Source organism: Miscanthus floridulus, chromosome 19 (assembly GCF_019320115.1).
Source record: "Miscanthus floridulus cultivar M001 chromosome 19, ASM1932011v1, whole genome shotgun sequence".
NCBI classification, from domain to species: Eukaryota; Viridiplantae; Streptophyta; class Magnoliopsida; order Poales; family Poaceae; genus Miscanthus; species Miscanthus floridulus.
The window spans coordinates 108246235-108318323 of NC_089598.1; the positions used below are offsets into that span (position 1 = coordinate 108246235).

Here is a 72089-nt window from a genome sequence, read left to right on the forward strand (position 1 = left end):
AGATGAATCGGCTGAGGGCAGCCAGACAGCCGGTGAGCCTTTGTATGCTCTTGATGTTGCGTATAGGGTCCATGTTGGAGATGGCTGGATCTTTTCGGGGTTGGCCTCGATGACGTGCTCGGACACAATTTATCCAAGTAGCTTCCCCTTCGGAACCCCGAAACACATTTCTCGAGATTCAATCTGATGTTGAACCTTCGGAGGTTCGTGAACGTTGTGGCCAAGTTTGCGATCAGGTCACAAGCTTGAGCCATTTTGACCACTATGTCATCAACATAGACGTTGATTGTTGGTCTCGACCGCTCGGCTTGACCAGGCTGATCGAGCGGGTCGATTTGGTCGGTGAAGCATTACTGTATGCACCTTTGGTAGGTGGCGCTAGTGTTCTTTAGGCCAAAAGGCATGGTTACGTAGCAGTACGAACCATATAGGGTGATGAACAAGGTTACGAGCTGATCGGGCTCTTTCATCATGATCTGGTGATAGCCTAAGTGGGCATCCAGAAAGGAGAGGATCTCGCAACCCGAGGTGGAGTCGACTATCTGGTCTATGTGCGGCAAAGGAAAGTGATCCTTTGGACACGCTTTGTTGGGGCTAGTATAATCAACGCACATTCTCCATTTCCCGGTCTTCTTTTTAACAAGAATAGGATTGGCAAGCCAGTTAGAGTGGAATACCTCTCTCATGAATCCGGCTGCTAGGAGTTTGGCGATCTCTTCGCCTATGGCCCTGTGCCTCTCATCGTCGAAGCAACACAGGCGTTGCTTAGCAGGCTTCAAGCCCGGGATGAGGCGTAGTGCGTGCTCGGCAACGTCCCGTGGTATGCCTGACATGTTAGATGGCTTCCATGCGAAGACATCATGATTGGCGTGCAGGAAGTCGACGAGCTCGCATTCCTATTTGGTCGTGAGCTGGGTCTCAATCCGCACTGTCTTGGTTGAGTCAGTGGGGTCGATCCCCACCGCCTTGGTTTCCTCGAGTGGGCAAAAGGCCATCGAGGAGGTTGGTTTGTTGTAGTCCGGGATTGCTGGGGTTGATGACTCCCCGAGCTACGGGAGCTTGGATGAGTTGATGCCCGTGGTGGCGAGCTCGAAATGCTTGCGGTCGCACGTGAAGGCGTGCGAGAAGGCGCTGCCCACGATGATGATGCCATTCGGTCCTAGCATCTTCAGCTTGAGGTAGGTGTTATTGGGGATCACCATGAATTTGGCGTAGCATGGCTAGCCCAAGATGGCATGGTAGGACCCTAGGAAGTCCACCACTTCAAAGGTGAGGACCTTCGAGCAGAAGTTGGCTCGGTTGCCAAACATGATGGGCAGGTCAATCTGCCCAAGCGGGTACGCCTGCGCTCCTGGCATCATGCCGTGGAAGGGAGAGCCCTCTGGGCGGAGTTCCAACCAGGGGATGCGCATGGCATCGAGGGTGTCGACATAGAGGATGTTGAGGCCATTGCCTCCGTCCATCAGCACCTTAGTGAGGTGCTTCTTGCAGATGATGGGGTCGACGATGAGCGGGTAGCATCCTAGTCTAGCGATGTGGGAGGGATGGTCCCTCTAATCGAAGGTGATCAGAGATTCCAACCAGCTAAGGAAGGAGGGGATGGCCGTCTTGGCGGTGCATGCCTCTCTATAGCGTACCTTGTTCTGGCGCTTGGAGCAGATGGCGTTGGATCCCCAAAGATCATGATGCAGTCCTCGGGGTCAGGGAAGCTGTCCCCATCCTTGCCTGCTGCACCTCCTTTCTTGGTTGCTGCCTCTTTGTCGTCTCCTTCTTTCGGCCCACCGGCCTGTCGTAGGAAATGTTTGAGGAGCTCGCAGTCCTTATAAAGGTGTTTGATAGGGTAGGCATGGTTGGTGCATGGGCTATCCATGAGCTTGTTGAAGTGGTCAGGTAGCCCCTGCTAGGGCTGCTTGCCTACGCGGTCAGCTACGGCGACCAACATGGTGTTGTCCGGTCGACACTGATTATTTTTGTTCTTCTTGCCCCTCTATGTGGAGGGGCCCTTGTCTTGGTCCCCGTGCTTGGCCTTGCCTTTGTCCTGGCCTCCGTTGAAGACCGCTCCGACCGCCTCCTTGCTAGAGGCGTGGTTAGTGGCGACGTCGAGCAGGCTGTGGGTGGTACGAGGCTTCAAGCAGCCAAGCTTGTGGATCAGGGACTCGTAGGTCATCCCATAGAGGAATGCGCTGATGATGTCTGTGTCGATGACATCAGGGAGGGAGTTGCATCGTTGGGAGAACTTGCGGATGTAATCCCATAGGGACTCGCTGGGCTCCTGTTGGTAGCTCTTGAGGTCCTTGGAGTTACCAGGGCGGACATACGTCCCCTGGAAATTTTCGATGAAGACCCTCTTGAGGTCCACCCAGTCGCGGATGCTATCGTGCGGGAGGAATTCGAGCCACGCCTGAACATGTTCCCCCACGCAGATGGGGAGATATTGAATGATGAAATGGTCATCATCCACCACTTTGGCTCAGCAGGCGAGCCAGAAATCTTTGAACCAAATACATGGGTTCGTCTCCCCGGTGTACTTGGCGATGTTGGTGGGTGGTCGGAAGCGCTGTGGGAACGGCGCTCTCTGGATACGTCGGCCAAAGGCCCATGGTCCCAGGCCATCCGAGCTGGGACTCCGTTCGTCCAGCCGGCGACCATGCCTGGGGCGCGTTTCACCGCTTCCCTCGATGGTTCGGTCGGGGCCCATGTCGCCTACCCTCATTGCCGCCCGGTGGACGTCATCATCATGTCGGGCCTAATGCCGTTTGTTGATGACGCTACGAGCATCTTGGTGAAGACCGAGCCGTTCACGTACCAGTGGTCGGTGTGGAGCAGGCACTAGGTCGGACTGCGGTGTAGCCGTAGCCTCCTATGCCGCGCTTGGCGACTGTAGTGGTGAACAGATGGAGCGATCCGTCTGGTGTGTCCCCACTCCCCTGGTGGGGAGAGAGGCTGTGAGTCGGAGTCATGATGCGGTGCTTTCCACCTGTTGAGCGATGGCGGCCTCCACCAGCACCCGGAGGTTCCGGTAGACCGCCCGATCCTAGGGGTCGATGGGCTCGGGAACGCCGCACAGAAGCATTGCCGCATCGGCGATGTTCTGGCTAGCTCGAGTGAACTATGAGGGTCATTTCCCTCGTTCATGATGTCGCGCTAGACCTAGCGAGCGTGACCCCGGACGCTGCTCACCGGGTCATGTGCATGGGGCGCAACGTGCTGCACCTCGCGCGCCGACGCAGGCGGCGACTGTTTCTGCCGCTATTGTTGTAGCTCCTCGGCATGCTTTTATGCGAGCACGAGGGCCCCTGCATACGGGTCTAGAGGGGTGTGAGTCTGCAAAGACTCTGCTACCATCGGTGGCTGTCCCGAAGCATTCGCCATAGCACACTCCCGGGATGGACGGTGGCTAGGTGCCACATCGCCGATGCTGGAGCCATCGCTCTCAACCTCGTCATCTAGGAGTTCGTGGAAAGTGGTAGGAGCATAGCTCACCATTCCCACGAATTTGGATGTGAGAGGGGGCGGCACCAGCGTCCTTTGGAGCCCCTGAGCGTACGCATCCGCGGGGGATGCAAGGCCGCAGGGGAACCGGTCGTACGGTGTTTACGCTGCGGACAATACAGTCCCTCCGGATAATCTGTGGAAGATAATAAATAACGAGTAAATAACAACATGTACATTACTCACAGCGGGGTTTGAGTAGAGTGTTTGCTTAGATTGAAGCACAGATGCCTCATTGTTGAAGTCATCATATGTCCTAGAGCCGATGGAGGGCGCCCCTCCGACGGGCGCCGAAACAAGTGTCTCCTCGTAGAGGTGTAGTACGCCGAGCCGGTCGGCGACGAAGTCTAGGCTTCCAAAGAGGAAGGCCTAGGATGGCTTGAAGATGGGTGGAACCCACATCCCAATGGGTGGGAGTGTGAGAAACTCTAGTGAGCCAAAACAAGTCGTATCGCTTGAGCCCGCCATGGCGAAGGTGGCGGAAAAGTGGGCCATCCGATGACCAAAAAGTGTGAACGTACAACGTCTTCCCCATGGACGGCGCCAACTGTCGGTGCAGAAAGTGACCAACACATAAATATTTGTAGTTTTGTTGTATATTGTGATCGAAGGTGGCCTAGCACTCAATGACACATGGTTTATACTAGTTTAGGCAATTTGCGGTACGTCCAGTTTGGGTCGGTCGATGACTCTATTCCTGAGCCCAAGTGCTCGAAGTTTGTTGTGGGGTTACAAACGGAAGGGAGAAAGATGGGGGGTACAAGAGGTCCGGTTGGACTCTGATCTGAGGGGCCAAGAGTGATAGGAGCTCCGCTATGGGCTAAGTGTTCGAGCGTGCGCTCTGTGTAGCTTTAGAGTGTCTAAAGCTACAAAGGATAAATCGATGTAAGTGAACTGAGGGATCTATCTATTGGGAGAGAGCGCATCCCCTTTTATAGATGAAGGGGATGGCCTTACAAGTGAGAGGGAGAGAGTGTATGTATGCTGAGTCTTGTTGCCCACGGCATCAGGTACAAGATGATTGTAGGCACCCATAACACTATTAATGTCAGATGCATGTGGGAGGTTGCGTCGTCTTCTTCTGGTATGGTAGACGTTGGTGCCTGCCATACTATTGATGCCCAGAGGCATGCAAGGGGTTTTACCGTGCTCGTCTGGTATGGTAGTTGTTGCAGGCGCCCACAACACTGTAGGCCAAATGTCGGCGCCCACAACACTGTTCTGACATGCCTGGAAGGTTGCAGGGCACTCTTCTGATATGTCCTATTGGTACTGTCCTGTAGGTGTACATGGTATGGTCCTTGGTCTTGGGGTTGACTTGAGTGCCCTACCTTACTTGCTCCGTACGTTTCCTGGTCCTCACCGAGCGGACGTCCCCGGTCAGTTGGTCCTAGTTGGCTTCGACAACACTGGTCGGAGCAGAGCTATAAGTAGGAGTTCGGTGCGTCCCCGGTTGGAGACGTAGTTCGTAGTTTGGAAGTGGTGTTTGGTCAGGCCTTCCGGTCGGAGAGGCGGGCCGGAGTTAGAAGCGAGCGCTGTTCCTCTTTGGCCAGGCCTTCTGGTCGGAGAGGCGGGCCAGGGTCGGAAGCGAGCGTTGTTCCTCCTTTGCGGGGCCTTTCGGTCGGAGATTGGATTGCCCTTCTGGTCTATCATTTTTAGGTGTTTGGGTCAGCCCATGAGTTGCGCTTTGTTCGCAACGTCGTCTGCTAGGCCTAGCCTTTGTTGGGAAGCCGGTCCATGAGGGACCCTGGGTTTATGAACCCGACAGTTGGCTTAACTAGGGCGGTCTCTTTAAGGTGCCCACCTCATTTAAAGTATTAACCGAGGCGGTCCATTGTTACATGCTCGCCACCGTTAATATTTTCCCATTTTTTAAAAAAAGTAGCATAGGCCATTTCATTTGAATTTGATTTAGAATTCTGTTTTCGCAAATGAAACACATGTAAAAGCAAAAAAATACGCATACGGAGCTCAAACATGTATATATAACACATTCATTGGTGCAGTCTTGTCCTTATCATACCATCATGAAACCAACATCATTAAAGTTATTACATGCATGTCTTGATGAAACTAATTAACACATGTCCGCTACTTTAATTTCCCTAACCCAAAGAGATCCGACAACGCGTAATCTGGGACACGTAGCTGGTTGCTCCAATTTTTGATCCTCTCGAACTTCTCTTCCCGCGCATACTCGCTTTTTTCATTGAAGTACGGTCGCCCAACATGCACGCAGGAGTCTGTGAGAAACTTGCATATGTCCGCTACTGTTCGAGTGAAGTTGTTATGGTCGAACTTTTCCTTTCGCCACCATCCTTGTGCTTTCTTAAGCTGCCGCCAGCTGTGGCTGTATTTGCTGCACGTTCTCAGGTACTCACAAATGTAGAATCCACATAATACTGTGTTATCAGGTTGTTTGGCGCACTGCATAAGATATATATAATATACACAATCATTAGAGCATATATAGAGAGCATGCTCAATATAATAGCACAAATGACTTTTGATACTTACCGGGAAGTCATGCCTGAGTTTCAGTTTGGTGCCATTCTTTATCTTCTTCTTAGATCTTCGATCATACCAGTCGGGATCTTGCGTGTACTTCTTATAAGCGTTGTACGAAAACCACTAGTGTCAACGACAATTTCAAAACGCATGTTAACTGTAAATGAATAAGTTCCGTCACTTACTATCTCAATACGCTTTCAAAGTACTTATACCCTGCTTTGTTTGATTCCTGCAAAGAGCCCAATACAATGGCCTTTCCATCCTAAGGATAGATTATAAATGCAATCCAGTGGCCAATGATGCCCCCGCTACACCATTCAAACAATATAGATTTGAAATCTTCAAATATGAGAAGTCATGATCCTAGTAGCTATATATATGTTCCAAGTATCTTTTTGACTTACCCAACCTAGTGGGTGAAAGGTCCTTGTATGGTTTTGGTAATTGAGTGACAACCCTAGGTGGACTAATTGTGTTTATGTGTGATACACAGGTGATTAGTCCATAGGTACATGTGTATGAGCAACATATGCCATGAAGGTTGAAATGGCTCGGAGATGTTGCAAAGCTCATACATGTGATGATGAAGGAGCTCATTGTTCATGAGACATGACATTGAGTCTTGTGATCAAGGTGGAGAAGATCAAGACAAGACTTGGCTTGATGGACCGATTACAAGCATGAAGGGCAAGTCGGAGGCTTTGGAGCGATGGACCGCGTGGCGGTGAAGCTTGAGCAAGACTTGGCGCCGATGGACGAAGGCAATGGTGAAAAGCAAGTGAAGTCAAGATTGATGAACCAATATGATCACGCGATGATATGAAGTGGATCATATCATTATTGATCATGTTGGCGCATGTGTTGCATCGACAAAAGAGGAGATGGAATGGAATGCGTAAGGCAAAGGTATAACCTAGGGTATTTCATTTCACCGGTCATAGGTGTGTACAGAAGTTGATGATGGGGTTTAGGATAGATGGCCGTACTATCAAGATAGGCAAATTTGTTTATATATCGGTCATCTAGTGCCACTCGAGTGATCTAACTTTGCATCATCGCTAGGATCGAGTGGCGTGGCAAGTTGAGTGGCTAATCCTTTGAAAAATAATTGTGAAAATGCTAACACACATACACATGGTGGTGTACACTTGGGGGTGTTGGCACATTTGCAAAGGAGAAGAAGTTGGTGAAGAAAAGGAGTTAGTCACGCTGGTCACAGAGTGACCGGACGTGTTCGGTATGGCTACCGAACGTGTCCGGTATTCTCTCTAGACTTCGGGTTGTCAGACAAAATTGACCGGACACGTCTGATATTTAGACTTGAGGTGAGCGACTAAGTGAAAGTGACCAGACTCTGGCTCAATGGAGTGACCGGACGCTGAGGAGTTACTATTGAGCGTTCGGTCAAAGTGATGTGGCTTGGTACTGAATTACAGAGAGCGATCGAACGCGTCCGGTCGCCACACCGTGTAACATCCCAGGTGTTTGTTACCAGTTGAGCTCAACCATGACATGTTAAAGTGGTGAAAGATCAAATCTACAAAAATGAGCCACCACTTAAACTTGGACCATGCACCCTTGCTTACATGTTGCCCTTTCCAAAAAGTATGCTTGAGTAATGTTGGATCTACTTCTTTCATGTGCCTCACATCAATTTCCACCCACATGGATGATTGGAAAAGCTTCGTGAAGTTCGGAATCAAAAAGTTACATGAAATGATAAGTTATAATCTTTCTTGGATTACTTTATTAAGTGAATGGAATTATAGATCGTCAACCGAACCTTGCTACCTTGCCCAAACGACTCAAATTGAAATCTACAACAAAAGTCATGAAGGGTTCATGTTGAGAAAAGGTCAAGAAAACGCCTCAACCGGTCATGAACTCTAATTTAAGCTTTACCGTGATGCTACTTTGACCTGATTTGAAATGTGGCTTACGGTGTTTGCATGGCAGTGCACCCTTAAGCAAAGTTGTAGTACTTGATTATATCAACAACTTTTATTTTTGGGTCATGAGCTAATTCAGTGCTTAACTTGGTCATTTAGAGCTCACAAGAATCAACATTATACTATTTTTGGAACTTAGGAATTTTTCTAAGTCAAAGTGAGTTTACAGTTTTGATGTGCCTGACTTTGTGACGATATTACTTTATATCCTTTGAGAATTAGACCTAGATCACTTAAGAAAAGTTGGAGATGGTATGTATATCTACAACTTTTACTAATAGAGTTTTTGCTAAATCGTCGTGGTTTAGGAGCTACGGATGGACGAACTTAGGGTTTCAGACGTATTTTTGAGGTAGTATTGCTGCTCCTTCATAAATTTGAATCTGATTTTTGTTGCCGACCGCCGCAGACTGCTCGCGCCGCGTGGCTCCGCTGTGCTGCGCCCGTTCGCCACCTCGCCTCCATTTGCTTGAAAGGCCGAGCACTCGCCCTCCTCCTCCTGCTCGCTCTCTCACTCTCGGTTCTCTCTTGCTGGCCCTCTCTTCTCCCCTGCTCGCACTGCTGCTGCTGCCTCGTGCCAGCCATGGCCGCCGGCACACCACCGCCAGAGCCCTGTGACTTCTCCATGTTCCTTCCTCCTCGCCGCGCCCCCCAGCCGCCGCTGTGGGCCAGCCGCTCGTTGCCGCCGCTTGCTGGCCACGACAAGCAGCCGCGCGTCCACAGGCGCCGTGCAGCCACCCGCTGCGACCGCCGTGCACGTGGCCAGGCCACCTCGGGCCGCCTCCTGGCCATCCGAGACAACCAGAAGGTGCGCACGGGCCCCCGTGTGCTGCGCCACCACTCCTCGTCGCTGTCTGGCCGCCGGCCGGCCCTCACCGCCGTCCTCCCCAGCTCCCTGTGTGTTGAAGAAGACGAAGGACTTCGCGCAACAATTAGGAGAAAGGGAGGGTCCTATCTGCAATGTTATAGACTCATATGAATAGTACTCCTAGGGACCTATTTGTTTTAAATTGGCTGAAAGTTTGGAAAATAATAATAAATCATAGGAAATTCGTAAAATAGCAAATGAGGACTTTTTGGAATCCTTGTGAAATTTTCTATGCCGTAGATCTATAATATTTCAGGTTTTAGTTTAAAGTTTTAGCTGTGAAAATGGATTTATGCATCTAGGTTTTCAATTCTAGTTGTATTTGTCTTTTTCATAACTGCAGTTGTAGGACTCCAAATGAAGTGAAATTTTTGTGGCATGCTACTCATGTGATGTTTGATGTGTGGTAAAAATTTCATGGTCATTGGTTGCTGCATGAGTGAGTTATTGGTTTATCTTGCTCTCACATGATTTCTTGCTTTATCAACTTGTCCTTTTCATAGAGGTTGCTATACATATTCAAATGGAGTAAAATTTGTACATTAGACTATTGAGAGTATATGTGAGCCACTGTAATTTTTGTAGAAGTTATTGTGCACTTTTGGTATATGTTCATTAAGTCACCTTGTTATCTAAAATAAATTAAGAAATGCATTAAAAGAATTTATTTGGTCATGGACACTAGGTTTTCTGGTGTTCTTTAGTCATGTGTGACATTTTGGTAAAGTTGGTTTTGCCCAATTATGTGTTTGCAACATAAGTTAATATTTATTTTCTTGCAAATGTGGTTTATGGACAGATTTAGGAACTTAGCAAAGTTCTTCATGATAATGTGCTTTGTTGTGAAACTTGTTTATACAAAAGTTGTAGATAATTTATGTATCTAGCTGCTGTTAAAATTTGGTATCATTTGGCTAAGTAGTGTTTGAGTTACAACTGTTTAAAGTTAGAATACAGGATTTGTTGCTCTCTGTTTTGTATGAATCAGTTTCTATAAAGGTATAATTTCGACCTACTTAACTTGGGAATCATGCTGTGATGGTTATAGATGAAATGTAGATAATTTCATAAGCTTTCCAAAATGTCTTCTTGCAAGTCATTTGGATTTGTGTAACTCCAGTTATAGCTAAATCTTGTAGCTGCTGTTTGCATATCCAGAAATTGGCAGATTCCAATTATAGTGTTTGCTTGTATATTGTTAAGTGTGACTTATGCCTTGAATGATGACTGAGTTAGAGCACCTGAGATCTTGGGAAACTTGTGCCATGCTTGATGTGCTTGCTCTCTATAGTTAGTGGTGTGATGTTAGTTAAATAGCTATTGGTGTCTATGTCTTGCATAATCTTGTGTTTGTCTTGAATGCTTATGTGATGCATCTTGTGTTACCATTCATCACATTCATACACATGCATCTTGCATCTCATTTAGGTACGCTAGATGAACCACGTGAAGAATGTGATGTGGAGCCGAACTCGAAGATTTGGTTTGGTGGATCTATCCCGAAGATGGAAGGACTAAGCAAGTGCTAGGACCGGAGATGTCACCAAGACGGTGCAAGCTAACTGAACTGACTTGTGTCGGATCCCAGGCAAGCCCCGGAGCATTTTCTCCCTGGTTTGCGATTATTAATTAATGCTTTACTTTAATTGATGCATTACGTTCAGGAGTTGTTTGCAACCGTTGCTGCATTATACCTTGTTTACCTTTGTTATACTATATCCTTGTTACCCTGGTATCCGCAGTTGAGTCAATGCTTAGCTGGCTTAGACCGGTAGAAGTCAGGTGATTTCCTGTCACCTATGAGCTATAGGTGGTTACCTAGATCTGCTTGGATAACTATGTAGTCATGGTATAACTAAGTGTTAATTTGAAGTTGAGACCGGACGGAGACTTACAGGGTTTTGGACTATAGTGCTTTCCGTCTGTGTCGATTAAGGACCGACCGTTGTTGGGCCTCGGGTCATGTTGAACGCATGCCTTACATTTAGCTGGCCGAATAACGTACCTTTCGACCGTGAAGCTGGGAGATTATTCAGGCCGAGTGAATTGCCCGCAGCGCACTGTATCAGAGCAGGTGTGGTAGGACACGGGGGCGCGATGATAAGACCGAAAGGCAGTCGGTCGGCCCCCGGGTACATGTGGTTCCTGGCAAACTCGAGATTTTTCCTGGATAGTTGACTCGGTGACCGATACCTCACTTTAGCGGGTGAGTGAGGTTTGTGTAAGGAATAAATCACCAGCTGGTTAGGAATCGATTCGAATCGCCATCGCTCCTGGATAGTGAGCACTTGACTCGAGCTACAGCATCGTAGTAATTATGATGGAACACTGATGGTTATCTAGATGGTATGGGATATGCTAAATCTAAGTTGGTAACAGGATGTTATTGGTTAATCAAGTGATTGCTATAGTATAGGTGCTTACCTAGATGGATAGGTCATAATAAAGATGATGCAAAGTACTTAAAATGGTTTCTTCATGATAGCTTATGCTTTTCGCAAACGAGTCAGCTAGCCCACTAAAGAAAGCCTTGCATAATCCTTGGTGTCGCTTTATTTTGGTTTAAGACGGGTAAGTCTGGCTGAGTACATTCAAGTACTCAGGGTTTATCCCACCATGTTGCAGGTGAAGTTTTTGGCCTGTTGAAGATGGTGGCTAACCGCCGGTGGGCTCGGTGATTCTATATTTACTTCTCATCTATATGCTTTTGTCTGAGGATGTCACTTATGCTAGCAATGTATTTAGAACTTATATTAAGGTAACCAATTGAAAGCTATGTTGTTTTCACTAATTGGTTTTGAAACCCAAACTTGTACTATTATTTGTGAACTCATTTGTAATATTATTTCCGTTGCAACTCTGCGTATGTGATGTGTATTTGCTTAATCACGCGATCTTGGTTGTGATGTTGATTTACCGAGGTCCTTCGTGACACTCGGCGGACTACCGGGTTTATATAAGTGAAAGTATGTGTGTCAACGTGTTAGTGGGGACAGCCGTACTTGATCTTGTATAAATTGGGCTGTTCTATTACACACCAGACGCGTCCGGTGTGATCCAGCTGTCTCGGGTTTTAGCACTATAATTGATCAGATGCTGGGAGCGTCCGGTCCAGTGTGACCAGACTCGTCCGGTCGCCCTAGAGCGGCTCTAGGAGCTCTCTGGACTCAACCGGACGCTGTGTCTCCGCGTTCGGTTGTTTCCTAACAGTGCGTCCGATGCGACATGTCAGAGAGAGCCGTTAGCGGCAATGGCTAGTTTGAATGGGACATGTGGCAGTCAGGCAGCGATCGAACGTAGGCAACCGGACATGTCTGGTGCACACGATCTGCGCGTTCGATCGTCCCGAAAAACGCCTAGTGAAGGGGTAATGACTATTTTAGCCTGTGGGGCTATAAATAGAAGTGGTGGTCGGCCTTTGGATGAGAGCTGAGCACACTAGAGCCTTGATGGCTTATGTGGTAGTTCTTGGGAGCCCTCTAACTCACTCTAGCTTGATAGTGTTCATCCGATTGAGTGAGTGAGCGATTCTAGTGCGATTGCATCGTGAGGTTGTATCGAGTGCCACTAGGTGATTGAGTTGCAAGCCGGTGGTGCTTGTTACTCTTGGAGGTTTCCATCTCCTAGATGGCTTGGTGGTGGTCTCCATCGAAGCCCACAAGAAGCTTGCGCAGTGCTCCAGAGAAGAGCTTTGTGAGGGGCATTGTGCTCGCCCCGTGGGAGCCACGAAGAGCAACTCTAGTAGAGCGTGTCATTGAGCTACCCTCACTTTTGGGGTAGGTTCTTGCTATGCCCGACGTGTGGGCTTAGCGGGTGATGCCAATTAGCCGCCGAACCACCAAGTGAGCGGTCGACACAACGAGGACTAGCGTGTTGGCAAGCACGTGAACCTCGGGAGAAAAATCACCATGTTAACTTTGTTCTTCCCGTTGGTTTACAATCCCCTTACACAAGCTTGTAATTACTTTCACATACATTGTGCTTGTCTAGTTGCTCTTGTAATTAGTTAGCTTGTGTAGCTTGCTAGTTACCTTCTAGCTTGTGTAGCATAGAAGTAGCTTCCTTGCGTGTCTAATTTGGTTTGTGTAACCTTGTTAGTCACATTGCTTAGTTTGTGTAGCTAAGTATTTGCGCTCTCTAATTTGGCATTGGTTGCCTTGTTATTGAGCATTGCTAGTGAGCTTAGTTGGCTTTGTGCTTTTGCTTACTAGCATGTGTAGGAGCTTCCTGTTGCTTAGAGTACTAGTGGCATAGGTTTGTGTGACCTTGCTTCTAGAATTGATTAGGTGAGCTCTAGCTAGCCCGACACCTTAGTTACTTAATTAGGATCTTTGTAAGGTGTTAGAGAACATAGATAGAGGGGTGTAGTCTTGGCTAGACCGATTGTTTTAATTCCGCATTTATTTTAGTTAGCCGGCGTGATTAAAATTTAGAAATGACTATTCACCCCCTCTAGTCGTCATCTCAACCTTACAAGTGGTATCAGAGCAAGCCTCTCATTTGTGGTCTTCACCAACCCGAGAGGATGGTGAACTTTGGGCTAGAAGTTGTTTGTGACTCACATATTTTTGATGGCACACACTATGCACGGTGGAAACGTCATATGCTTGATCATTTCCATGAATTGGGTCCCAAGGCATGGTGGATCATTGTTGTTGGTTTTTCTCATGATGCTTTGGATAAGGACAACCTAACCCAAGCATAAGAGGATTGCTTACAACTTGGTCATCGTGCTCTTTATTATCTAATGTGTGCTTTACATGATGATGTTTTTAGACATGTGTGTGACTTGGAAAGTGCTCATGATATGTGGATGGCACTCCAAGCCTTCTATGGTGACTCCTCCACAAGTGATGATGGCAAATTCAAGAAGGAGAATGATGACAAGGTGGAGGCACATGAGTGTGTTGAGCATAACCACAATTTGGTGATTGTGGAAGATTGCTCCACCTCATGGTCAAGTGATGATGATGATGATCGATCCACTATAAGTTCACTTGACAAGGTTGATGATGATGCCACAAGTATTCCACATGAAGATTCTACCTCAAGCACACTTGGTGGTGATCTTGACGATGTTGGTTCATGCTCAAGTCATGATGATGATGCTACTACAAGCTCTCCAACTACACCATATTGTTTCATGTCACAAGGTGACACTAAGGTATCGAATAATAATGTGGTTGATCATGTCGATTCATATGATGAGCTTGTTAGTAGACTTGCTAGCATGACCGTATCTTTAGAAAATGAGAAAGCTAAAACAATGAAATTAGAAAATGAAAACTCATTTCTAAAGAACTCTTATGAAGAACATAAGAAATTACTTGACGCTTTTAAATCTTCACATGATGAGCTAAAATTGAATCATGAGACACTACTTGCATCTCACGATGAATTATTAGAACAACATGCTTATCTCATTAAAGTGTTTACAAATAAACTTAAAAATAATGAGAGCTCATCACATGGATCAAATAATAAATTGCAAAATGTTGCTAACCCTTGTGATGTAGGCAAGAAGCATGTATCCACCTCTTATGATGATTTATTAGAAATGTCATGTTCTTCACAAATGGATGCTTGTTCTACTTCTATGTCTTGTGAGACTAACCTTTTGAAGGAGAACAATGAGCTCAAAAGTGAAGTGAAGAATTTGAGTAACAAATTAGAGAGGTGCTACAACACCAAAGTCACCTTTGAGCATATGATGAAGAATCAAAGAAGCTATGGTGACAAGAGTGGCATTGGCTTCAAAAAGAGCAAGGGCAAGAACATGAAGATGCAAGAAGAAAAGATATCTCATTTCATGTGCTACCGATGCCATGATATGGGACATCTTGCCAAGCATTGCCCAACCAAGAAGCCACAAGTTGAGCAAGAAAATACACCCCAAGAGCAAATCAAGATCAACCATGATGGTAGTGATTTGATGATAAAGAAGAAGAAAACTAGAAGGGGTGGAAAAGCAAGAGAAAGAGCAATGCGTCCAAGGATGAATCAAGATGCAAAACAAATGAGCAAGAACAAAGAAGAGAAAATGGAGAAGATTGCTCACATGAGATGCTATAGTTGTGACACATTGGGCCACCTAGCTTTGGGTTGTCCAAACAAGCTTAAAAAGAAGGCTTAAGCAAACAAGAGGAAGCAAGGCAATGAGAAGCACAACATGAGCAAGGAAGAGAATGCCCAATCAAAGAGAAAGTGCTACTCATGCCGGGAAAGGGGACACATGGCACCCTCATGTCCCCTACGTAACACTCCTAAGACTATTTCAATTGATGATGATTCTATGCTTAGTAAGGATGGTAATGGTACCTCTATGGTTGCTATTACAAAACATCTCGCTACTCATACTAAGGCTATGCCTAAGTATGTTGCTCCTAACTTGAGAGGACCCAAACTTGTTTGGGTACCATCAAAGAGTGGATGATTAAATGTAGATACCATCGATATTGGAGGCTTGATAAAATTGATTTCATGTTGATCATCATATGTTGAGTCAAGTTATGAAGCCTAGTGCACATCCAAACCCAATGCCATGATAATTGAGTGAAGTCCAAATGTGCTATATCATACAAGTGTTATAATTCAAGTTGTTGTGATTCATTGGATATATTTGATGGCTTGCAAAAATTATTTGAGTTGAAACTTACTAGTTGGATGATCATGAGCTAACCAGGGTATATCTCTTGTTGATCATTTCATTTGGGTGCATATGAGTTGATTGAATTGGATAAATATGCAATGTTGCTTGCTATAAGATGTTTGAATAGATAAATTGATTAGTAATCAAGTTTGGATTGATTTGTGTTGGATAAGTTCATAAGATGACATATAGTAAGTGGATTGAATGGATTTATGTCTTGTGAAAGTATTCAAACAAGTTGATTTCAAGTTTGATTCACATTTGATGAAGTATAGCTCAAGTGATTGAAATCTATCCTATATTGCAAAATCTGAGCTAGCTGTGATCTTAGCCATGTTTGAGTGATCAAAACTTATTGGATTGGTATAAAAATTGGTATACATGCTCTAGACTTATGGTATAAGATTCTGTACAAGTTTCATAAGAATTGGATAAGAGATGCTTCGGTTTTGGAGTGGATCTTGTCAGCTATAGTGCAACCGTTTTTAGCATATAGCAGTGGTGGAAGAATTGAAATCTGGTAGCAATCTAGAAGTCAAATGAAGTTCAAATTTTTAAAGCTGCTAGAAAACTTAGTAAAGCACATCTTCACCAAATTTCGTGGTATTTGGATTTGTAGTTTAGGAGATATGCATTTTTCTTTGAAAAGTACAGAATCTGCCAGAAAAGTGACAATTATTGGATTTATTTGGAGTCACTTTGATTGAAAGATCATCAAGTTGGAAATATGTTTATAAGTAATTGAGGCACCTAAGTTTGGTTTTGAAATGATCTAAAAGTATGACAAGTAAATAGTACAAGGCAATTTGATTGTGGAGTGAACTTTGCACACATTTGGTACTCAAATTAGAAGATCAAGATCAAACTCAAGATGAAGATGAAGTTTAAAGTTCTAGTGACTATTGAAAATCATTTGGTAGAAAGAAAAGGACTTAAACAAGAAGAAAGAAAATGACTTAAAGAAGGAATCAATATTACTCATCAAGTTAAGTCCATCACTTAGTTCAATCAATCAAGTTATTTCAAGTGAGTGTCAAGAATGATTCTTGAAGAGAGGTCACTTCTCCCTAGTGTAGAGGCTTGCCGCCTATATGTAGGTAAACCAAGTGTGGTACTTGGAAGGCTAACATAGAAGTGGTGATCCGAGGAACATTTGAGATGTTTAGTTGAAGCAATCAAAAGGATTGATCAAGAAAAACAAGCAACACCCAAAAAGAGAGCTAGTCATGATATTTCAAGTGGTATTCTCACATTGATGCTCTCATGCAAGCATTGATCAAAAGATGAAGCAAGCCAACCACAACAAGAAAGTGCACTTGATCATAAGTGGTATTCATTTCATATGGGTGAAGAATGGAATTCAAAATGGTATCTATTGGTCTTCATCAAGCTTATAATTGGACTTCACATTGCTATTGGAGTAATGAATTAGAATCTATGTGACTATCCTCTACTCCAACATAGCAAAGGTATCATTGTAATGTGCATGATCATTTTATCCCTTACTAGTATGTGGCTAGTGCATATAGTACATGCTTTATAGGATCATGCATAACAAATGAAATGTTTACATTCATATCCTACTACTATTGCTTGAATGATTAATTGATCTAGTGGTTAGTATATGAATTTGTTCATGAGCTGAGTAAACCCAAGTACTTGATTTAATTTGGATTGCTAACAAATGACAAGTACAACATTAGCAATATAACTTTTGCAAGAGGTGTGAAGAAGCTTGTCATTGGTTCAAACCGGACTTGGTAGCTTAGGCAAATCAATTTAATTTAAGTCAACCATAGAAGCTCATGATAGTGATAAGAGTACAAGCACAAGACAATAATGCAAATGGATATCTAGTTTGTTTGTTTCAAGTGGTATCTAGACTCAAGTATTTCATCAATAATTTACAAGTGATGTCTAGATCAACTCACAAGTGATATCCTATAAGTGGTATTCATGAAGATAACAAAGGTTTAAGAAATGGTCTTTATTGATAAATCCAACAAGTGGTTCCATACTAGAAGATTCTTTCAAGTGGTATCACATCTACACATGGTATCAATCATGCAAGACAATGGTTCCATAAGTGATCCTCAACTTTAAGTGATCATCAAATGAAGAATGCATCCCTCACCTACAAGAGCTCAAGTGTATCAAATGGATGACCCATGCTATCACATAGGGGGAGGTGTCACACAAATTGATATCAAGATCAAAGATCCTATGCGTGGTATCTCAAGAAGCCCTACACAAGATATAAGTGGTACAAGTTACAAGTGGTATCTACAAGTGGTGTCATTCCAACAATCAAGTGATGTCCATAAAAAATGCAAGATTTAAGCCTCAACCATCTACCCCAAATGTATACCTTTGCATCAATGAGAAGCACACCTTTTCTAAAAATTGATGACAAAGGGGGATAGATTGTACAAAGATATGAAAGCTTTGAGATTGAGATGGTACAAGGGGGAGAAATAAGATATGAAAGCTTTGGGAGAGATTGAGACAAAGTAGAGGTTGGACATGGGCATGGACAAAGAGGGAGCAACATTGAAGAAAAGAGATGGATCAAAATTTTGGACAAGAGAAGCACACAAGTAGGGGGAGCAAGCTCATGAACTTTGATTGATTGCATTTGATATGTGCATATTCATGTGCTTGCTTGCATTGCATAAGTTCTTCAATTCAATATGCATGCTTGTGTGATGTATGCTAGTTGTAGAATTTGATTGATGAAATGAAAACTAGCATGCATAGGATGATAGCTAGACACTTGGTATGCTTTTCAAGTAATGCTAGTACCTTGCTTTTAATGTTGATCTCATGAGGTATCTAGTGCTTTTTATTTTCAAGAGTTATCTAGCTAACCATGATGCTAAGGATGAACTTAAAGGTGCAACTCCGATTGGTATCACACTTCAAAGGTTTACTCTATACACCTTAGCATCATTTGGTAGTAATTACTCTCCCACAATTCCAATCTATGCATATGTGCGAACCTTAAATCAAACACTCTAGCACATATGTAGGGGGAGCTAATACTATCATTTCGGGTTTGTGGTACTTGTCCAAAATCATTTTCACATGATAAAATTCCTTGGCAAGCAACATGAATCCAAAAGAGCTTAATTTCCATATCTTTGTAGAGTTGTCATTAATTACCAAAAAGAGGGAGATTGAAAGGTCATTGTGTGGTTTTGGTAATTGAGTGACAACCCTAGGTGGACTAATTGTGTTTATGTGAGATACACAGGTGATTAGTCCATAGGTACATGTGTATGAGCAACATATGCCATGAAGGTTGAAATGGCTCGGAGATGTTACAAAGCTCATACATGTGATGATGAAGGAGCTCATTGCACATGAGACATGACATTGAGTCATGTGATCAAGGTGGAGAAGATCAAGATAAGACTTGGCTTGATGGACCGGTTGCAAGTGTGAAGGGCAAGTCGGAGGCTTTGGAGCGATGGACCGTGTGGCGGTGAAGCTTGAGCAAGACTTGGCGCCGATGGACGAAGGCAATGGTGAAAAGCAAGTGAAGTCAAGATCGATGAACCAATATGATCACGTGATGATATGAAGTGGATCATATCATTGTTGATCGTGTTGGTGCATGTGTTGCATCAACAAAGGAGGAGATGGAATGGAATGCGTAAGGCAAAGGTATAACCTAGGGCATTTCATTTCACTGGTCATAGGTGTGTACAGAAGTTGATGACCGAGTTTAGGATAGATGGCCGTACTATCAAGAGGGGCAAACTTGTTTGCATATCGGTTATCTAGTGCGACTAGAGTGATCTAACTTTGCATCATCGCTAGGATCGAGTGGCGTGGCAAGTTGAGTGGCTAATCCTTTGAAAAATGATTATGAAAATGCTAACACACATACACATGGTGGTATTGGCACATTTGCAAAGGAGAAGAAGTTGGTGAAGAAAAGGAGTTAGTTGCGTTGGTCATAGAGTGACCGGACGCGTCCGGTATTCTATCTAGACTTTGGGTTGTTAGACGGAATTGACCGGGGTGCGTCTGGTATGGTGACCGGACGTGTCCAATATTTGGACCTGAAGTGAGCGACTAACTAAAAGTGACCGAACTCTGGCTCAGTGGAGCGACCGGACGCTGAGGAGTTACTGTTGAGCGTTCGGTCAAAGTGATGTGGCTCGATACTGAATTGCAGAGAGCGACCGGACGTGTCTGGTCGCCACACCGGACGCGTCCGGTGTGATCCTGCTATCTCGGGTTTCAGCGCTATAATTGATAGGACGCTAGGAGCGTTCGGTCTAGTGTGACTAGACGCTTCCGGTCGCCCCAGAGCAGCTCTAGGAGCTCTCTAGACTCGACCGAACGTTGCGTCTCCACGTCCAGTCGTTTCCTAACAGCGTGTCCAATGCGACATGTCAGAGAGAGCCATTGGCAGCAACGGCTAGTTTGAATGGGACACATGGTGGTCAGGCAGTGACCGGATGCAGGCGACCAGACGCGTTCGGTGCACACGACATACGCATTCGGTCATCCCAAAAAATGCCCAGTGAAGGGGTAACGGCTATTTTAGCCCATGGGGCTATAAATAGAAGTGGTGGTTGGCCTTTGGCCGAGAGCTGAGCACACTAGAGCCATGGTGCCTTATGTGGTAGTGCTTGGGAGCCCTCTAACTCACTCTAGCTTGATAGTGTTCATCCGATTGAGTGAGTGAGCGATTCTAGTGTGATTGCATCATGAGGTTGCATCGAGTGCCACTAGGTGATCGAGTTGCAAGCCAGTGGTTCTTGTTACTCTTAGAGGTTGCCACCTCCTAGATGGCTTGGTGGTGGTCTTCGTCGAAGCCCGCAAGAAGCTTGTGCGATGCTCCAGAGAAGAGCTTTGTGAGGGGCATTGTGCTCGCCCCACGGGAGCCACGAAGAGCAGCTCTAGTAGAGCGTGTCATTGAGCTACCCTCACTTTCGGGGTAGGTTCTTGCGGTGCTCGACGTGCGGGCTTGGCGGGTGATGCCAATTAGCCACCAAACCACCAAGTGAGCGGTCGACACAACGGGGACTAACGTGTTGGCAAGCACATGAACCTCGGGAGAAAAATCATCGTGTCAACTTTGTTTTTCCCGTTGGTTTGCAATCCCCTTACATAAGCTTGTAATTACTTTCACATACACTGTGCTTGTGTAGTTGCTCTTATAATTAGTTAGCTTGTGTAGCTTGCTAGTTACCTTCTAGCTTGTGTAGCATAGAAGTAGCTCCCTTGCGTGGCTAATTTGGTTTGTGTAACCTTGTTAGTCACATTGCTTAGTTTGTGTAGCTAAGTATTTGCGCTTTCTAATTTGGCATTGGTTGCCTTGTTATTGAGCATTGCTAGTGAGCTTAGTTGGCTTTGTGCTTTTGCTTACTAGCATGTGTAGGAGCTCCCTATTGCTTAGAGTACTAGTGGCATAGGTTTATGTGACCTTGCTTCTAGAATTGATTAGGTGAGCTCTAGCTAGCCCAGCACCTTAGTTACTTAATTAGGATCTTTGTAATGTGCTAGAGAACTTAGATAGAGGGGTGTAGTCTTGGCTAGACCGATTGTTTTAATTCCGTATTTGTTTCGATTAGCCGGCGCGATTAGAATTTAGAAACAACTATTCATCCCCCTGTAGTCGCCATCTCGACCTTACAGTGGGCAGCCATGACACACTCATTTCCCCAGACCTTATTCATGGCTCTATAGATGTATATTTCCGCCCGATACTTATATTCGATTAGCAGATCTTCTCGGAATTTCTTTCTCTCCTCCGGGTTCAAGTTCACCATGTCTTCATGAGTGTCTGGTATATCATAACCCGCGATGGTTCTCTCTGTAATAAGCATTGGAGAGAGATAGACAATGTTCTTGCCCAATTCCTTACTTACATAGGCCTGCATCCTGCAAGGAAAAGTCATTAGGGGGTTATTAGTTTGTTCCTTAAGTACCTACAACGATGCAATGGTGTGAAAGTCATAATTAACTTACAGGGCAAACAAGGTGACTTGGGCGACGTTGAGGTCCTTTCGCCGCAATAGTCTATGCATGATGTGGAAATCTATGACAAGTTGACCATCCTCGGGCATGTGGAAGTACTCCGCCAGAACCTTGATGACGAATGTTTCTAGGCCCACTTTCGGCGCTTCCATGTACCAGAGATGGAACCTCGTTACCTCCCACAGCTCATCATTGACGAGCTAGCCTATGGTCAACATGAACTTCCCATGTTTGTAGTCGTTGGGGCAATCATCCGAAAGGGGCCAAATTGACACCGGTGTTTTTGGCCCGCAATACCGAGGCTTGAGATGTTAGAGTGAAAAAAGCAGCTAGCATCATGGCATACCTTTCAAGTAGCATACTTTTTGAATGTAGTTGAGTATGGGTGCTTGTTGGCTATTTGATAGGCCGCCCAACTTGTCTTGGTGTGGTTCCAGCATATGGCCTCCTCTTCTTCTATAGCCTTCCTTTGTGCGGGAGGACATTGCCCTTTGCCCTCCTTCGGACCACCTGCAGGTGGTGTAGCATCACCCGGTGCTGCCCCTATACCTCCCTGTGGATTGCTCATGCCAGGAGGCGGACTACATCGAGGACTGCTGCCTAGGCCAGCATTGTCGTTGTCATCATCGCCGCCGTAGTCGTAATCGTTGTCGTCGTCACCTAGGTCACCCGGGGGATGAAAGGATCAAGATACCCAAGAGGGGGGATGAATTGGGCTAATTCTAAATTTTTTGTAATAATTAAGCCCTACACTTAGCCCATTTCACCCCCTTGTGCCTAGAAGTGTTTCTATTGTTCTATCGCACAAGAGTTTTGCACCTTAGGTTCCAATCCTACTCTAGCATGGTAATTCTAGGAATATAGAGACATGAATTGAATTGCTCAAATGTAAATGCTCAAAGTAAAGAGAGGAAAAGGAACGCGTCGATGTTTTTCCAAGGTATCAGAGAGTCACCACTCCCCAATAGTCCTCATTGGAGCACCCGCGCAAGGGTGTAGCTCCCCCTTGATCCATGTAAGGATCAAGTGCTCTCTACAGGCTGATTCTTTGACACTCCATCGTGGTGAATCATCCACAACCGCTCACACAATGACTTGGGCCATCCATAAGCTCTGCCGGATGATCACCAAGTTCCCAATCACCACCAAGCCATCTAGGTGATGGCGATCACCAAAAGTAACAAGCACAAGCTCTCACTTGACCAAAATAAGCCTAATGGAAGGGTGGATGCACACTTGCTACTCCCTATGCACTAATGATGTCTTAATCTTGGATCATCAAATCTCAATCACCCCACTAGGCTCTTGCTCTCCCTTGCACTCCAAAGGTGTTTCTCAGCTGAACATATGGGCAAGAGTACTAAGTTGGATGAGTAGGAGAGGTATTTATACTCCCCACTTCAAAACATACTCATCGGGGTCCAACTCAGCATATTTCGGGGTGACCGGACGCTCAGGTCAAAGTGACCGGACGCGTCCGATCTGTGGCCAACGGCTACATGACGCCAGCCCAGTTATCAGAGACCGGACTCTGACTAGCGTCTAGTCGCCACCAATCAGACGCGTCTGGTCAAAAATTTCCTTCTCTAGATGCTTACTGTTGTTGACCGGACGCTACCTCTAGTGCGTCAGGTCACAACATCCTCAGCATCTGGTCAAAAAGCAAACCCTAGCAACGCGAGCTAATACTGACCGGACGCGACATCTGTGAGTCTAGTCCAGCGTCCGATCGATGAACACACTAGCTGCGCTAGCTAACACTGATCGGATGCGGCACCTGTGCGTCCGGTCATCACCCAAGTCTCCATTCATCTTAAATTTTACCAACTTTGTGAATGACATCGACTTCAACTGATCTATGGGCTATCCTTGAGCTACCTAGTGCTAAGTTTGACAAGTGTGCACCACACCTAAACTATTAGACTCATCTAGGTCAAGCTACTAGTTCATACCCCCCTTAATAGTACAGTCAAAGAAAAAGAAACAGAGTCCTAAACTACTCTAAGTGTCTCTCCAACGCCAAATGACACTTAGAACTTGTCCATCCTTAACCTTGTCGTCCATCCTTTGAAAACCGAAGCGATTTCCATCGACAGGGGCATGAAAATCATAATTACCCAATCAATCACCATTACCATGACCTAACTCAAGTTGCCTCTGTAAAACACACGTTAGTCACAATAATCTTATGTTGTCATTAATCACCAAAACCCAACTAGGGGCCTAGATGCTTTTAATCTCCCCTTTTTTGTGATTGATGACAACACAACCTCAAGTATGTATAAAAGATGAGTGAGGTTTTCAACATGCTTGTTCATATAAGCAATTGACAATAGAAACAAAGGAGGGTTAGGCATGCTTATATGATCCAAGCCAACACAATATACTTACAAGGTATGAAATAAGCATAAGTACACAAAGTAAAGCTCATTTGTATTGGAGTAAAACGCGGAAGCAAAGCAAATATAGATCTCGATGCGGCCGTCCGCGCCGCGGCGGGCGTCGACGAACGGGAGCATGGCGGCGGGCAGAAGGACGATCTGCGCACCCGTGACCGGGTTCAGGAGGCTCAGCTCCGACTCTCCGAGCAGGCGTCGGCGGTGATGAGCCACCCGTCGGGCGACGAGGCGACGCAGAGGCGGTCGCGGGCGGCCGGCGCCGGTTGACGGATCGCGTACGCCCAGACCTCAGCCAGGCTCAGGAACCGCGCCACCGAGAGCTTGGCGCTCCCGTCGTAGATGCCGCCGGTCCGCGCGATCGGGTTGAAGGGTAGCATGAGCCATGGGGATGGCGTGTCTTGCTGAATCCCCCCGCGGCGGCAGGGGCGGCGGCGTGGGCCGACTGCTACGCAGTGCAAACGGCGGGGAAGCGGAGGCGGTCGCGGGTGGCCGGCGCCGACTGACGGATCGCATACGCCCAGACCTCAGCTAGGCTCAGGAACCGCGCCACCGAGAGCTTGGCGCTCCCGTCGTAGACGCCGCCGGTCCGCGCGATCGGGTTGAAGGGTAGCATGAGCCACGGGGATGGCGTGGCCTGCTGAATCCCCCCGCGGCGGCAGGGGTGGCGGTGTGGGCCGACTGCCACGCAGTGCAGACGGCGGGGAAGCGGAGGCGGTCCGACACGGGGAGGCGGGCGAGCACGGATTCGAGGAGGTCGCGCGGGAGGTCGGCCCACCCGTCAGCCATGGCGGCGACGAGCTTGCTCATCGACATTAGAGGAAGAAGAGGGTCGCGTTGAGCGATCGGGTTGGCGAGGCGAACGATTGCTTAAAAATGGCGGCCGCCGCCGTGGTTGTCTCGGTGTTCCGGGGTGCCGTGCCCGTGTATTTGGACGGTGATGCAGGCGTCCGCCGATACTGTGAAGTCGCTGAGACCAGAGAGACTTGCTTGACGGTCCGTCTGTCTGACCAATGAGCAAAGAGGCTTGGAATTGGATTGGGCAGGACGGGGTGTGTACAGCGGGAAACCGTGGGCGTGCGTGTTTTGCGGTTAGGTCCTAATGGCTTTTGGCGGGCCGTCGGCTGTCCCGGATAATTTTAGTGGGCCGGGTCGCACGAGACTTGTGGGCGGTCACACGATAGCTGGGCCTGCTGTGGCTGGCCTAGAACAAAACGAAGACCGCGGTGGCATTACCATCCGAAAACTCGGGCTCCGTTCGCCTGGTGTATGAGCCGTTTGCGCTGATTTGTACGACTGATTTGTTGAGAGAGAAAAATACTGTACCATCGCTGATAAGCTGAGCCGCGAAGAGCTTACCGCATGCATGCTTTACCTTTGTGCCTGCAAAACATGCACGCACGTACGAGACGAACTCACGAGACGTGTGACGTGTTCTTGGAGTCTCGTCTATTGTTTCCTCACCTCGCTGATACGAGCGCCCACTAGAATCAGGAAGGAAATCCAAGGCCGTGTGCGACGCTCCGTGGCCGCCTGAGACGCTCTGGAAGCAACCCACGCAGCTCGTGGTGGACTGGTGGGGCCAAACACAGGACAGGTGTCAGGTAATTACAGGCTGTCGCCCACTGCTTTTATGCGACGCTGTCGCGTAATGTTTTTTCCCCAGAATCACCAACACCACATGGCAGCGGCAGCATGGCCTGGTCGATCCGGCCTGCATGGATTGTGATGAAGTTTCGTCGGCTAGGGATTTCGCAAGCGGCGCGGCCCAAGCCGCTGCTAGCCGGTGGGCGGACCCGCAACGCAAGCCCACGTAGATCCGTAACGGCAACCCAGCCCATGAAACTGAAGCGGGTGGGTCGTCCGCCGAGCCCAACGGCGCTGCCGGCCCGCAGCGACACGCAAGGGAGACGGGATGCGATGGCCCAAGGGAGAAGGACTGCGGGAGGAAGAGGAACCGAGGAAGCAGCAGCCAATGCCGACCTCAACAGGAGACGAACCTGGGGGGTGATCGGAAGACCACGAGGTGAGAATCGGAAGCATACGTCAGGGAAGGATATGGGGGCAGTTCAGGAAAACAAGCGAATAGTGTCCGCCAGCGCCAGCGCCAGCACCAGCACCGAGGGCGAGGAGATCGACGTCGCCGCTGGCGCCGGTTTGTTGGCCGCCTCGGTGCCATCGCCCATCGCCCATCAGCGTCTCGCACAACCTTTAATGTCTGAGTCTGTGCAATGATCTTTTTTTTTAACGCAATGTGCAATCATCTTTACAAAAGGGCCAAATGACATACCATGTGAATCACACAAGGCTTGTATAGGAAAAACGTATGGCTTTACAAGAGGAGAAAATATACACGTTATATGACCCGTATATTACATATGTCTGAGTCTGGTGGCACATTAATCAGGTATTCTTCTCTAGAACAGAGAGTGCTGGTGTAAGATAGTTGTTAGCCTTGTCAGGTAGATGAGCCACCTGAAAACATTCATGGCATATTATCAAACACGAAAACGAACAAAAACAAGAACGTGAGGGATCCATCAATTTTGGATTTCAGCAATTAACTTACAAGCTCATACAGCTCGTTCCCTTGGTCAGCGACGTACTCATAGCATACCTAATTGAATACATAGCAACAAGTTTAATTATTCACAACTGCATACTATTATCAGTTGAAAAAGCGTTGCTATACATGAAACAGAGCAGGAGAATAATCTTACATCAAAACTTTTGTTTCTTGCAGTGGAATCATGCAATGCTTTGACACAAATATCTGCCACGTCAGCACAACTGATACCCTACATAGGAAAGTTATAGATATAGTGTTATGTATAGCATACAATCCGCAAAATTTAGCATCACACAGGCAACTAATTGTTCATGACGTTTTCACCTGAGAGATTCTGTTCCCTTGATCAAAGATCAGTGCACGCTGGCCACCAGGTTCTTCCTGAAACGATTTAAAAATGACTATCATGGTCATTGTGCAACTAGGTTCAATCTATGGAACACATATAACATAGGAAAATAATTGCCTCGTTTGTTCATAATACTGCTTCAGAAGGTATGATCTAGTACAATGTTTATGTCTTGGTTTTCGAACGTAAGAAGGAAATAGATGGCTTCTAGTTCTAGGTTAACCATATGTTTAGCACACTGCTTATATCAAGAGCCTAAAGTGAATTCCTAGAAACTTCACTCCACTAATGTTAGTAAGTGTATTAGTATGATACCTGCAAAGGACCCGGGCGCACGATTGTATATCCAAGGCCTGACCTCCGCAGTGCATCTTCTCCAGCCTAGAAGAGCATCAAGATCCTTAAACATCTGAAGTAGATAAACATATAGGTGTTAAGTGGTTACACAAAGTAGAACCTTCTTGGCTTTGAGAACTTGTTCTCTTCTGTTAGATTCAATTCCAGAACCTGAACATGACACCAATATGAAGTCTGTTTCTTGACCAGTCTGCAAAAAAAAGAAAAAAAAAACTATACTTATAAGTACATGAGACAGAAAGGTAATATCTACAGGCACAATGTGGGAACAACTTACAGGTAAAGCTTTGATGTATTCCAGTTTCAGCTCAAAGTTTCGAGGATCACTAGCATTTTGAGATCCATCACCAGGTCTCTGCAGAAAGTGTCAATTGCTAAGTCGCCGTTTTTATGTCACAGCCAAAGCTGCACTTGCTGTCTTGTGGTGATGATGGAAGTTAATACAACATAGTGCACTGACCTGCCTTTTTGGTTCAAACCTAATGGTTAGTGTATGCACAAGAAAAGGGTCGAGGGGAGGATCTTGTGGGTTTACTGGCCGAAAAGATGAAAATGGCACTCTTACCTGCAGAAAACAAACACAAAAGGATTAAATTCTACATGTGCATTAAGCAGCTGTATAGCTAAGACATCGAACACTACTTACTTAGTACTTACCCTACAAAAGCCTACTTTTGTAGTCATCCGAGCAAAATACTTCTTGCTCTGGGTCGTGTCTGCCAATGGACCAGTTTCAAGAATAACAACGTATGATCTTCCATTTCCTCCCACTGAAAAAAGTAAACCATCGTACCTATGCACAGAGAAATAGAAGTGAAATGTCACGCTCACATAATACATTTTGATACATAATTTCATACAGATTCGTCAACATCAGAGAATAAGAAAAACATAAGAGATCCTAATACCTGTCTAGGGTGGAACCTAGAGGAAGAGAAAGCCTTTTTGATATCTCAACATATCCACCTCTTGTGAATACAAATCCTGAAAATAAGGAAGTTCCATAAGAAATCTATGACATTCGAATAAAAGCAAAACAGAGGTACATGAAGTATATAGTTTTTTTTTGTTTTATTTTATTTAAAAACGGGAATCATTGTCATAAAAGCTACAAAACTGAAGGTGCTACCTGAGAAAACAGCCTGCTGATCTTCTGAAAAATCCAGTGATGCATCGATACCTTCATCAAATCTAGAAACAAAAGCATTTGGGAAGTAAGAACCCTGCCGCACCTCCCAACCCTTCAAGGACTTTGCAGACTTGAATTTTGCTATCAGGAGTTTGCTCTTGCTGCTTTTACCAGCCCTGAGCTGGGCCAATTCGTTGTAGTAATCCTGCAGTACAAAACCAAGCTCGGTGACATACTTTTCATTAAGGAGTGGTGGATCTTAAAACCATAAATACAAATAGAAGTTGACATAAGAAAATTAACTCAGAAGGAAATACCTGGAAAGCCTTGCTAGCATTCCTTACTCCTTGGTTATCGACCCTATTTAGGTCTCCTGTAATAGTTGAGCGTGCAGTTGCACAATAGATTATCTTGCTGCAGCCTGATACTGCTGCTTTGACAGTTGCAGGATCACCAACATCGCCAACAACAATGTCCACTGACCTTGGGAGCATATCTATCACTTCAGGGTCGTTTCTTCTTACTAAAGCCTGTTATGGTAGGAGAAAGTTAGGCCCAACTTCTCCTAGTTTATCCAACTTCTCCTATTTAGGAGAAAGTTAGGAGAAGAACAGTTTACGTACAGACTGCCTTGGAATTTCATCATAAGAAACTGTGCATTGTTCATTTCCATTACTGTAGATTGTTTCCAGTGTGTCCATATGACATGATGGATAGATACATCACTCCATTTATTTTAGATCCCAAACTCTAGAATTTTAGTACGCAACATGGAAGGTATGACTGAGTGAGCACGTGGGCTAAGCCAGCTAAATTAGGGCGGCAGTGACTATCACACTTACAGTCTGAACACATCAGCAGCATCAGAACTCAGAAATTGTAGACGCTGAGGAGAATCTAGATATACATTAATAGAATGAAGCATAAAAAAAAATCACAAATGACAGGCTATGAAAATTGAAATGCTAATTATCATGTTTGCCTCCCTAGTTGCGTTTAAAAAAAATGTTTGCCTCCCTAGGCAAGAGAGTATGCAGTAAAGTAAGACCGTATGTTAAGTTATCCGCTCCAGCGTTGTCGATTCTAATAAAAAATCGAAAGCAGCTACCACTTCAGTCAAATCAATGACCATTTGAATCAGGACATGCTGACCTTGACATTGTATCCGCGGAGCATGAGTTTGCGCACGACGATGCGGCCGATGCGGCTGGTGGCGCCGACGACGAGGACGGTGGTGTCCTGCGCCCCAGGCACGGTGAACTCACACATGGGTCCTCCGCGGATAAGCACGGCCTGCTCCTCCTCCGCCAGCGCGATGGAGGAGGCGCTCGAAATCTGGCCCAGCCGCGAGAACTTGCGCCACACCTCGTCGAACACCTGCCGCGACCGCCGGCCCAGGCCGACGGGGTTGACGATCACGTCGTCGAGGCCGGCCACCAATGCCCGGGCGCTCTCCTCGGCGCTGGGCGCCTCCTTCTTCTTCCTTTTCGCCTCGTCCTCCTCCGCCGCCGCCGCCGTCTCGTCACCCGTCCCGTCCTCCTCCTTGGCGGCGGTGGCGGACTTCTTCGCCTTCCGAGACCGGCGTTTCCGGCGCGGCTGGGCGGCCTCCTGCGTGGCCGTGGCGGGGTCCTGGTCGACGAGCTCGGCGGCGGTCGGCGCGGTGGGCTTGGTGGCGAAGCAGCACGCGGAGGCGTGGTAGTACCACCTGGCGCCGCCGATGGAGGAGGAGGCGAGCGGGAGCGCGTGGGAAGGGGACGCGTGGCTGTGGAACGCGGCGATAGTGCTCACGGCAGCGCCGCCGGGGGCAGACGCCCGCGCCGCCACGATGGCCGCCATGCTCTCGCGGTGGATGGCTGATTTTGTGGCGGAATCCGGCGCGGTGGCTGCAAATATTTCCCCCCGGTGAATGTCGCTGCCGCGGCTGATAAAGCCGGCCGTCTGAGTGGCTGCCGTGCGGGGGCTCCAGTTGTGGCTGCGGTTGCTGCGCGGGCTGGCGCACGGGGCAGCCAGCTCGCCGGGGCCCCCGGCGCAGGGAGACGAGACGGCCAGACCGCAGACTGGTGGGCGGGCACGCACGCCACGGCACGCGGGGGCGTCGCCGTCAGGAACTCGTGGCGACTTCCGAAGTGGATAAAGGGGGCGCGGGAACAGGCAGGACAGGAGGAGGGGAGGGCGGAGGCGTGGCCGCGCGGTGGCGGGTGGCGCGGCGCGACGACGTGGTCGTGCCGGGTCCACGTGTCCAGTTCGTCGATCATCCCACGTGGACGAGGCGCTCTGGAGTCACCACATCGCAGCCGTCCGCTGCAATCCAACGACAACTCCACCAAAGTCGCCTTTTTTTTAGATCTCCACCAAAGTCACCTGGTAGGCCAATTTGAGCGGCCAAAAGGTTCTAGCTTTTTTTTTAGAGATCGCTACTGTTTAACAGATTGTGAATGATCCTTTTTGCTGTCAGATATTCATTCTTTCCACTCCTTGAGAGTGATGCTTTAGTATGTAGGAGTACGTGTGCTTTATCAGTGTCATATGTTCAGAACTAATTTGCAGGTTCAGGTCTGCTTTCTCAGAAGCAAACTCAGATCCAGTTCTCAAGTTGCAGTTAGGCGGTGTTTAGTTGGGTAAAGTTTGCGCAGGCAAACTTTGCATAGTGAAGATTCCCTATTGTATCATTTCGTTTGTATTTGTGAATTATTGTCCAAACATTGATTAATTAGGCTCAAAAGATTCGCCTCGCAAAGTTAAAGCAAACTGTGCAATTAGTTTTTGATTTCATCTACATTAGTACTCCATGCATGTACCGCAAGTTTGATGTGACGAGGAATCTTCTTTTTGCATAGTGCACTTTTCAGGAGTTTGGAGGAGCTAAACAAGGACTTAGTTTAGAATTTTTTTTCATTCAATGTCAGGAAACACCTTTTAGAACCTCTGAGTATCAAAAACAACAAACAAAATACTACAAAATTTCCTCATCAATATACAGTTAAAAACTGCCCAGAAACCTACCATACTCATACATGATAAACATTAGAGTCAACCTCTAAGGTATGGAGCACTATCAAGTATATTGGTCCAATCGGCATGGTGAAACACTACTTAATCAGAGACAAGACAAACCACCAGCTGCATGCAGTGCCACTTTCAGGCAGAACTGAGCAAGGAGCAAACCAATAATGGCTAGAAACGGCCAAAAAAAAAAAACTTTATGCTGATGTTGTTTTTATGCAGATCCTCTTGATCTGCATGCCTTGGTATCTTTTCTCATGGAGATATATTTTATATGTGCCATTGCCTTTATTCATTCATGCCGACTTGTGAGCTCGTTGCTTCATCATCTCATCAACGGCAGCTCAGACTGCTGTTGCAGGCGTTGCATCTTTCTCAAATGCTCCTTTATGTGCCTGTTTCCAGTCACAACTCAGCTTTCTACGAGAGTGATCGCATATCACCCTGTTCACTGGTCGGTGCTGGTGCTGGTTTGAGTTGGCTGGTGCTGGTTTTTTGTGAGAGGAAAATACTGTTGGCTGATTGAATAAGCCTGGCTGGAACCAACAAGCGAACAGGGTGTTGTCAGTGCATTGAGATTGTGTTGGGGTGCGTGTGTGTGTGGGGGGGGGGGGGGGGGGGGGGGGGGGGGCGCATCTGCATCTGGGAACATTAGATTCTCCTTCTTTGCAAGCTCTTGCATGTAACTGGATAATGCTCCATATTTTCCTTGTACATAAACTTTCTTTCCCTATCTTAATTGAAAGGCAAAGCTCCTGCCAGTACGTTAAAAAAAAAATGCTCCACATTTTCTTACACAGACGACAGCCATTCGATGCACGTGTCTGGCAAATCTTCCCATGATGGAAGACTGACTTAAGTTTTCGGCAGTGACAAGGACCACGGCATGCTGCCGCGTGCACCACAAGTCGAAGCATTGTCTGTGCCTGCAGCACCACAAAAAGAAAATCACCGTAACGGAGTCAAGATCAATTCCTTCAGGGATTAATCAACAAGTGGATAGCACAAGTAACAGCTCAGGCTTTCCATAATAAGTTGATTACATTGGCAACACAAAAAGGAGCCTCAGCATATCAAACAGACAAAGCTATAAGATACATTATGCACAAAGGATACCCATGGTGTGTAGCTTAATAGCACGATTAATTGGCAACTATCAAATAGACCTTATAAATGTGAATGAAGGTATGGAGCAGCTGAGCTTCTCTACAGTGACCACCAATGCTAAGATGGTCACACAACAAAAACCAGATGAATTACCACAATGTAAGAAATATAATACCATGCCAGCACTCTTCTTTTGATCAGCATCCCTATCTGCTCCTGCTGGATGCTTCGTTAACTGGTGGACATGTTTGGTCCCTCCATTGTGTTTGTAACAAGCATCACACTCATCATAATCGCATTCCTTGCACCGCCACTCTTCACCAGTTTTGATATCATTCTTGCAAACATTACATGTGGTAGCGAAAGCTGGTTCAGTTGGATTGTGAAGATGATATAGCAACATCATCGAGGAATGTTTTGCAGCACGAAGGGTATCATATTGATAATAGTTTCTTGACATAGACTCAGGAATGCCTGCCTGGTGTCAAAAAATTCACTTTCTAAGATGCCGTCTCTGTCCTTGGTATCTTTAGGCACACCATCAATTTCAACCTGAATGATGACATCGAGTAAAATATTTGGCATTTCTGGCATTGTTTCTAGTTAAAAAAGCTTTCGAATAACTTACTGGCTGTAGTGTATGCAAGTCAGCACTATTAATTGGGTGCCTCTCCTTCTCGTCACGCTGCTGTTCTACATTATAACAACTGCAACAGAAGCCTCGTCAGTCTCAAAGGTAATAGCAATCATACTAGCTGTAACAAGATCAATTGAAGAATAAAGCTCTATGATATTTTATTTGATGTTTTCAAGTTGCACCATGTACAGAACCATGATCAGGCACATATACAACAACAACAACAACAACAAAGCCTTTAACCATGATCAGGCACATATATTATACAAAAATGTTTTCATATTATTGTACCCCATTATAAAACAAATCAACTTACTTGTCACAAATAGAAAAGCTTTTGCATTGATTGCAGACCGAACGCCTTCCAGACACCATAAGGATACAGCAGTGACGACAAGAATACTGCAAATGGACCATAATAAGATCTTCTTTCATAGGGTAAATGGCTTCTCCAAGCTGCACAGCATCATTGATGGTTAATAAGATATATAAGAACGCTCAAGTAAATTTTGGTTGAAAGAACATATCTTGCATATTTTTAAGAGAAAAATATACCTTTTGCATCATCATAGCATCCTTTGAAGCATTCCCAGTTAAATCGGTAAGGCAAGCAGCTTTCAAAGCTCTTTTTGTGATAGTCTTCTTTACCTTTCCCTTCCTCAAGTTTTTGTCATATTCTGGTAGGAAAATTTGGTTGATTATATCTTCTGCAGCTCCAGGCCAATAATCACCATCAAAATATGGCAAGCGAGCTGCGGTCACTTTAGCCTTGCAGTCTGTCTTAGAGTTAAAAAAGTGCTCGTATAGATTTGTCAGCTCAACATCTATACCCTCATCAGTAGTTTTTCGAATCATAGATAAGTACCTGCATGCAGAATAATAAATCATGCCTACAAATGCCAGATATGATATTCATTAATCGTTATTCTAAAGAATCCTTTTGACATGCAAAATGACATAACGGCAATAAATGGTATTACCATTCTCGCAGTTTTTCAGACTTTGGTGTCTTCTGAATCTCCGGATGGCAATACATAATGTAATCATCAGTTCATCACCTTTCAAAGGTGGGCATGCCCATATGTAACAACTAGTGAAACCCCGCTGCTTACAATACCGGAGATAACCTATCTGTAACATATACATACAGAAAACTATGGTTAGACTCAAAAATGGAATGTGATACTAGTAATCACACTGATACTGATTATAGTATATTACCAGAATTTCATGGTACACAAACGTTCGTAGGGCTTCACCAGAAACTGTTTGAATCTCAGGTCTAAAATATTTGACAGAATCTAGGTACGACAAATAAACACGACGTTGGTTTGGGAATGCACATTCTGCTCCATATTCTTGCACATATATGCCAAATAGGCATACTTCCACACCATCTATTCTTTGAAATAAAAGAATAGCCTGAAGGAAAAATGGAAAAAAAAACAGATACGGAGCTTTTGTTAGCAAAAGTTGTCTTCCCAAAAAAGTGATCGAATAAATAGTAGTCACATGTGATTTTTTGCTTCACATGACCATACAACTCTTTTACCTTGGACTTGTAAGGAAACTCTATTGGGTAATTCTCTTCTGGAAAAAGCTCCAAAAATTTTGGTTTAACTTTCAAATTCTTGTCCACTGATGAAACAACTCTGACCACAAGCCCCTCTGCTCCAGGAACCTAATGAGGGAAAAATCAGGACAAACAAAATGACTAGTTCTAGATTTTATGGAGACTGAGAATCACGTGATGAATGCACATTCCGTGAAGCTTTTTGAGCAGCAATCTTAACTGTGTACTTGCATATAAAAGAAACTGATTATCCTCAACAGGAACTGCTGTGGTGTAAAGTATGGAGGTTGAATGATGTGCAAAATAAAACCGTGAAATACATCTATGAAACCCCATGCTGGTTATTTTACCCTGTCACCTAAAGCAGGCAATACTCAAATGGTGCACCTGTGGTAAATAAAAATGTTCACCTGAAGTAGATAAGGGGCAAGAAGAACAAACAATACTCAGAAAGCACAGCTGCAACTAAAAGAAAAGGACCTCACAAAACCTTGCACTTTCACAAGAGGAGTTTCCAAGATGTGACTATATTGTGAAGCTTAAAGAAAAGATAAGTTTGTAGGCTCAATGAATTTGTAAAGTATAGCTTTTGAAGACAAAACAGGGAGAAATTAGGTTAGTGATTTCCAGAAACAGCTTCTATTACCAACCTCATCGAAACTTTTCCTGTATTTGTAGGCCCTATTCTGTCTCTCCTCTTTGAGGCGTTGAAAAAGGTGCTCTTCTATATGATCGCTAAGCACAGTCCTTGGCAGATCTTTCGCCCAGGAACAGTATTATGCGGTAAAGGTGTGCGCAGACCATCTTTAATCTCTTCAATACAGCAACTGTGGCAGATATATTCTGCGTCTTTTTCTTCAGCATTCCTTTTGGCATTAAAAAGAGCACAAATCTGGTGCTGCCAGCGTTCACATCTGTCACATTGAGCCCACTATGGAACCAACTGATTAGGTTAAATTAGTGTGCAGAAAAAAGATGCATAACTATGAGGATAAAGCCGGGAAAGAGGGAAACTGAAATGCTTACTGCTTCTTCAAACTCGTGATTGTTTCTTTTCTTCTCAAGTTTTGACTTGAGAAATTGAATACTGTCCACCAAAACTGAGTCACTGCGAGACTCATTGTAACATGGTAGGCAAAAGTAGTAGGGACCACTTTCAGTGATAGTACCACTATAATATGGTGCATTCTTTTTTATCCGAGCACCACAGGGAGAACAAAATTTAGGTGGAGGATCAAAAAAGAGCTTTTCTACTTTGCAAAGCTGGCATGAGTTCACATTTTCCCACTGTCCTAGTAATTGATTATTTTCAGCTTTAGCCTTACTCTGTCATATGAAGAAATAATTATTGCAATAGTTCATACTTCATAGTGAAATAAACTATACTCTTGCACAAGCTTAAATTATATCCACATGAAAACAGTAAAACATGAATCCAATCCAACCAAAAGATTTCTTAAAAAACAAGTATGTGTATAGGTTTTAGAAAAAACTTTTGGCAGCGGCTAGGGTACTAATAAGGTAATAAACATGCTAATTAGGAAAAAACAGGGGGAAGAACATAAGACCAACCTAAGCTTTCTGGGTTCAAATCCAAGCTTTCAAGATATTGCACATGGGCATTTCTTATCAACATCTAGAGCCAATTGCAAGAAATACAAGTTTCTTATCTGCTATTATTCAACATGCAAAGGTTTTCATTTTGCTAATGCTATTGGAAGTTCAGCTCCATCCTAAAATACCTGATCCATGATGTCAAAACAGCTAAAGTGCTTCTTATTTTGCTAGTCAGCAGGAAATCCCAGTAGTATATAGTATATCTGACTGCTTACTGTTTCCATATTCGAATATGACAACTCCAACCATCTGATTAAAAGAAACTATTTATGGCTCAGGGGAGGAAATTTTCTGGAAATGTTTTTTTTTCTAGACATCACATGGTCTGATGGTCATGCAAGCAATAGAGAACTCTGTTCATTAACTAAAAATAGTACAGTATGCAAGATATCTTTTTTTTCTAGTCAAGAATCATACCTGACCAACCCATTGTATTGTACTATGGGCATGTTCATATATTTGCTCTAGAGTGAGCGACTCCAAGAGTGAAATACCTTCTCTCTTTTTTTTTCCCTGTCTTGGACAGCAAGACATCTGTAGATCCACTTGCATTCATCTTAATATCAATAACACCTTCATTTGTATCTTTGTTTGGCAAACAATTTTGTTGCTCAACATGTGAATCTAAATGATTTGAAACACCAGGAATTGCATAACTTTCCACTGCACCAATTTTCCGAACAGTACCAGATCTAGTTATCTCAAGCTTTGGCGGTGGTTGCATATCAGCCTCGATCTTTAGCTTTTGTTTTGGATATATCCTTTTATCCTGTCCAAGATGCTTAGGTTGAGCTTGCTGTGACACAAAATCTGGGCATGCTTGAGGAAAAGAGATATAAGCACTATCAGATACATTGGGAAGCATGGGTTGCAACCTTAAACGCTTTGATACAGGTGATTGATCATCAAAGGTTTCAGCTTTCACCAGTTTGATGTCTATTGTGTCACCATGTACCCCATTGAAACTTCTTTCAATTGCATCCCTCTTGTTTGTTTGATCACAACAGCGGCTCAGACTTTCATTTGCTTTGCTACAAACAGGACAATGCTTATTAACACAATCATTATAGTGATAAATAGCCTCCTTTGATTGCCTGCAGTATCTATACTGGCAATCTATTCTTTGGCAGTCATTAGAATGCTTTAAGATCTCCCGTGCACAAACACAGCCTTGTAATTTACAAGTACCTATAGGATTGGGACAAAATTTTGCATGAATGAAAAAGCAGTATACTTTTGTTGGAAGCTTTGACTGTTTATGATCGGGAGTCATAGCATAACCAGGAAAGTGCCAATTAGATGAAACATGTTGTTCTGCTGCATCTTCTGACATTTCTCTCTGCACCATGTTATTATTCATCAGTTTAGTATTTTGTACATGTGGAGAGAATAACTGCCGAGAATATGACTTGACCCGAATGGGAATATTATGATGGACAAATTGTTGACTGGTATGGTCTATTTTGTCACTATCTTCATTTGCTTTTGAATATGTTGGCTCATTATATGGTAAAACTCCTTGACTTAATATTTGCTCATCACGACCAGAACTAAGCTTACATTCCCTCACAAACAGGGAGCAAGGATGATTAGGCTCAAAATAATGTTGCTCCTGAAATATTTGTTTGCAAGGCAACTGTAATTCCCTAAAGTTCACCTTTTCTGTTTGATCCAATACCTCGGATTTTATAAGTGGTTTTGGTTGAAGAGTTTGATTGGTTGTCTGGCTTGCGAGCAATGCAGATTTCGTTCTTGAAGTGGACAACATATTTGTAGCATCCATGTTCTGATTACCTGTAGGTGTTAAGGTTGCAGAAATGGCGCCGTAACAATTTCTAGAAACACCCAATGATGCTGGAAAAGAAAATAGTACATTTAATTGTTTTGCAACGTCAAATGTCTACAATGAGTTGCTAACTGATAATAAAACGTAACAGGGTAACCCATGTGGAACGCATAAAATTGTATCAAAATGTGCAGCAGTATCTCCAAGACTTTCCATAAAACAAGGCGAGTCTAGTGCAGTGTGCAGACCAGATAGAAATTAAAAGTCACTTATAAGTTCCACATTTCTAAAAGCCAGTTACAGTAGGGCGCCTCAACTATTGTATTTCTCCTAAAAAAAAGACAGGAATACATGTCAAAAGGCTTACAACAAATCAAGTACCATTATGCATACTATCTCACATCCAGATCATACTAGTGATTAGGACCTCTGTTGACATTTATTGGCAATTTCACAAAAATTAGCATACCATTTTACTACACTGCACGTATTTTTCTACTGAATTTGTCAAAACATGTGGTTTTTTGCTGCAGGAAGATTATCAATGGTTAATCTACTGAAATATATCAAGTTTCCACAGAAAAATCATGGCAACATCATCTCCCTCAAACACTGCTCCAAACAGGTAGTATGATTTGCAGAAGTTGAAAAGATTTTTATTTTTCTCCCTAAATAAATAAAACACTCAAAAGAAATATACTCCTCTACTTTTTCGACATATTCCTTTTCGGTGACATGGATAAAATTCAGATCAAGAACAAAACTCAAAGCATGTGCATCTGCAGGATTTGCTGCCAAAAAGTAGTACTGCCACTACCAACCTATCTAGATTATAATGGCACAAATGAATAAACAAAATAGCATAAGTGAGATATTGCACATGGAAAAAAAATATAGCACACATACTTTGTGTTCCCTGTGGAGGATGACGATTGAATTCTCTTTGCAATGATTTCTCAGGCAAACTGCCATAAGATGACAAATTCGTAAATTCTTTCTGTGCTGCAGCTCTGTTTGATAGCTGCATATTGGAGCCCATAGCACCATTGATTTGTGCATCCGACGAACCATGAGGAGAAATTCTCCAGGATTCTTGAATCCACTCCAGAGCCTAGATGCTGCAGCGGATAGTTACTTTGGTTCATAGAAAATGGCATTGGCTGCTGCTCCTGCACTAGAGGCATGGCATTCCACTGCCCATTGAGGCATCCAGCACCATTAGCGCCAATAGGATTGGCAGGTAAAATCTGATGATGGCTAAATCCTGGAGCCTGAACCATATGATCTACCTGCTGTTGCATAATCACTGGACACATCGCTGATGAGTCACTATTAGCGGTGGAATTTTGTGGTACGCTGATGGATGGATCCTGGTAGCCGTTAGATATGGATCCTGCAACATAAATATAGTGAGAGCTGCAATGAAAGAACCAACAAGAGGAGGGAGAACATAGTGTCCGGAAACACAAGCCAACTGCAGGTAGTTATAACAGTCATTGAGCTACGCCCTGTGTTCTCCATTCGCACTCACTCTAAGCCATACCAGGTGTTGGAAACATTGTGATGTAGGTGGAGGAACTTGGTGTCTGATGTGACATTTGTTGACGCTGGTGACCTTGGCTGGAGAGGGACCTAATAGCAACTTGCAAGCGTGGCTCGATTTGTTCTTTCAGCATTACATGGTAGTCAGCCTGCTCATAGGAAATATATTTTTTTTGTAAAAAACGAGGAAAGAAGCGCACAACAGCAAAAGCATGGATACAGTATACTTAGAGCAGTTAAGAATGAAAATGAAATACAGAAGTTTTACCTTTGAGTAAAGTCTGTACAATTCTTCCTCTAACTTCTCTGCAAGTTTCTCAAGGCTCTGGCTATCAGCAGGTTTCATCTTCTTTCTAAGCCAATCAAGTCTGCCAATGATAATATGGCATTAAAATTTAATCTTCCGGTTAAACACAAAACCTTTCGATTAGCATCAGTCAGTTAGTGTGATACACCTTTCAACAACTCAGCATAAATTACAATCCCAGAGCTAGCTGGGAACATGGGATTTGGCAAGAGGTAAAGCTTACATCTTGTGGCGCATCTCAAAGCGCATTCTTGAGAACAGAGGATCCATGCCAGTGTGGCGTGAAGCAACTTGCAGCGGCTGGTGCTGCAGCAGCCCCCTGCTGCCGCCAAAGTCCATCTGAACTGTCTGCCCCGACATCTGCTTGGACAGATGTTCTGTCTGTCCAACATTCATCCTGCCTAACAAATTAGCGCCAATGTATCGCTTTCATCATCGAATGATCCAATGCAGCTGAGCGCATCAACCAAAAAACAAGAATAAACCATGATCAGATTTTTATTGACAGACCAGTACAAAGGACCATTTAATAAATAAATGAAATCAGCAATACGTAGCAAAAATTCAAACCATACACACGAGACTGATCAACACACCCACCTAAACCACAACCGGATTGCAGACTTGCATGTAGCATCCAGGGTTTCAGTTGAACCCCAAATTTTTTAGAAAAAAATAAAACAAGTAGTATCCCCAAAATTTTCAGTTGAACCAAGAAGTGCTGAACAATGCTGCAGTGGATTAATAATACACCCCTAGAACAAAATTCCACGACAACCTGAATGCAGCGAAAACACATTTAAAAAAATATAGTTAGAGGTGAAGAGAGGGTTCAATCACCAGCGGATTCAGCAGCAGCAGAGAGAGGGAGGGAGGGAGGCTGGTTGTTCGGCGGCGGTAGGGCTGCCGCAATGCCGCACACCCAGTCCTCCACGCGAGACGCGCGTCCGGCGTCCGCCCCGGCCCTTACCCTCCGTTGTCTGCGCCGGAATCGGGGTCAGCCGTAAGGCCGGATGCCTCAGGCGACTGTGAGTCACGCACTCACGCCTTCCCCGCGCGATTACCGATTAGCAGTCGCCTCCCCGAGTCCTGGCCGATATCAGAGGTAAAGATGCCAACGGGCTCAATTTTTGCAGGTACATTGTATATAAACCCGCACCCGCGAGCTGAAACCCACGTCCACACCCATTACCCGTGACGGGTACGATAGTATGCTCGCACCCACCACCCGTAGGCACAGAATACCCGCGGGCACACCCACTGGCTCGGCAGATATAAAAAACAGAGAGTGAAAAGTACACTAAGTAGCTAACAAGGCAATTGGATAACATATGGTACATGTCTATATCAAATTCTACACCAATTATGATTCATAGATCACACTTACACCGTCACACAGGACATTCAACAGGCTGCTATCAATCAGAGTCGACACTCGTGATGCATGATTCTTCCTTCATTTCTTCTTCAATGTCTTCAAGGCAAGACCAAAAGGTATCAACCTTATCATCATCTTGATCTACAGCAAGGTATTTTTTAATGTTAGTAGCCGCAACCTATAGATTACAGATTTTAGAATATATGAAACATAAAAAATGACTATTTTTATTACCTTTAAGCGAGCGACGAAGCCAACTTTGGCTACACATAAGAGCTTCCAACATTTGAGGAGCAAGATGGCTGCGATGCTCATTTAAAACTCTACCACCAGTTCTAAAAGCTAACTCGAAAGCTACTGTGGTGAGTGAAATAGTCAAAATATCACGAGTAATCATCCTCAAAGTTGGGAAACGAGTTCCCGTAACCTTCCACTAGCCAAGAACATCAAAATATTCACTCTCATTACGAGGAAGTGGTTCTTCATCCAAATAGCGATCTAACTCATTCTTGGCTTTAGACAAACTTGAAGTTTGTTTATTTGCAGCAAGTGACTTGAATATGGACAACACAGCCGTTGCACTAACAGTAGAAGAAGCAACACCAAAAGATGATGTACCCACACCCTCTTGGCCAGTTTGCACGTGGTATTCACGCATTAACTCTGTTAGCAACTCATAGCTCTTTTTGACATATTTATCAGCTTCATCTTCACCCAATAGAGCAATGTAGCAAGCTTCCAACATTATCATCTTAAGACATGGATCAAGAATAACAGCTAAAGCCATAAGACCTTGGATGTCAGACCGATATTTATCATACTTCTCTATCATGGTGTGGGGGTATTAACCCCTATACCCTTACGGCTAGGTTTGGGCCAGCCCGGACCAGGGGGTCTGGCCCACTAGAAGACGACGCGTGGCCCAGCCGATCTGCTCGGAGTCCCGCGCAAGGAATCAAGGCAGACTTGGAGATCAAGCAAGATCCTGGTCGGTTAGAATATGAATCCTTATCCAGCCACCTATGGCAATTGTAACTGGTTGGGATTAGTTTCCAGATATGTAACCCTGCCCCCAGACTATATAAGGCGGGCAGGGTACCCCTCTCAAAAATCATCTCATTTACATACAACAATACAATCAGACGTAGGACGTAGGTATTACGCCTTCACGGCGGTCGAACCTGGATAAAACCTCATGTCTGTCTTGCGTCACCATCTCGTTCATAGCTTGCGCACCTGTCTGCCGATAATCTACTACCTTGGGCATACCCCTAGGTAGACTGCCGACTATATTTCGTCGATAGTGGCGCGCCAGGTAGGAGGTGTGCGTACTGCTCCTCGGACGAACAAGATGGTCATCATCCCTGGTTCTATGGCTACGCCGAACGGCCTCACGTTCACCATCGGCCAGATCACCTGGACCACTGGCTCCGACAACTTCATCTCCATGACCACAGAGGAGGCGCAGATCCAATCTGCGTCGACCACTGCTTCACCAGCATCAGCTACGGCTCCGACCACGTTGGATCTGGCTCTGGTCACACCAGCATCGTCTTCAGCCATGCCGACAACCCGTCGTTCGCTTCCTCGCTACAAAGGGAGGCAGATCGACAACACCGACCTGCTCGACTCCATCGATCAGGTTGGCACCAAGCTTGTTGAAACCCTAGCTCTAGTAGATTCGATTCAAAATCAACCTACCGAGCAGGTAACCACTACCCACAACAGATCTATCCGACCAGCTCGGGCCAGTCGTCCTGCATGACTCGGTACGGATCTCGTGGTCACGTCTACTCCTGAAGGGCGCTTCGTTCGTCGCCGACCAGCCCCCGCAACCGGTCTCTGGCTCTCTAAGTGTGAAGCCTTGATGGAGAATTACTAGGCTCAGCCATACGGCCTGCGAAACACTGCTTCCAACTATGCGTACAATATACAACGCTGCTCGGATCTGTGTTTTATACATCGACCTCGGCCAAAGCCACGCAACTTCATCAACATGGTTCGGATTGAGGAGTATCAAGAAGGATCGGTCCACATAGTTCAAGAGGGCGGCTCAAGCTCCCCGTCCAGCATCACATCTAATGGCCCGGTCCACACTGAGCTTCAGCATCGTGACAATGAAGAAGTTGAATACGATCTGGATATCCTAGACCACTCCCCAGGGTTCCCACGATTTCCATCCTTCCCACCAAGGCGAGGAGACTTGATCAATATCGTCAGTAATGACGAACCACCGGCAGTTGGCGAAACAGAACAAGAAAGGCTAGCACGCGAAGCACGCAATATTGATCGGTTTAATCGCAGACAAGCCGAAGCCGAGACAAAAGAGGAGGCACGACGCATAAGGTTCTAGCCACACGATCTCAACAATGCCTTTGATAGGGTAGGGGAAAAGCAGGTCTTTAGGACTCCAAGCGCCAACGTAGCTGTTGCTATGACGACAATGCAACGACTACCCAATACCCCGGAAATCCAGGCAATTCGTGATGATATACAAGCCTACCTGATGGCTGCTATAGCCCAGACCGCAGAGATTGCAAACCAAGCCTGGGCTCTGTTCGTCTCAGTCGAATCAAGCCACAGTCGCTAGTACTCAAGTCGCCCATAGCCACCCAACCAACGTGGCTCGCGCAACAACGACCCACCAGACAACCATCAAGGCGGAAACGGTGGTCATGATGGTGGTCGGGACGACAACCGCCGTAACAACCAGGACGATAATCGACGAGACAACCGCGATAATCGCCGTGATAACCGCGGTCGCAGGGTCAACCAGGGTGGCAATCGAGATCGCCGTGATGGCAATAACGATCTCCGCCATTCCCTCGGAGAACGCAATCTGCGCGATCGCATTAACCAAAGAGCCAATGATCGTGCATCCCACGAAAGCTATCGCCGTATGGAATATGATACTACCCACTGTCCTCCGGGTTTGAAGCAGTTTACTCCTCACCTTCGCCAAGTCGTGTGGCCAAAAAACTTCAAGCTCGAAAAACTCTAGAAGTACGACGGCGAGGAGAACCCTGAGTTATGGGTCATGCTCTACGAAACCGCGTGCAGATCAGCCATGGCTGACGAGCACGTCATGTCTAATTACTTCCTAGTCGCCGTCGGCCATGCAGGCCACCAATGGCTGGTCAGCTTGCCGGCGAATTACTTTGATTCTTGGCAAGAGCTCAAGTAAGCATTCATCGACAACTTCATTGCTACCTGCGAACAACCCGGCAATAAATATGATCTGCAGCGGATTCGAGATCGCAAAGATGAGCCACTGCGCGAGTACGTCCGATGCTTCTCGGAGATGCGCATCAAGGTCCCATCAATCTCCGACAACGAGGCAATCGAAGCTTTCATCACTGGTCTCTGCTTCCACGATGCCCTAAGGGACAAGCTCCTCCGCAAAAGACCTAAATCGGTCACAGCGCTCCTAACTACTGCTAAAAAATATGTGGACGCCGATGATGCTAAAAAGATAATCATCGAAGAAGCAGCAAGGGTTCCACGCTCCGACCACCCCCCACACCACGATGACTACCGCGGCAACCGTGGTCGGAATGACAATTTTGATCGCGCGCAACCAGTGCAACAATTTTCGTGACCACCACGACCAGCGTAATCAGTGGCGTAATCACTGTGACGATTACTGGGCTAAGCGTGCTCGAGAAGATGACGGCGAAATCAACATCGTTAAAAGAGGTGGCGAATGTCGCAACAACGAAGAAGACTACGCCAAAGCATTGAAAGGACCCTACCAGCTCCATCCCAAATCAAACCATACCATGGAGAATTACCGTGTTCTCAAATCCATCTACACGCGCCAACAAGCTCCGGATAAATCCGACAAGCCTAACGACAATAGCGATCTAACTCATTCTTGGCTTTAGACAAACTTGAAGTTTGTTTATTTGCAGCAAGTGACTTGAATATGGACAACACAGCCGCTGCACTAATAGTAGAAGAAGCAACACCAAAAGATGATGTACCCACACCCTCTTGGCCAGTTTGCACGTGGTATTCACGCATTAACTCTGTTAGCAACTCATAGCTCTTTTTGACATATTTATCAGCTTCATCTTCACCCAATAGAGCAATGTAGCAAGCTTCCAACATTATCATCTTAAGACATGGATCAAGAATAACAGCTAAAGCCATAAGACCTTGGATGTCAGACTGATATTTATCATACTTCTCTATCATGGCAATGGATATTTTCCTAATTATCTCATTTTCATCTTCTTTCCAAGAATTAATTTTAAGTTTGATCTCACATACTTTGGGGAAGAAGATGTTAGCTGTCACATATTTGGTTACAGAAAATAATGTAGTGAGCTGATAGAACAATTCTAATTTCTCACCAACAAGCGAAGCAAATTTCCAATCAGCTTCTAGAGGGCAATCAAAGCTTCGATCAAGGGTTCCTAACCATTCAAAAACTTTCCTATAAGGTATAGCAATACTAAGCATGATATAAGTCGAGTTTCATCTAGTTTTGCAATCTAGACACAACTTCTTAGTTAATTCAACATTTTTGCTGCTGTGCTGTTTTCACAAATTTCTCATACCTCTTTGGTGTAGCAACCCAATAAACAATACTTTCCTTGATACTTGCAACAGATTTCTTAATCACTTCCAAGCCATCTTGAACAATTAAGTTCAGGATGTGCGCGCAACACCGCATATGAAGGTGCTTGCCACCCAGCAACATATTAGCTGCTCCAATCCTTCCTTCCATTTGTCCAATCATATTGTCATTGGTGCTGCAATTATCAAGGGTCACTGTTGACACCCTGCAATCAATATCCCAAGTCTGGAGGCATTTAAGCAATGCATCACAAATAACACTTGCTGTATGAGGACATGTCACATAAATAAACATGAAAACGATAGAAAACTTTAGCAAGCAAGAAAAACCAATGAATCCATATCATAAAAATAGTACAACAAGAAAAATCGGGTAATCACCTCAATATGCAGCTTCTAAGAGTCCATGAGTCATCAATAAAATGTCTAGTGACAGCCATGTATCCTCTTTTCTGGTTATCAACTGTCCACATATCAGTTGTAATAGCAACATGACAAGTCATCTTCTGAAGGAATATCTTAGCTTTCCTTTTCTCCATGTCATAGAAACTCAAGATTCTCTTTCTAGCGGTGTTTTTAGTACCTATCTTGAACAAAGGTTGCAATGCACTAACAAATTTGTGAAATCCATGATGGTCCACAATGGACAGAGGGTACTCATGCAATACAATCATAGAGTAAAGTGCTTTCCTAGCTACCTCTTGATCAAAAACATAATTTTCTACAGCCACTGCCCCCTTCTCAGTGGTTACAAACCTCAAGTTTGTTTGCACTTTATCACCTGCCTTTTTTCTATAGATACAAATTTTCACATGAGTACGTAGATGGTTCGTACCATTCCTTGTTGTTGCTGAAAGTTTCTTGCCGCAATGCTTACATTTAGCCTTCCACACACTGTCATCATCACAAACTCTTATGAAAATCTGTCCAGACTGCAGAAGTAAGCTTCCTCTGTGAGCCTTATGACTAGGTTACACCACCACCAGCCCCATCTTCCTCAGGTTCATCATCAACATGGATCACTTTAGGGTCAGCTACAATAACAGGGACAAGTCCAGAAGGCCCAGAACTACTTCTAGGTTGCGTGCTACTTCCAGGCTACGTGCTACTTCCAGGGGTGTCCATCACAAATCCTCAGAACTACATGAACATGAAAAATTCTCAGAACTGAACTGATCTACAGAACTAGCTACTAACCATACAAACATCAACTAATACATGGAAAATAAGTACAAATCAGTAGTAGGGATGAAGGGGATTGAAGAAAAATCAATACTGGAGGGGATCCGGCTGGACACGGTGAGGTCCTTTGCTCCGGTGAGTCAGATGCAGGGCGCCGTACTACTGGTGGCCGGAGCTCATCTATGGGTTGGTGCTGGCCACTGGCGGACGGGATCTGGGGTGTGGTGGCGCTGGAGGCCTGGCGCCTGGGCGCCTGGGCTGTGGGCTGTGACGGCTGGGGTGGGGAGGTGGAGGGGATAGAATAGAAATGTTGAATGTGAACCCTAGAGTTTGCTTTCTTATATACTATTGGCACAGGGGACCCACATATCAGGACTCTGGAGCGGGTTCGTAGGTCTAGCGGGCATGGGTACAATTTTTTTGTACCCGCCAAACTTTACCCATTGGGTTCAATTACATGCCCTCGCCCATGCCCGTGGGCATAACTCCAAACCCGTACCCTCTCCTTAGCGGGTTTATGCCCGCGGGCACGCGGGTAATCTATGCCCGTTGCCATCTTTAATCAGAGGACGGCAGGACCGGCAAGAGATGCTCTAGAAGGAAACGTCTGAGAAAAAAAAGTAAACATTACTAGGCTGCCCAATAAGCATTACACTGAGTCTAAGCTTCTTTTTGCCTAAAAAAAGTAAATTTCAATAGGCTGCCCATTAAGCAATAATCCTACACCTACATAATGGATTTAGATTGAGGCCCATTTTAGTGGATTTAGATTGAGGCCCATTTTAGTGGTGGTTTTTGGCTATCTTCTCAAAATAAAATTAAAAGGGAGCAAAGCCAGATTTTTTTTGTCTCATTACCTCCGCTCTTCCATGTACTTTAGCAAAAAGCTAAAGGTAAAGCTGAATATAACCATGCCAAAAGTTTGGCGTCCGTTATACACTAGGCGAGACATGTCGTGTTATAACGGACACCAAACAAACTGTGTGAGACAACCGGATAATGAGAGAATTAGATAACATTGGAATCACTTGAAGATCACTTAATGTATCAAAACTAATATTGAAGATAACTATATGTATTCCTCGACTAAAATAAGCTAAAAGTTACTCGACGAGATCACTTAGGACCAGGTCATTTTCTCCAAACCATATGGTTCAAGTTCATAAAATACAACTTCTTTATATTCCTCTATAAGTTCTACAAACAAACTAAAAAATTGTACATAGCACAACGAATTCTTACCTTGGCGTGATCTAGGCCCAGCGATGGAGCTTCTTGGGCTAGATTTAAAAGGGGGGCAGGGTAGGTGACGACTCTCTAGTTTCCCACGTTCATTACTACAAATTTGAAGTGCTTAAGCAATGTGAAATATATCTATATTTATATCTATATCTATATCTATATCTATATCTATATCTATATCTATATCTATATCTATATCTACTACAAAAAAGATTTTCAGAGACGAGAGGCTTTTCTTAGAGGTGGTTCAGGGGTAAATATACAGCCGCCTTTATAGTAGCCTCCAAAATGAGCCGCCTCTAGAAATGCATTCGTAGAGGCGGATGTTGTTTCCAGCTGCCTCTATAAATTCCACTAATTTCAAAGGTGGCTATGTTTCCAACCACCTCTAGAAATCGACTTTTAAAGGCAGCTTTGTTTCTAGCCGCCTCTAAAAATATAAGTTGCATAGTAAAATTTAAAATTTTCAAACGATCTTGGATTAAGAAACGACCAAAACAGAAATGGTAGATCTCAAAAAATTATGTAACTTTTTATTTCATTTGAATTCATCTATGCATAAAAAACTACAATTGAATTTATTATATTTATTTTTTTTCAAACGATCTTGGATGGAGAAATAACCAAAATAAAAGTTGTAGATCCCAAAAAGTTATAGAACTTTGTAGTTTTACCACTTTTTCATTTGAAATCATCTAGGCAAGAAAAATTACATTTGAAGTTCTCACGTTAGAAATTTAAAATTTTCAAACTATCTCAGATGGAGAAATGATCAAAACAAAAGTCATAGATCTTGAAAAGTTAAGGAAATTTGTAGTTGACGACTTTTCATTTGAATGCATTTAGGTCTCAAATAATCATTTAAATCTGAAAGAAGATAAAATGAGGAGAACGAATATCTAAATAGACACAAGTTTCCTATGGCTGGAGTGGTTAGGAGAGGATCGCGCGAGGGCTGAGCTCGTGGGTTCGAGAGGCGGCTCTAGAAATATGATTTTTAGAGGTGGTTGGGCAGTCGATAGAGACGGGCACCTCTGTGGTGCTTTTTTATAGCGGTGTATAACTATATCTATATCAGATATTAAAGAGCCAAAATTACGTCTCTGGTTTTTTTGCACCTCTTGCTAACTACCTAGACAGTGGAAAGTTTCTTTTGTCCCTCTCTTTTTACATCCCAAACTAGACCCGCACCCTCCGTGTCTCATATGTGATCCAGACTCATGACTCGTGATCATATACGATTTTAGAACAACTCAGTGCATCTATCGGTGATTGATGCAGTCCAATTCTAAGATGTATTGGGTCGTGCCCTCCGTATCTCGTATGTGACTCAGACTTATGACTCGTGCTCATATTAGAACAACTTACATCTAACAATGATATGAAGCTCGATTCCTATACATATTGGGTCCCGTTGTATGAAGCTCGATTCCTATACATATTGGGTCCCGTTGTAACGTATGGATACATTTGGTAGTGACAATACAATTTTCTAGTTAGAGAAATCAAATATAATCCATTTAAACAATCCAAACATACTTATGAACAATTGGCTGTCACTAGATTCATAGAGAACATTCTGAACTATACCATGGAATAATGGATTTTCACATCTGAAACATGTAAATATAATATAGAATAAAAAATCATAAAAATACAAAACATACCATTGAATAATAAAAATTTCATTTTTTGTGAATTACATAAGTACAGACGCATACACTCAACGCGCACGCACATTGTAACACCTCGGGTGTTTAAATACTAAAACCTAACATGTCATCATACGCATTGCAAAGCATTTGGCATTTGGTGAAAACTTTGAGATGCATACACTAAAACAAGTTTATATTTATGTGGTATGTGTTGAATTGTATTGTTTGACTCAAGTTCAAAGTTTGCTTGGATTTTTAAATTTTCGAGAAAACCCTGATTTTTAGCATTTAAATCCTACCCTGAAAACTCATTTCAAAATCTAAGCATATTTTGGGGTTGAGCCCAAAAGCAAAAGTGTAGAGCTTGACAAGTTATACAAAGTTTGTTTTTGGAGTTTTCAAAGTTGTTATGAAAAATTTGGAGTAATTCGAAAATGTGTAATTTGTTAAATTTCCCCTATTCGAATTCAAAAGTTCATTTCAAAATCTAGACCGAATTTGGGGGTGGTTATAAAAGCAAAGTTGTAGAACTTTTGATTTTGAACAACTTTTATTTTTGGAGATTTTTTAGTTGTTACAAAAATTTGGGAGTAATTTGAGTTTCAAACTGGATGGCAATTCTGTAATATTGATGAACAGTGTTCACCGCTCTTGCTACATGGCCGGCGACCGTCTTCGGCGTTCCAGGCGCGCGCGTGGCGGCCTTGGCTTCACGCTGGTGCAGGAAAGACTCCGCCGTGGCTTCTCCTTGCTTCCTTGGCCGTCCTATATAGCTCTGGAGCAGTCGCCGTTCTTCTTTTTCCCTTGCTCTGTTTTTCAGTCGCCGACACCATAGCTCCGGCGAGCTCGCATCATCTCCCCAGCGCCGTTGCCATCTCGGTAAAGGCCGTTCCAGTTCTGTCTTTTTCTTGCGCATCCACCCAGCCAACTGTGGTCGACTGATTTCACCGGGAACTCGCTGACCACGCTCTTCTTCCTCACGGCCAGCAACATCTCCATCGTGGCAGCGCCGTCGTGGCCAGCGCTCTACGGTGAGCCTCTGACCTTGTCAAGCCATGTTTCAGCTTCTTCATGATGCTGTGGTGCTTCATGCCCAGTTGATTGACCGTTTTGTCCACCGCAGTAGCTGGAACATCGCCGTCGTCGTGGCTTGCTCCGCCGTGGTTGCGGTGAACGTCGACCCATCTCTCCGTTAGTCCTCCGGCTCAGTCTTCGACTCCAGCGTGATCGGGGTGAGCCCCTGAGTCTTTCTGGGCCATTTGTTTAGTCGCTACCGGCCTTGTTTCACCAGCGTGGTGCAGCAGTGCCACCGTGTCCGCCATGGCCGTCGGCAAGCTCGTGCACCGCTGTAATTAGTCTCGATAGTACACTCAATCGATGCGGGGTGATGAGGGGAGTGTGTTGGTACTCTCGCTGTCGCCGTTGGTCTCACCGACGGCGAGAAATCGCCGGTCAGCGTCGTCGTTGCCGTAGTCAGCGCGGGAGGAAGGGGATGACAGGTGGGGTCAAGGTGTTAGTGACTCAGTGATTTGAAAATGAAAATTTCCTTTTTCAGAAATGATTGAATAGTGTATGCTTTTGTTATTTTTGTGTAGAATTATTTAGAGCTCCAAAAATTATGAAAAATTTTGTGTGACCTCTCTATGATGTATATTATTTAGGAAAAATATGAAATGTTGTTTTTCAGTAATTTTTGAATGTGATAAAAATTGCTCAATTTATTAATAAATGGATTTCCATGATTTTTCTAGGCTTATTTAATTGTCCAAAAATTATGAAATTTGTTTTGTCATTTACTTATCATGTAATGAACATTTACAAAAATTTTGAGGTCAATTGGAACAAGTTGATTTATTTCATAGTTCTTAATTAATTAATTAATTCATAAAAGCAAATAGTAACCTTTAGTGATTTAGGTTTTGTTTACATTTTTGATTGAATGATGTCCTTGGGTCATTAGTTGGTAATGATTCTTGGCAATTGATGTAAGTAATACGAAAAAGATTTGGTTAGTTTGACTTGTAACTGTACCGCGAAGGAAAGTTGTATTCAAATTGTTAATTTTTGCATCCATCATCGAGCATCATGTTTCGTACTCCGCATCATGTTAAACATGGCACTATTACTACGTGTAGTGAACAAAGGTGAACACATAATAGTTAATCAAGTTGTAGAGGAGGTTAATCCGTCTGTTGAGGTTGGATCGAATACTTGTGGAACGTCGCAGGAACCGGACTTTTCCATCAACGAAGGCAAGCCCTGGATGCATACAACCCTACCTTGTATTTTACAAATTGATTTCGCTTTTGCTTCTTTTTACTGCATTAAGTGATTAGGAGTCAAGTACAAGCCAAATTGGTACATTACCAACCTTGTTATTCCATATTTACCATATTACCAATTTTAAATTCGTATATGCCTAGTTTTGCTTAGCTATGCTTAGAATGATGAAAGTCGGGTGATTACCTGCCACCTGCAAGTTTTAAATGGAACTTTGGTTACTTATGTTATCATGTGATATGGGAATGTGGAGTAATAAATCTAGACCAGGCGGACTCGGTGTGTGTGAGCCACAAGACATGGAGGTCTTGTGAGCGGGTACTTTCTGTCTGTGTCGATTAAGGTCCGTACCATTGTTGAATTGCATGAGGTGAGACTTTGTAGTACTAACCACATACTATGGTAAGCCTTAACTTGGTGATTCTAGTATGAGAATGGCTACTCGTGCACTGGGAGTGGAGAGATGGCGGGAATAGCGTGTACCCACGTGGCCATGGGCTGGATTGGTGGAGTACTATATTCTCGGGTGGTGCGGACCCGTTCTTATTTTAGAGGATCTGAGTGCAGGTTGGTATATGTAGGTCGGGGACCTGCATATGTCATGTAGTCTGGAATTCCCAGCTGGGTCTTAATCGGTTCGAATCATCGTTGCTCCTCGGTTATGGAGACTCAACTCACTGTTCATCATTGTAGTATTAATAACTGGAACTTGAGGCTGGTTGAGAAAGTGTTGGATATGAAGTTTCATGATCTCCATATGAATCATGTCAGCTTTGTATATGATTTTATGAAGTTGTAAATGTCAAATTAAAGAATTTTATTGAAGAGCTTTTACGCAAAATAACTTTGATTATTGCTAAAGCCATATCTTGAATCCCTGAGCCTGCATTCCTGAGTTTATCAGTTCTTATTTCGGTTAAGTCTTGTTGAGTACTTTTGTACTCAGGGTTCGTTGACCCTTGTTGCAGGTGAGCCTCATGAGCAGATCTATTTTGGATCGTGCTGCATGATGGTTGTTCCTTATGATGACAATGAGAAGTAAATGTGTGGCCCTTGTGCAGGGCAGTTTCATTGTGTGTTTTGTATTATATTATAATGCCACTCCACTATTTCGTTTTGTAATAATCATCGAACTTAGTTGTGAGGTTTGAAACTACTGTTTTGTAAATTATGTTATTGTAAGACTTCCGCTGTTTTTACTCTGGTGTAGATATTTGAATAGATATTGTTATACTGCAATGACTCTGTAACGTGATCCTGCTCAGAAATCGTGGATGATTCGGGGTTCCCCGAGGACACCCGACAGACTTCTTAAGTTACCAGGAATATATGCATAGATGTCAAAGGTCGTTGGACAGTGACAAGTGCATGTGGGTCCTATAATTTAGGAGGTTCTGCCACAGAATGGTATCAGAGCGATCGTTGCAAGGTTTTTGTTGTATTGTTTTACAAAAACTTCAAAATGATTTGGATGACTAAATTTAACTTGATAATTTGGTCCAAATTGCTTCTGACTTATCTTATTTCTTTCTCACCATTCCTTATTTGATTAAAAAGGTTTTGTGTGGTGGAGTAGTAATCTTACTATGCCCTATATAAAAATAAATGTTGTTTATGTGCATTATAAACTTTGATGTTTTTTATCGTAAGAACAATTCATGCATCATGATTAATTTACTAGTTACTTCCTTCACCTCTGAGTCTAGAGTTGAGTAGTGAGTCTGGTTTGAGTAATGTAATCCATCATAGCTGCTGTTTAGACTTTGATCAAATGATCTTATTTGGATTAAATTGGCTTCCTATAGTATGGCTCATATCAAGATGACGCCCCATAAGTCCACTAGACCCAAAGGAGTTCCTCGTCACCAACTTGCCCTTAGGAATGACGGTGCTAGCAGTAGCAGCTCTAGGCCTAATCCCTAGGCAGAGATGCAGAGGATTTCTATAGAATTAGCACAAGCTACTAGAGATAGGGCTTTGGATGCTATACAGGTAGGAGAATTACAGGATCAATTGAGGCGTCTCACCACCGCACACAGGAACTGCGAAAGCTTGTTAGTTCATATGGTGAAGGGAAGGAATGAAGCTTGGCATAGGGAAAATGTAGCTAGAGCTAGAACTCATGAGCTAGAATTCTATGTAGAAGATTTAGAAGAACATAATACTTATCTGCATGAGGAAGTTCATAGGCTTAGCAATCTACTAAATCCAAATCATGAGCCCCAAGCTAATGCAATGGACCCTGGTGTCATCCTTGCTGATGATAACGAATTGGAAGAAGAAGAAGATCCTAAAGAATTAGTAATGATCAATGAAAGTGATGATGAAGGTGGTAATAATTCCGGAATGGATACCGAGCCTGAAGTTTGAAGTAATCACAGAAAGGAGTAGAGTTGTATAATAGTTAGTTATAGTTAAGTTATGTAGTTTTGTTTTGGTACTTACAGGTTCTGGTGTTTATATTAGTAAACCCTATGTAATGTGTCTGGAGTAAGCTTTTGTGCAATTCAATAAAGACTTGTGAATAAAGTTTGGTTTGTTATGAGCAGATGCGTCGTATGCGGGGTTCGTATATTCCTAGAACTTCACAAGATGAGGATGGTATTCCAGATCCACCACTAGTTCCAACAAATCTAGCAGATGCTATAACCGCACTTGTCAATGTGATGGCCGAAAATTCTCGTTTGCTTCATGAGATAGCTCAGAGTAATCAGAATCAGATGCACGGAAACCATGGTCGCCACCATAACCGACAGGAGGCTACATATGTTGATTTTACAGACACAAGACCACCAGTGTTCACCAAGGCAGATGAACCATTGGAGGCTGATGACTGGCTTCGAACCATGGAGCAGAAATTTGATCTTATTCCATGCACAGAGTATCAGAAACCTGCGTTTGCCGCTCAGCAACTTAGAGGAGCAGCGAGTGCTTGGTGGGCAAACTTAGTGGCTATGCAACCAACTGGCATTCCAATAACTTGGGCTGAGTTCTGTACTGCCTTCAGAGCCCATTATATCCCTGATGGAGTTATGGCTATGAAGCTGGATGAATTCCTTGCTTTGAAGCAAGGGGATCAAATAGTGATGCAGTATGTGGGAAGATTCAATCACCTATCCCAATATGCATCTGAACATGTCAATACTGATGCCAAGAAGAAGAGGTGGTTTATGAGAGGCCTAAATACCAAGCTACAAACAATGATGACAACTTGTACTAATGTTACCTATCATGAGGCAGTAAATATTGCAATTGCTTTAGAGTCAAAGTATCAGCAACATAAGGAGCTCAAAAAGAAAAAGAGTATGCCGTCTGGATCCTTTGGGGGAAATCAGAAGAGGCAGAGGGTGATTTATCATCCAGTACATCATAATCGTCCTCCTTATCGTCCGCCGCAGTCCCAAGCCAGGCAACAGTCAAATGTCCGTCCTGCTATAACCTACCCAAGTTCACATTCGACCAATGCTCCTGGTGGCAATGCTCCAACGTCCCAGGGTCACAACTATCCATATTACAATTGTGGAAGGACTGGTCATTTCTCTAGGGAATGTCTATATCCTAGGCAGGCTAATCAAAATTATTAGAAGACCCCTGCCAATCAACAACAGGGTCAGGCACCAAACAAGAACCCCAATCAGAATGCTCAGAAGGGCAAAGATGAGAGGAAGACAGGACAGGTGTTCTATATTCAAGCTAGAGAAATTCTGGAAGGGGAACCAGTGATGATGGGTATGTTTCCTGTTGCCAATCACCCTGCAGTTATACTTTTTGATTCTGGCGCATCGCATTCATTCATCAATAGAACATTTGTCGTGAAGCATGAAATTTTAATTGGGCCAACAAAGGAAAGTTTCTTTATACAGTCACTCGGGGGACGTCTGTGTACTAAGGAAATGGTATACCAGGTACCCATAAACCTGGGTGGGCATATTTTTTCCACTACCATGATTATCCTTAAGGATTAGGATATAGATGTAATCTTAGGAATGAATTGGATGTATCAGCATAAGACTATTATAGATGCTTTGAATAGAACTTTAAGGGTAAGTTTGCCTGATAGTACTTCTCAACTTCTCATCCAACTTCCAACCTTAGGAAGGTCAGTGGGCAAGATATGTGCAACTGCTGTCAAAGAGATTAGAGATATCCTGGTAGTGTGTGAATTTCTGGATATGTTTCCTGAAGATTTACCTAGTCTACCACCTGATAGAGATGTTCAGTTTAACATAGAGTTGCAACCTGAAACAGCTCCGATTTCTCGGAGAGCTTATAGGATGCCACCTAAGGAATTGACCGAGTTGAAGACTCAGTTACAAGAATTAATTGAGAAGGGGTTTATCCAACCTAGTTCATCACCTTGGGGATGTCCGGCAATTTTTGTGAAAAAGAAGGATGAGACCCTGAGGTTATGTGTCGACTATCGTCCGTTGAATGAAGTGACCATCAAGAATAAGTATCCATTACCTCGGATAGATTTGCTTTTTGATCAATTGGCCGGAGCCAAAGTTTTCTCCAAGATAGATTTGAGGTCAGGATATCACCAAATCAAGATAAAACCTGAAGATATTCCCAAAACGGCATTTATCACAAGATATGGATTATATGAATACTTGGTAATGTCTTTTGGTTTGACAAATGCTCTAGCTCATTTTATGTATCTGATGAATTTAGTATTCATGCCTGAGCTAGACAAGTTTGTAGTGGTGTTTATTGATGACATTCTAGTATATTCCAAGAATAAGAAAGAACATGCGGAACATCTCAGAATTATTCTGACCCGCTTGAGAGAACATCAACTATATGCCCAGTTCAGCAAGTGTGATTTTTGGCTTAAGGAAGTGCAATTTCTTGGACATGTCTTGTTAGCTAAAGGTGTTGCAGTTGATCCAAGCAAAGTGAAGGATGTAACACCTCGGGTGTTAGCCTTGCATAACTTGACTTGCATAACATGAGCATGAGCATCAAGCATTCATAAATCATCATTTACAATTGAAACATTTGATCGAAACATATGAAACCTTGCGTGTTATCTCGTGTTTCTTGGAACATATGTATATGATCATATGCAAATGAATGCAAGTGGGTAATGTTAGTCACTAAAACACCTTAGCTACACTTAGGTTAACAAAAGGAACCTTGTTCATGAAGGTCACCTTTCATGATCAAGCACTTAAGTAATATTACATGTGTTGACCTGGATAGCTCTATGAGTGACTACTACATGAAATGCTTAAATGACCTTGCAAATTGCTTAAACATGCTTAGAGTATCATCATGAACAACTTTGGTATTTAGGGCTAGGGCTAGTTTGGTCATTAAGCCATGCTTTGATGTGTTTCATCTTTTAAATGTGACATGTTTGACCAATTTGGAACCAGGTGTTAGAGACCTTGCATGGAGGAGTTCACTAAAGCAAAGTTGTAGTGTTTGACATAAGGAACACCTTTTATTTTTGGGTCATTGACTGATTCAGCTCCTAACATGTTTGAAATTGGATCACAAGAATCATCAAAATCTTGATTTCAACACTTAAGAAATTTTTCTAAGTCAAGTTCATTGAACAGCCTGACAAGCTGACCTTCATGGCAATATAACTTGAATTCGGTTGTGAATTGAAACACGATTATTGAACAAGAGTTGAAGCTGGTACATAGGGCTAGGATTTTTGTTAAGGCGGTTTACGAGTTGGGGCCATGGTTTAGCAGATAAGTCGACTTGAAATCACGCTGTTAGGCATCCCGTTCGCGTCTGAACCGACTGAATCGGCTGATTCAGTGCCGACCGCCGTCAGGCCATGGCCGCCACGTGGAGGAGAAACGGCCGCGCATCGCCTCTGCTCTACCCAGCTAGGCCACGACGCACCCGAGCGTGCCTTCATCACGCCAGCACCCACCCGCAACGCCCAGCGCCCTCAGTTCGTTTTCCCCGCTCCTCCTTCGTCGTCTCGCAGTGCCAGCAGCAGCCACCGAGCTCCCGCAGCTCCGCCGTCGCCATAACCTTGCTCAAGCTCGCGCCTAGCCATCCATTCTTCACCGCAGCAGCACCACTAGCTCCCCAGCGACCCACCGCCTCCTCCTGTGCCCGCTAACAGCGTTCGGTAAGCGCCAACGCCATGCTAGTGCTCGCCGGAGTTTCCCCGCCGCGTCCGTCACCGTGGCTGGGGCGCGTCCCTCCACCCTAGACCACATAGCCGTGCGCATTAGGTTCACCTGAGCCCAGGGATACTCGTCCGCGCCCTCTTTCGCTTCGCCGTGGCCTCCACCGGCGTACCGCCGTGGTCCAGCCCCGCCGCTCCGCCATTGCCGCCGCCGTCGTCTCTAGAGTCGGCAATAGGTCCGGCCATCTGGCTCATTAGGCGCGCTAGGTCGAGTAGAAGGTCTGGTGAAGATGTCACCGCCGGCGAAGCTCGCCGTCGACGAGTCATAGCCGCGCAGTGCCAGGCAGCGCCGCTGCTCTATTTCGTCTCACTGACACGTGGGTCCAACTGACGCGTGGGTCCCTGCTGTCAGCGACTCTAGGTTTTAAAGATAGTTCAAAAATTCCAGATTCAAGTGTGTTTTGTTATTTTTGTATCTTCAGTTTGATAGCTCCTAAAATTGTGAAATAAATTTGTGAGTGTTCCTTAGGAAGTGTAGTATTTAGGAAAAATATGTTCTTGACTTGTACAGTAGAAATTTTTGGAGATTTAAATAGGGATTTCAAATGTACTTTTGAATGCATTCCAATTTGTTTATTTTATATCTAGAGTTCCTTTGCTCCAAAAATTATGAAATTTTTGTGGTAAGCTATTTTTGTCATGTATGAACTCTGGTAAATATTTGAGGACTAGTGAATATGTAGATTTATAGTTATAGATTTTTCTTTTATGACTAGTTAATTCTTGCATGAATTTTTATAAATTAATTATGAGTCCAAAATTCATGAAATTTGTTGGAGGTAATCCTAGTACCATATGGATGCTAAGAAAAATAGGAAATCTGTTGCTTGACACTTTTCAATAGGATTTTCCATTTATGCTATTTCAAGCCTTGCTTCCTTGTCATTTTTGTATAGGATGTTCTACTTGGTAAAATGACATGAAATTTTTATAGTAGTCCTTTGATAGCATTAGTAAGGCACTGTAAATTTTTTAGAATTTATTAAACACATCTGATATATATTTATTATTTCACCTAGATATCTAAATAAAATAATAAAGGCAATTAAATAAATAGTTTGGGCTTCACCATTATATTACATTAAAGGTAATTGGTATGCTTAAACTGTTGGTAGATTTTATGTTGTCAAATTTTGAATGATTACATGAAGTAGAAGTATTATTACTTTATATTGCATATTAAATAGTTTCCGGAGTGATTCTAGAGTTTGATGAGTTGCATGTTGAAACTGATGTGACTGTAAAAATGGTTAATAACAAAGTTGTAGAGAATTTGATAAGCTTTCCAAAAAGTCTAGGATCACTGGATTTGGATTTGTGGAACTCCAGTTATGAGTGAAACAAGTAGCTGCTAATTTATGGTATAATCGATGCATTATGGAAGTAGATAATTAAATAACCGAGAAGAGATATGCACCTACTCAATAAATATGATGCACTTGTTAACATATATGCATTCGTAATACTTATGCCATACTCATGCATCTAGGACTGGAGGAAAAGATCACGTTGCTGGAATTCGAAGAAGCAGAGGAAGGGAACCAGCAGGAGGATCCGCAAGCCGCAGCTCCCAAAGGCGTGGTGCAGAACCCTAAAGAGCTTCCGGAGTGTCCTAACCACCGCCCTACTTCCTTTCTACGAGGCAAGCCCTGGAGCATTATAAGTCTCCCAGTAATTTACAAATGTTTACTTACGTATTTATGATTGATGCATTAGGTTATAAGAGTTGAATGAAACCACTTGATGAATGTACATTCCATGTCCAAATATTACACCTTTAACCGGTATAGGTCCAGGATCGAATATATATGCTTAGCCATGCTTAGATCGGTAGAAGTCGGGTGATGTCCTGTCACCTGCAAGATATAGGTGGATACCAGAGCACGGTTGGCTATATTTGCTATCGTGGAACAAGAACCATGGGGTAAAAGTAAATCGAGACCGGACGGGAAGTCGATAGAGAAGCGACAAGACATGGAGGTCTTGGGTGTGTATTTATCCCCATCTGTGTCGATTAAGGACTGTACCGTTGTTGGTGCTTCTGACAAGATTGAACGCATGCCTCTCACTTAGCTGGCCGGATAACTCGTTCTGACCGTGAAGCCGAGTAATTCAACTCAGGCCGGGAATCGTTCTGTTGTGCGCTCCTTTCAGGGAACGATCAGATTGAGCCCAAGGGCAGGCTTGGCCTGAGCATCCTGGCATCTAGTGTTCCAGATTGTGCGGCGCAGTACGGACCCATGAAATGTGTACCGGAGTTGTACCAAAGGTGACCTAAGGCTATCATGGCTGGTAGACCTAGGTTTGTGTTAGGAATAAATTCCTAACTGGTTGAAATCGATTTGAATCGCCGTCTCTCTCGAATAGTGAGAAACTTGGCTAGTCCCAATATCATAGCAACTGTGTTATGCAACATGATGGTTCGGATGAAAATGGAATTACAATACCTGCTATGGTTACTATTGTATGCTTATAAATGATATACCACATGTTTGGCACAGGATAGTTGCTAATCTAGAAATGGATAGTTATAATTAACTTGATAAAGAAATCATAATTGTACAATGGATCAATTGCCTTTTATGCAAAATGTTGTCAAGTTACGTCCACTTATACAGCCTTGCATAATCCTTGGAGTCATTTTATTTCTAGTTCATGACGGGTAAGTCTAGCTGAGTACCTTCTCGTACTCAGGGTTTATTTTTCCCATTGTTGCAGATGGCACTGTGTATCATGGGTATTGCAAGAGTTGCTTCTATCCCGCCGTGGATGAGGAGTAAGCCTTGGGCAGGCTTCTTTAATAATTCCCATCTTTGCTTTTGTGGACCATGATCTGGCTTGGCACTGTATCAAACTATGTTGGAAACTTTATCTTCGAACTTATTTGCTTCCGCTTTATTTATCAAACTTGGTTTGTAATAACTTTTATTCATACTCTGATGATGAAATGTATCTATGAACTTTATGTAATATGTGGCATGTATGTTGAATCCTGTACGATCTTGGTTGTTGTAAATCGTTTATCGAGACCCGTCGTTGTACTCGACGGACTACCGGGTTTATATGGGTTCAAGTATGACAGTGTGACCGCTTGCGGGATGCCATTATACTTGTACTCTTATAAATTGGTCGGTTCTGTGATAGCTGGTATCGGAGCAAGATTCAACGTTAATTGTCACAAGTGTATTTAAAATAAAAGTTTTTGTTTTCCAAAAACCTTTCTCTAGCAACTATTAGTTATATAATAAGTATTTGAAATTTAAAGTGTGCCAATGATCACTTTCCTTATGCCCAAATTAAGGACTATTAGGTGGCTATTTAAGTACTAACTTGGGGGTTTTTACTTCGTCGTCCATACGGCGTGCTATAGTATGGATGCCATTCACTTGAGTGGTAATGTATGGATCAAATGCCTCTACGCCAAGGTAAGATGAGTGTATGACCGCAAGGTGTGAGCATGCGGTCGGGAAGAGTAGCTTTGGTACGGCTATGTATGCATGCTTGCATGTGTATATGGTACGTATTTAATTGTGGGTTTAAATTATTGTCGGGTAGATTGATACGGAAGTATATGTATGGGTATACATATATGAAAGTATTTACAATTACATTCTGCATATTTCATTATGGGTTTAGGGCTGAAATGAAATTTTATGCAGGTACACTAACAACGAAACATGTAGCTCGATTAGTTACGCTAATTATGAGAGAACGTATGTATGCCACCGTGTCTACCGTTAGAAACAAATTTTTCCTAAGTTTGTGAGGACGTACGGCACGAGCATGCATCATGATAATTACCATTCACATAACTACATTGTTCCTCCCCTTATAAACTTCTTACTCGGTTATGTAACTCTTATCTATTATGGCATTGTCTCACCAAAGGGTACATGTTAATGGTGCAGATGGCATGCACCAAGCAGACTGCTCGCAAGTCCACCGGAGGCAGAGCTCCCAGCCGTCAGCTTGCTCCACGTACCCGTCAACGTCACACGTTCCTTGGAGAGTTTGGGATGCCTACACTCTTGTGGAGAGTGCTCAGCTATGTAGGCTATCCTGATGGAATGGAACCCCGCTACTTCTGGGCGAATGAGCAGTTGGGAGAAGGTCTCTTAGTTACTGTGGAGGCCGTTGTTCATCCCCAAGGTGACGATTCTGAGTGGACAGGCTGGTGTTATGAGTCAACTGGCAGGACTGCTGAAGAAGCAGCTGGTAGGGCAGCCTTTGGGATCTTGAGGAATATTATGGATCGTTTTCCTCAAGAGCTGGCAGCCGCTTTGGTTGGAGTCTTTCCAAGAGGTAACCCCTCCACTGACTCATGGCAGCAGGCAAGAGGAAGATCTTTGGAGATTGGTGCAGCAGAAGGGCAGAACAGCGATAACCCTTCCATGAGCGCCATGTTCGCAATGATGAGAGTGTTAGATGGAGTTGAAGGTAGCCTCAGACATGTGTCTGGTGCTCTTGGTCATGCCCACGAGGATCGACGTCAGCTTCAGAGGGAGCACAACACCGAGATTGAGAGGCTCACTGAAGAGATGACTTAGTTAACTCACCAGCGAAATGCAGCTTGGTCCAGGGAAGATGTCCTAAGAGCTCGATAGTTTGAGCTGGGACAGCAGCTGGCCAATGCGGAAGAATACAACGATAATCTACATGAAGAGGTTCATCTACTGAACAATCAGCTCCACCCTTATGTCCCACCTAGAGCTGCAGAAATGGATCTAGAAGGGTACGAGGAAGAAGAAGAAGTGGAGCCTGAAGAAGAAGTAGAACCTAAGGAAGGAGATGATCCTACGTCTGACCTCGATAGTGATCATGATGAGGATTAGATCGCTTAGCACTTAGTGGAAGGACTAATGTATCACCTTTATTCATGTAATGGACATGTAGTTTGAGTTTGGCATTAGTAACCCGGCTATCATGTAATGTTGATTAATCGCACGTTTGGTTGAACATCAATGCAATTACAGTCCTTTGTCGGTAATCACGATTTAAAATCGCATGCATTATGAGCGCGATAAGTGGTCTAATTGGGGATGTCATGTTGCGAGAATGAATTGTTATGCCTTTGTTTTTATTGAGCTTTTGAGAATTTTCTCTAGTAACTTCAGTTTGACATGAGTACTTAATTCATCTGCAGTCTCTTGACCTCAACCAATAATCGCTTATTGTTGCAACTTCGCAGATGACACGCACCCGTGCTAGAGCTGGTGGAAGCCAGGATGGCAACCATGATGACTTGCCACCCTCATTGCCACTGTCTGCTCAGGAGTTCTTTACCCAGTTCCTGGGTAGCCAGAGGACAATGGAAGAAGCTTTGCGCCTTATCGTGCAAAACACCGCTCATGGCCACCCACATCAACTAGGGGCTGAGCCAAATCAGCACAGTACATTTAAGGAGTTTCTGGACACGAAGCCTTCGATCTTTAAGGTGGCTGAGGAACCACTATAGGCCGATGAGTGGCTGAATACCATTGAGCAGAAATTTCATCTGCTAAGGGTCACAGAGCACCTAAAAGCTGAATATGCTTCTCATCAGCTGCAAGGACCAACAGGAATCTGGTGGACGCACTTCCTATCATCCCTGCCTGCTAATGCGCGAGTGACCTAGGAACAGTTTAAGCTGACTTTTAGGGGACACCATATTCCCCCGGGCCTGATGCGCATGAAAGCAGCTGAATTTATGAGGCTTACTCAAGGAACAAAGTCACTCACAGAATATATGCACGCATTCAACAACTTGTCAAGATATGCTCCCAGTTTCGTGGACACTGAAGAGAAAAAGATAGAGAGTTTCAAGCGAGGTTTGGGTACCAAACTGATGAAGACAATGGCAAATTCTCGATGTGCCATGTACAATGAGTTTATTAGTGATGCCTTGACCCAAGAAAACCACAACAACATGCATGCAGTTGTCAAGGGTCGCAAGAGGGCATATGAGGCCGGTGCATATGGATCTTTCTAGTCAAAAGCGCCTATCATAACTAGGCCACAATTCCGTCCACCCGCACCCAAGTTTAGGCCTCCACCACCGAAAGCTCAGAATAATAGGCCACAGAAACCATTCCGTAAGGCGTTCACTATTGCCTTACCAAAAGGAAATGGCAATCAGGGCAGCTCCACCAGATTCAGAAGTAATCAACCATGCTTCAACTGCAACCAACTGGGTCATTGGTCCAAGGAATGCCCCCACCCCAAGAGGAATGGCAACCCAAATCAGAACAATCAGAGGCAGGTGAATGCTAGGGCATGTCAGGGACAAGTGCATTATACTGCTGTGGAGGAAGTGCCCGCCAGAGAAGTTGTCACGGCTGGTATGTTTCTTGTCAACAAGCATCCCGCTATTGTTTTATTTGATTCAGGAGCTTCTCATTCATTTATGAGTCAAGCATTTGCATCTAGACATGATCAAGAAATAATAGAAGTAAGCAAAGGGGGTTTTAACATAAGTTCAGCAGGGGGAACTGTTACTACCAAAAAGATAGTAAAAAATGTACTCATCTCGATACAAGGGAGGGAGTACACAACAGATTTGATAATATTGCTGGGGTTGTCGATAAGTGTAATCTTAGGCATGAATTGGATGAAGTATCATGGTGCTCTTATTGACACTAGCACCCGTACTATCATGTTGAGAGAACCCACGGGAGGGAATGCTTTTCTAGTCCCACTCTCCCACGATTTCGAACCCCAACATTTAGCCTGTGCTATCCAAACCACCACCATATGTGATATCCCAGTGGTTTGTGAGTTTTCGGATGTATTCCTAGAAGAATTACTAGGTCTACCACCAGATAGGGACGTGGAATTTAAGATCGAGTTAGTGCCAGGTACGACACCCATATCCAGACGGCCCTATAGAATGCCACCCAATGAGTTAGCGGAACTTAAGGTTCAACTGCAAGATCTATTGGACAAGGGTCTTATCCAACCCAGCTCATCTCCGTGGGGATGTCCAGCCTTGTTTGTGAAAAAGAAGGATAAGTCACTGAGGATGTGTGTAGATTACAGACCACTCAATGCTGTGACCATCAAGAACAAATATCCATTACCCCGCATCGACATCTTGTTCGATCAGCTAGCAAAGGCAAAGGTATTCTCCAAAATTGACTTGAGATCAGGTTACCATCAGATAAAGATCAGACTGGAGGATATACCTAAAACTGCTTTCTCTACTAGGTACGGCTTATACGAGTATTTGGTTATGTCTTTTGGACTAACAAATGCTCCAGCCTACTTCATGTACCTGATGAACTCGGTATTCATACCCGAACTTGATAAGTTCGTGGTCGTGTTTATCGATGACATATTGATTTATTCCAAAAATGAGTCAGATCATGAAGAGCATCTAAGGATTGTCCTATCCAGACTGAGGGAACATCAGCTATATGCCAAGTTTAGCAAATGTGAATTTTGGTTGAGCAAAGTACCTTTCCTAGGTCACATTTTATCAAAAGATGGAATCTTTGTAGACCCATCAAAAGTACAAGAGGTCATGGATTGGAAAGCCCCAACTTCGGTTCATGAAGTTTGGAGTTTTCTAGGGTTAGCAGGATACTATCGCCGGTTTATTCTAGACTTCTCAAAGATAGCTAAGCCTATGACCAGGCTACTTCAGAAAGAAGAGAAGTACAAATGGACACAAGAATGTGAAACAGCTTTTCACACCCTCAGAACCTTGTTGACTACAGCACCTGTCCTAGCACAACCAGACATTGAAAAGCCTTTTGATGTATTTTGTGATGCATCAGGACTAGGTTTGGGATGTGTACTTATGCAAGAAGGGAGAGTAATTGCCTATGCCTCACGGCAATTGAGAAAACATGAAGTCAACTACCCTACACATGATCTGGAACTTGCAGCCGTTGTCCATGCATTAAAGATATGGAGACATTACTTGTTGGGCAATGTATGTCATATCTATACTGACCACAAAAGTCTCAAGTATATCTTTACCCAGCCTGAGCTGAACATGAGGCAACGAAGATGGTTAGAATTGATTAAGGACTACAATCTAGAAGTGCATTACCATTTGGGTAAAGCTAATGTAGTAGTAGATGCACTCAGTCAAAAGTCTCATTGCAACACCGTGGAAGCATTATTGGAAGATGGATTCAACTTATTACATCCTGCTGTACTACACAATATCACGATCAGTTGTTCACTTGAGGGCAAAATCATAGAGCTACAGTAGACAGATGTAGGAATAAGTCACATCAAGAGAAAAATGCAAGAGCAGGAAACCAAACATTTTAGATTGGACGAAAGAGGTGTATTATGGTTTGAGGACCGACTAGTAGTACCAAAAGACCGTGAGCTAAGGAATCAAATTTTAGAAGAAGCTCACTCATCCAAATTGTCTATCCATCCGGATAGTAGTAAAATGTACCAAGATTTAAGAACCCGTTTTTGGTGGACTAAGATGAAGAAAGAGATCGTAGCCTATGTTGCTAGGTGTGATAACTGCAGTAGAGTGAAAGCCGTCCATATGAAAATTACCGGATTACTTCAGCCATTGCCTATTCCAGGATGGAAATGGGAGGAAATCAGCATGGACTTTATCACAGGCCTTCCAACGATGCCATAAGGTCACGATTCAATCTGGGTCATTGTTGATCATCTCACCAAGTCAGCACACTTTATACCCATGAACACACGGTATATAGTTGGAAAATACGCTGAGATATATGTTTCTCAGATCGTGAGACTGCATGGAGTGCCCAGGACTATAATCTCAGATCGAGGACCATAGTTCATAGCTCGTTTCTGGGAGCACTTACACCAGGCTTTGGGAACCAAGCTAATCAAAAGTTCAGCTTATCATCCGCAAACTTCAGGATAGACAGAGCGAGTGAACCAAATCCTAGAAGATTTACTTAGAGCTTGTGTTATATCTTCAAAAGGTTCATGGGAGAAATGGTTACCTTTAGCTGAATTCTCCTATAACAACAGTTATCAAGCGAGTATCAAAATGGCTCCATTTGAAGCCTTGTATGGCAGAAAGTGCAGAACTCCATTGAATTGGATTGAGCCCGGTGAAAGGAGATACTTTGGTATTGATTTTGTCAATGAAGCTGAAGAGCAAGTATGTATCATCCAACAACATATGAAGACAGCTCAATCAAGACAGAAGAGTTATGCTGACAGAAGAAGAAGACCACTGACTTTTGAGGTGGGTGACTATGTATACTTAAGAGTATCACCCATGAAAGGTGTGAAGAGATTTGGGATGAAAAAGAAGCTTTCACCAAGATATGTAGGGCCATACAAAATTTTGGAACGAAAAGGGAAGGTTGCGTATAAGTTACAACTTCCACCAGAGATGAGTGCAATCTTTGATGTGTTCCATGTTTCTTAGTTAAAGAAATGTCTTCGAGTACCTGAAGAAGCTATTGCACCCACCAATGTGCAGCTCCAATCGGATTTGACCTATGAAGAAAAGCCAATTCGAGTATTAGAAGAGATGGAGAGAGTGATAAGGAGTAAGATTATTAAGTTTTATAAGGTGGTGTGGAACAATCATAGTGAACAAGATGCTACGTGGGAAAGAGAAGATTATCTACGAGAAGTTTATCCCGCCTTTTTCCAAGAATGGTAGGTCTTGCAAATCTCGGGATGAGATTTTTATAAGGGGGAGGGGCTGTAACACCTCGGGTGTTAGCCTTGCATAACTTGACTTGCATAACATGAGCATGAGCATCAAGCATTCATAAATCATCATTTACAATTGAAACATTTGATCGAAACATATGAAACCTTGCGTGTTATCTCGTGTTTCTTGGAACATATGCATATGATCATGTGCAAATGAATGCAAGTGGGTAATGTTAGTCACTAAAACACCTTAGCTACACTTAGGTTAACAAAAGGAACCTTGTTCATGAAGGTCACCTTTCATGATCAAGCACTTAAGTAATATTACATGTGTTGACCTGGATAGCTCTATGAGTGACTACTACATGAAATGCTTAAATGACCTTGCAAATTGCTTAAACATGCTTAGAGTATCATCATGAACAACTTTGGTATTTAGGGCTAGGGCTAGTTTGGTCATTAAGCCATGCTTTGATGTGTTTCATCTTTTAAATGTGACATGTTTGACCAATTTGGAACTAGGTGTTAGAGACCTTGCATGGAGGAGTTCACTAAAGCAAAGTTGTAGTGTTTGACATAAGGAACAACTTTTATTTTTGGGTCATTGACTGATTCAGCTCCTAACATGTTTGAAATTGGATCACAAGAATCATCAAAATCCTGATTTCAACACTTAAGAAAATTTTCTAAGTCAAGTTCATTGAACAGCCTGACAAGCTGACCTTCATGGCAATATAACTTGAATTCGGTTGCGAATTGAAACACGATTATTGAACAAGAGTTGAAGCTAGTACATAGGGCTAGGATTTTTGTTAAGACAGTTTACGAGTTGGGGCCATGGTTTAGCAGATAAGTCGACTTGAAATCACGCTGTCAGGCGTCCCGTTCGCGTCTGAACCGACTGAATCGGCTGATTCAGTGGCCGACCGCCGTCTGGCCATGGCCGCCGCGTGGAGGAGAAATGGCCGCGCATCGCCTCTGCTCTGCCCAGCCAGGCCACGACGCACCCGAGCGCGCCTTCATCACGCCAGCACCCGCCCGCAATGCCCAGCGCCCTCAGTTCGTTTTCCCCGCTCCTCCTTCGTCGTCTCGCAGCGCCATCAGTAGCCGCCGAGCTCCCGCAGCTCCACCGTCGCCATAACCTTGCTCAAGCTCGCGCCTAGACATCCATTCTTCACCGCAGTAGCACCACTAGCTCCCCAGCGACCCACCGCCTCCTCCCGTGCCCGCTGATAGCGTTCGGTAAGCGCCAACGCCATGCTAGTGCTCGCCGGAGTTTCCCCGCCGCGTCCGTCACCGTGGCTGGGGCGCGTCCCTCCACCCTAGACCGCATAGCCGTGCGTATTAGGTTCGCCTGAGCCTAGGGATACTCATCCGTGCCCTCTTTCGCTTCGCCGTGGCCTCCACCGGCATACCGCCGTGGTCTAGCCCCGCCGCTCCGCCATTGCCGCCGCCGTCGTCTCTAGAGTCGGCAATAGGTCTGGCCATCTAGGTCGAGTAGAAGGTCTGGTGAAGATGTCACCACCGGCGAAGCTCGCCGTCGACGAGCCGTAGCTGCGCAGTGCCAGGCAGCGCCGCTGCTCTGTTTTGTCTCACTGACACGTGGGTCCAACTGACACGTGGGTCCCTGCTGTCAGCGACTCTAGGTTTTAAAGATAGTTCAAAAATTCCAGATTCAAGTGTGTTTTGTTATTTTTGTGTCTTCAGTTTGATAGCTCCTAAAATTGTGAAATAAATTTGTGAGTGTTCCTTAGGAAGTGTAGTATTTAGGAAAAATATGTTCTTGACTTGTACAGTAGAAATTTTTGGAGATTTAAATAGGGATTTGAAATGTGCTTTTGAATGCATTCCAATTTGTTTATTTTATATCTAGAGTTCCTGTGCTCCAAAAATTATGAAATTTTTGTGGTAAGCTATTTTTGTCATGTATGAACTCTGGTAAAAATTTGAGGACTAGTGCCTGTGTAGATTTATAGTTATAGATTTTTCTTTTATGACTAGTTAATTCTTGCATGAATTTTTATAAATTAATTATGAGTCCAAAATTCATGAAATTTGTTGGAGGTAATCCTAGTACCATATGGATGCTAAGAAAAATAGGAAATCTATTGCTTGACACTTTTCAATAGGATTTTCCATTTATGCTATTTCAAGCCTTGCTTCCTTGTCATTTTTGTATAGGATGTTCTACTTGGTAAAATGACATGAAATTTTTATAGTAGTCCTTTGATAGCATTAGTAAGGCACTGTAAATTTTTGAGAATTTATTAAACACATCTGTTATATATTTATTATTTCACCTAGATATCTAAATAAAATAATAAAGGCAATTAAATAAATAGTTTGGGCTTCACCATTATATTACATTAAAGGTAATTGGTATGCTTAAACTGTTGGTAGATTTTATGTTGTCAAATTTTGAATGATTACATGAAGTAGAAGTATTATTACTTTATATTGCATATTAAATAGTTTCCGGACTGATTCTAGAGTTTGATGAGTTGCATGTTGAAACTGATGTGACTGTAAAAATGGTTAATAACAAAGTTGTAGAGAATTTGATAAGCTTTCCAGAAAGTCTAGGATCACTGGATTTGGATTTGTAGAACTCCAGTTATGAGTGAAACAAGTAGCTGCTAATTTATGGTATAATCGATGCATTATGGAAGTAGATAATTAAATAACCGAGAAGAGATATGCACCTACTCAATAAACATGATGCACTTGTTAACATATATGCATTCGTAATACTTATGCCATACTCATGCATCTAGGACCGGAGGAAGAGGTCATGTTGCTAGAATTCGAAGAAGTAGAGGAAGGGAACCAGCAGGAGGATCCACAAGCCGCAGCTCCCGAAGGCATGGAGCAGAACCCTGAAGAGCTTCCGGAGTGTCCTGACCACCGCCCTACTTCCTTTCTGCGTGGCAAGACTCGGAGCATTATAAGTCTCCCAGTAATTTACAAATGTTTACTTACGTATTTATGATTGATGCATTAGGTTATAAGAGTTGAATGAAACCACTTGATGCATGTACATTCCTTGTCCAAATATTACACCTTTAGCCGGTATAGGTCCAGGATCAAATATATATGCTTAGCCATGCTTAGACCGGTAGAAGTCGGGTGATGTCCTGTCACCTGCGAGATATAGGTGGATACCGGAGCACGGTTGGCTATATTTGCTATCGTGGAACAAGAACCATGGGGTAAAAGTAAATCGAGACCGGACGGGAAGTCGATAGAGAAGCGACAAGACATAGAGGTCTTGGGTGTGGATTTATCCCCGTCTGTGTCGATTAAGGACCATATCGTTGTTGGTGCTTCTGACAAGATTAAACACATGCCTCTCACTTAGCTGGCCGGATAACTCGTTCCGACCACGAAGCCGAGTAATTCAACTCAGGCCAGGAATCGTTCTGTTGTGCGCTCCTTCTAGGGAATGATCAGACTGAGCCCAAGGGCAGGCTTGGCCTGAGCATCCTGGCATCTGGTGTTCTAGATTGTGCGGCGCAGTACGGACCCACGAAATGTGTACCGGAGTTGTACCAAAGGTGACCTAAGGCTATCGTGGCTGGTAGACTTGGGTTTATGTTAGGAATAAATTCCCAGCTGGTTGAAATCGATTCGAATCGCCGTCTCTCTCGGATAGTGAGAAACTTGGCTAGTCCCAACATCGGAGCAACTGTGTTATGCAACATGATGGTTCGGATGAAAATGGAATTACAATACCTGCTATGGTTACTATTGTATGCTTCTAAATGATATACCACATGTTTGGCACAGGATAGTTGCTAATCTAGAAATGGATAGTTATAATTAACTTGATAAAGGAATCATAATTGTACAATGGATCAATTGCCTTTTATGCAAAATATTGTCAAGTTACGTCCACTTATACAGCCTTGCATTATCCTTGGAGTCATTTTATTTCTGGTTCATGACGGGTAAGTCTAGCTGAGTACCTTCTCGTACTCAGGGTTTATTTTTCCCATTGTTGCAGATGGCACTGTGTATCATGGGTATTGCAAGAGTTGCTTCTATCCCGCCGTGGATGAGGAGTAAGCCTTGGGCAGGCTTCTTTAATAATTCCCATCTTTGCTTTTATGGACCGTGATCTGGCTTGGCACTGTATCAAACTATGTTGGAAACTTTATCTTCGAACTTATTTGCTTCCGCTTT

The 72089-nt window shown here is 44.0% G+C and overlaps 2 protein-coding genes and 1 pseudogene across 2 annotated transcripts; all 3 read right to left on the reverse strand.

The window, feature by feature from the left end:
• Positions 1-1049: 1049 nt before the first annotated feature.
• LOC136526586 (uncharacterized) lies at positions 1050-1463 on the reverse strand. Its single transcript, XM_066519207.1, has 2 exons — positions 1278-1463; positions 1050-1172 (listed from the first exon to the last, which is right to left on the reverse strand). The coding sequence occupies exons 1-2, from the start codon at positions 1461-1463 to the stop codon at positions 1050-1052; spliced, it is 309 nt and encodes a 102-aa protein (XP_066375304.1).
• A 24615-nt stretch (positions 1464-26078) lies between these two features.
• Positions 26079-30198, reverse strand: LOC136528039 (protein HIGH CHLOROPHYLL FLUORESCENCE PHENOTYPE 173, chloroplastic-like). The gene is made up of 13 exons (XM_066520936.1): positions 29416-30198; positions 28581-28793; positions 28264-28468; positions 28043-28118; positions 27792-27927; positions 27595-27699; positions 27412-27489; positions 27235-27324; positions 27093-27158; positions 26753-26809; positions 26580-26657; positions 26429-26476; positions 26079-26334 (listed from the first exon to the last, which is right to left on the reverse strand). The coding sequence occupies exons 1-13, from the start codon at positions 30097-30099 to the stop codon at positions 26263-26265; spliced, it is 1908 nt and encodes a 635-aa protein (XP_066377033.1). The 5' UTR covers positions 30100-30198; the 3' UTR covers positions 26079-26262.
• Positions 30199-32397: 2199 nt separating this feature from the next.
• On the reverse strand, positions 32398-40905 carry LOC136528131 (probable histone acetyltransferase HAC-like 1; annotated as a pseudogene).
• Between the last annotated feature and the right edge of the window lie 31184 nt (positions 40906-72089).

Bases quoted from the DNA above. Each gene is read 5' to 3' on its own strand.
- LOC136526586 (XM_066519207.1), bottom strand. From the start codon at position 1,463: ATGGACGGAGGCAATGGCCTCAACATCCTCTATGTCGACACCCTCGAT. The intron at 1,173-1,277 runs GTCCTCACCTTT...ACCTACCTCAAG, and splicing joins GAGCCAACTTCTGCTCGAAG to CTGAAGATGCTAGGACCGAA.
- LOC136528039 (XM_066520936.1), bottom strand. From the start codon at position 30,099: ATGGCGGCCATCGTGGCGGCGCGGGCGTCTGCCCCCGGCGGCGCTGCC. The intron at 28,469-28,580 runs GTATTTCCTTCT...TTTGTACTGCAG, and splicing joins ATGCTAGCAAGGCTTTCCAG to GATTACTACAACGAATTGGC. The intron at 28,119-28,263 runs GTAGCACCTTCA...CCTTATTTTCAG, and splicing joins TCAGCAGGCTGTTTTCTCAG to GATTTGTATTCACAAGAGGT.